The sequence below is a fragment of the Denticeps clupeoides genome, chromosome 17 (genome assembly GCF_900700375.1).
Source record: "Denticeps clupeoides chromosome 17, fDenClu1.1, whole genome shotgun sequence".
Classification (NCBI taxonomy): domain Eukaryota; kingdom Metazoa; phylum Chordata; class Actinopteri; order Clupeiformes; family Denticipitidae; genus Denticeps; species Denticeps clupeoides.
Window position 1 is genome coordinate 15,326,197 of NC_041723.1, and position 61,797 is coordinate 15,387,993.

The window sequence follows — 61,797 nt, forward strand, 5'->3', positions numbered from 1 at the left end:
TGAGTAAAGATCATGTTCTAGGTGACAGTAATTAATTACAGGGAGTTTCATGTCTCTAGTTACCATGCAAGTCCTTCTTGTTTTATTATTATTATTTTATTATTGGCACTTTTGACCGTACGCTGCGCTCAGCTGCACTGTGAAAATAATGCCCCACGTCTTGTCATGAAGATATGAGGTTGTGCTCTGGAACAAAATACACTGACATGTGTTTGGTGGGGGTGGGTAATTAAAACAAAATCCAATATCAAAAGTTTTCAGAGTGGCAGATTTGCTTTTATCTCGCTCTGGACATGAAATGCTTGCGAACGCACACAGAATACTGGTCTCTAAGGTAATGCTGCTGACATTTCAAGCTCATCTGAAATTAGTCATTGGTTAAGATCCAGGGTCCCCAGGTGCCCATTCATTTCAGTTCATCAGAGTTTTGTGGCATTCCGGCGTGTGCATACAGCTGGAAGTGCACTTGCACGGGAACGCACACACAGTTTAAATTCAAACCCGGAAGTCCTGCCTTTCGCAGATAATAAGACTGAAAGTGGAACATCTAGGTGGCTTAGTTGCAAGCCGTCGCGACTAAGAGCGGGGGAAGGATATAAAAGAAATCCACGCCATCTCCCCTCTTTCTTTGGCGCAGGATAAACCTTAACATAATCCCCTCTGTGCCTGCATACAAAACATAAAGCCCATGAGTGTTTTCTGAAAAATAATTTATTTGCAGAACAAAATAAAAGATATTTGCCATACAAAAAAGTATAAGAAAAAAGATACTGCCTACTTTCTTTGCTGCAGAGAAACGTTCATGTGTGTGAATGTGCTCTCAAGCCTTAAATGTAAATTCAAACCTATACATGTAGGATAACAGAGCGACTTCATGGTCCTATCTATCCTGGTTTCCCAAATATAAATAAGCACTCGCAGTACCTCATCTGTGACTTCGGTGACTGCATGCTCTGCAGCAGCAAGACGTCTTCTTCACAGAGCTACAGCCATAGCCATAATCTTGTGTCTAGTTGTCTTTTTTTTTTTTTCTCTGCAAAGGGGTCCAAATAATGCATATTGTATTCCAAATCCAACATTTGTCCAAACAACACAAAACGTTTATATACACCTTTCCTTTTTCAACTAGTAATAAATTATACATCAAAAAATGTCTAGCTTTTATAATATTCTTTCCCATTAATGTGCCACAATGGCAATATAATTTATATAGATACATTTCTTTTCAGGACTACCCTTCACGCCTCAATTAATCAATTAATCCATTAATGGTTTTAACATACTATGCAAGGATTTTAACAATAAATAGTAATTGCTGGCAATAAATCTTTACAAATAACAAGAGAATGAATTCCCCTTGAAAGCAACTGGACTTATATCTGTTTTACAACAATGCAGTTGGATATTAATTGTATAATGGAACACTAATATAATTTTATCAAAAAATAATTAACAGTCACTGCCTTGGCGACAAGAGTGTGTCATGTGAGCTGATATAACGGATTTCATCCACTAAACACTGGACAAAGGCTACCGCTCACGCCAGGAATTCGGACTGAGCAACATACGGAAAACACACCAGGCCTGTAAAGTTTTATAAAATCTAGTTTGACTAATTTCTGTTCTGTGGATGATGAGGACTGTGTCCCACATGAGCCCAACTGGTAGACAGCAAAATGGCTTCATATCCATCGTGAAATTAATTGCTTATGAGGAGAGAAGAGAGTCAGACAGCACAGCAGACACAGTCTATATGAAGAGAAAAGAAAAAACACAACAGAGTTCACTGGTACTGGACGACAACCTCTCAGAAGACACATCTATGAACAGAATGGACCATACTGAAAGATATAAGTGATCTTGAGCAAAGTGCAACAATAGATTACCTCTGATAGGACTAAAATGTCCCATTCTTGAAAAAAATCTTGAAAAAAAAGAGAAGGAACAACTTCAACATGGTCCGTATCTATAAAACAGACTCCATGTTCTCGCACCACTCGTGGTCCTCCAGATTGTATATGAATTTTGTCCTGTTGACAGAGTTCTGACCCGCGTCCTTCCCCAGGTTGTCCAGAGTCACGTTGGAGGTGAAGATCTCGGTGTGAGCCAGGCAGCCCTCGCTGTTCCTGATGTACTTCTTGTAGTTCTGTCGCAAACAGTACCAGGTGGTGGAGTACAGCAGGAAGGCGATGGCCTTCAGCACGATGGCCAGGCTCACATACAGGTGTCTGTAGGCCACGTTGTCGTACAACACGCAGGCACCTCTAGTGCCACACTCTGTGCTCCAAAAAAGGCAAGTGGAGTCTATCCCAGCACCGAAAATCAGAGGAGGTGGTATGAATCCTGCAAGGCGCACACACACACACACACACACACACACAGATGAGAACTTGAGCTAAATTATGCACATTTGAAAAGCCCACAACTTTTTCAGAGCATAATGCAACAGTACACAGGCGAAAAACGAAGCCCATCAGCTACAGTACACAGCAGTGTTAAAGTACACTTCTTGGGGGGAAGGGGAGTGACACATTCCAATCGGCCACCCATTTACAAATGAATGGGAGCCATTTGTCGGTGATTGAGTTGTTAGTTTCAAACCAAGGTAGGGCTGGTAGGGCTCTGGTAGGGCTGAGGGGGTCAGAAAAACCTGGGACTTCTAGTGTTAATGAGAGGCTCTGGCTGTTGACCTCACCAACATGGCATTTAACAGCAAATCTAACTTGATGTTCATATTTTTGCAAACAGAATGCTGAATGATATTTTAATCACTTTATGATAAAGGGCAAGATCTAATATGTTCACAAAGGAAAAAAATTATAGCATTTCTGGAACGATAAATTCCCCTCACCTAGTAATCGCAGTAAAAGGAATAACACTCCCAGGGCATATGACTTTAGATCAGGGCTCACAGTCCTGCGAACAGAGAATGTACTTCGTTAATATGCATGCATTATTATTAGTCAAAGAAATGCAGAGAAACACCCAGAAACTCAAATGCGGAATAAACGCTGTGGCCCTTTGCTGTGGTCCAGAAACAAATTACTGAGTGGGTGGGATAAGCGTGGTGGATATAAAAGAGGATTCTGGCACGTTGCAGGAAGAAGCTGGATAATTACACATCAGGGTTCCAGAGATTTTGGACATCTGACAGCTCACCTCGTGCTGAAAGCGTCTGACCTTGAGCCCATTGTTTCCTGCTGGCAGACAGACAGCAGCACCCCTGCTCCCCCACCCATCAGTGCCTCCTACCCATGTCCAGCTCTAAATGCCTTGGCTCAAGGAGGTTCAACCCCAGCCTGGAGACCTAACACACTGAGGGTACAAGAGGCAGGAGGCTACCTGATGAGGATGATGACGGAGGGCGTCTGGGCCATGGCTCCAATCATGCTGCAGGCGCAGATCACACACAGGAAGGTGAGGAAAGCCTCTTTGCAGCCGGGGCTGGGACATTTCCCCGAGACGGCGGTGGCCCACTCGCTCTCACTGGAGATGCAGGAACACCCCGTCAGGTTCTGGTGATCAGAACAGGGTGCACAGTTAAACATCAGCGTTGCACTCAACTGAAATGCAACAAAACGTGACTCTGTACCAGTGCAAGGAGGTGCAAGTGGAGCGAGCGTGTAGTGCACACAATGAAACGGGTCATCTGCATTTAACCCTTAGTGAGCAGTGGGCAGCCATGATACTTTGCTCAGTTGAACCTAGGAATTTGGGATTTGAACCTGCAACGTCTTGGTTACGAGTCCGCTTCCTTACCCACTAGGCCACCCAGATAATTTGCACAGGAGAGGACAACGCGTAGCTCAATCTCATTTAAAACTGGGCAAGGACGAAGTCTGTCTGGCTAAGGTTGTACTAGCGTTGGTTTGTCGTGATACTTGTCTGACCCAATGGCCGGTTCTGTCATTCCACACAAACAAACACTTCTTCCACGCAACTATTACAGCCATGTCAAGCAAGGTTAAAAAAAAAGGTTCAACCCCTGTGAAATCTGCACAATCTTGCAATTTTGTCCAATCGCTGCCATCTTTCCGCAAATGAGTAAATTGGCTAGAATGCATGTATGGACAATAAATATAATAATTATTATAATGTGATATAATAAATGTCACGCCATTCACAAATATATTTCTTGATTCAGCTACAAATGTAACAAGATTCACAAATACAATTCTACAAAAATTTATGTGATACACAAACGTCATTGCAGTTACATTTATTCACAAACGGATAAACCTGCGTTTACAAACCATCGTATATATTTGTACATTTATTTGTGGGTTTTTGAAACCTCCCTGATGGAGATTGATTCACGTTTATTACGTTTGAGCTGATATACTTGCATACATTCTGTGTGTCGTAATCATGTGTGTGCTCCTTACCACCAGGTGTCACTATCGAGGCCGCAAACCAAATAAATGAATGAAATGAACCTGTTTCCTAAAATAGTCATATCTCACAACACTGTCACACCAATAAAATTCCGCAGGTATTGCATCTCCATATACGTTCCATTCATTTTTGAGTATGTGCGCAAAAAACGATGCAAAGAAAGCAGGAAACGGGCCGTGACTGTACGTACATATGTACGTAGTTACCGGTACGTAGCTCCGGAGGTTCGTGCTGTCTGTTTTCTTCCCGACTGCCTAAATCGTGTGCACCTGTTAGTATATGTATAAAGGCAGTCCTATCATGTCTTGTCCTTGCTGGCTCATTTGTATGTTCTGTATTAGTAAATTCCCTGTCCGGTCAAAGTCATGCAAATACGTTCTTGTCAAGCCATTGACCGTGACAGCCACAAAATCCTGTAGGGACTAATTGGTAAAAAAAACTGACAAATGTTAGTAAATAGCACTGCATTATTAATTTATGCAAAAACAATGATTATCCTACAAATAAGGTCAGCCTCAAAATAACTGTGTCCGTGTCTTTCCACTGCTAGCATCTCAATCCCGACAGCAGAGGCGATGAGCCCATTATCCACAATTGGTTCACAACAACACACTTATGTGAATGGCGCGTGTATTCCTGTAAGCACACAGTGCAGAACAATGGATCGCCATGAATGTAAAAAAGAACCCCACCGTGAAGCGTTGCTCAGAATCACTTGCGCCGTGATATTTTGTGGGCACATTCATCAGCATTTCATCGTTTCAGCTGACAGCATAATGGGGACACAGATGTTTTTTCTGTATCACTGCTAAAGGGAGGAAGGGGAGACAACACAATGGGGTGGTGGTGGCCTAGCGGTTGAGCAAAGCACCGTCTTCACACACTGCTCCCCAGTGCCTGTCATGGCTGAACATGGCTCACCAAGGGTGATGGTTAAAAGCATAGGACACATTTCGTTGTGTCACCGTGTGCTGTGCTGCAGTGTCTCACAATGACAATCACTTGACGTTCACAATTATATACTTTTGTTAATAAAAAAAAGAAAAAAAGGGCCCGGGAATTCAGTGGTGAAAAGGACCACAACAGAAAGGTAATTCTCGTGATTCATTCAACCCGCCTAGATGCGATCCGCAAGCAATTTGAATGCAGAACGTCTCTTCGCAATGGCGAGCATCTGTTCGCTGGGGACAAGTGCCTGGCAGCCGGCCAGCAGGAAGGAGTCCACACAGATCCACGGTATCTAGACAGCGGCCACCTACTGCAGCTCGAGCTCAGCATTTGCCGATGTTTGTTAGGGCTCTCTAGTAGACATCTTCTGACGTTGATTAATTAGCGGCCGCAAAGTGCCAGGTGTTCTGTCTCTCTGGATCCATGTTGCGCCGTCCCATTAAATGCTCATTAGAAGGAACATTTTGTCCCTTTGCTGGAAGACTACGTCCAAGGCGCCGTCTCATTATAAGACCCAAGCACATGCGCTATAGAGCAGACTTTGATCTATCTGGCAGTGTATGGAGCGAGGGACGCAGGGCCGGGTAATGACCTGAGACAGGGGGGCCGGGAGCCCCGTGTTAACCGTTCTGGTGCAGCCGGCGAAGCAGGAGGACAGGTAGGTGATGCCGTTAGAGCCACACACTGGGCTGACTGATGAGGTGACACATTTACAGCTACTGATGCATGGTGCCTCTGGCTTCAGTCCCGGTCTGAGTGTCCTAGAGAGAGAAAAAAAAAGAGAGAGAGAGAAATAATGATGGGTGACAGGGAAAAGAAAGCGTTGTCCCCGCCGAATCACTGGAAACAGAATATACGGATCACACTGCTGGAAATGAACCAATGATGAGATACTAGGTCACAGAATCTGCCACGAATTAGGGCAGAAAGACTGTAAGAGTTCCATACTCGTTGCCATAGGCGACGGTCACCCCAGCGACAGGCCCAGTGTCACAGCCCAAGAAGAGGAAGGACACGTAGCAGGCAGTAGAGACCAGGTTGACCAGCATGGCCATACGGATGGCCCCCAGCGCAGACAGGTTCAGCTTTTTCACCAGCAGGCCACCCATAAATATCCCCAGACAGGCGCAGGGGATGGCCGTCATACCTGCGGGGAGCAGAAATAATCTATTTAACACATTTAATTAGATTCTTTAGAAATGCACATTTCTCATTCGATTCATTTCAAACATGCACTGGGGAAATCTGTTGTTAAAAGGCTTCGCGCATTCGGCAAATCAGAAGAAAACTGGCAGTCATCAGCCATCACTTTCACACAAAATGCATTCAATGACCACACCCTCCAAAATACATGAACACTTCATGTATATTCCAGCCCCATCAGCATGCAAGCACACTGTCATTTAGGCATTTCTGTATATTGAAATACATAGACCTATTTATATTAACATAATATTTACAATATAATGAAATCATTCTTCACACAAATTATTACAGTTTCAGATGAAAGCCAATAACCAAATGCAGAAGAGTGTCACGTCCTGGCACTGCTGGGCACCCAGCTGGCACCGATTATTGGGTCCTGATCACTTCAGCCAAATAAGCGTCAGCTGTGAGTGATCAGGACCCAATAATCAGGCTAACCGGACCCTTTATAAGTGTGTATGCACGCGGTAGGAGCTGTTCCTGCGTTAACATGGTCATGTTTATATGAAAGTGTCCTGACCGTTAGTCACTCGGTTTTTGAGTTTTTTTCTTTGTATTTTTGGCCATCGTGCTACTTTCTTTTCTGTTTAATAAATAGAATTTCCTTAAAATGTCGGTCGGTTCTCAACCCTTCACCCACATGGCATGACAAAGAGATCTATGACTAGAAAGACATGTTCTACAGTCTAAATCTATGTTGAGATGAATTTTACAGCCATTTCAACCGTCAAACTTCACACATTTTCACTGCCATAAAATGTCAATGCCATCAACTGTTCTGAAAAGAGTTCTGAAAAAGGCCTTCATTATTGACTGATTCAGGCTAACAATTATACATGTAAATGGGCACTAATATGGCGATGTATACAAATGTTTCTATGTATTAATGAAGCATATGGCAGCCAGTGGGGATGTAAAGCTTCAGTGGTTCCTACCCAGCAGCTGATTGGCTGAGGTTGTGGTCAGGTTAAACTGCTGCTCCAGATATTTCCCCAGGAAGGCAGCAAAGCCGGCGACCACAGCGATCTCCATGCAGGCAGCCAGGACAATGCATGTGAACACGGGGTTGGACAGGAGGTGCTTGGTCACCTTAGGAATCACTGCAAAGAGATCAAACAGCAAACATCATTAACCTAAAATGTGCAGTAAAAGTCAACATGAACAAATATAATTCTACTTTATAAAAAATTTAAATGGAAAGTCTTTTATTTATTCCCCATTTAGTTTCTTTGACATAAATAGATGCATGCTAAGCTGTGTCACCATGACCTTATCTGGCAGATTTCATGCTTTGGCGTGAGTAGAAAGCAATTTTATTTTATGGCTTAATTTCATAGCTGTTTACTGAGTTCAAAGATATATTTTTTTATTCATTAATCAGGGTATTAATTTCTGTTTATGCTTCAATGTTTTATATTAATATACTACTCCATCAAATTTATATGAGATTAATCTTCTACTACACTTCATATGTCTCATTTGATACCTTCGGGTCTTCATGTAAATTCATTTTTATTATAGAAATAATGTCATGAATAACCTTTGCTTTAAATGGAAGGACGAGAACTTGTGATGCATACTCGGCTCGTTGTTAACTAAGTGACTGGGGCCATGCTGTTAACTAATGTCCCAATTTATCAATATGGCCTATTCACAACAAAATGGACTTGTGTAGTCGTACACAACAGTAGTTTTACACGTTTTGTAGAGGTTCTCACTCCATAGCCTCAGTTAGTTAAATACAGTCTGATAGAAATAGGAATCTGTAACGTCAATATGTTGACAGTGAGTGTAGTATTATCGGTGTTCGTACCCGATTTACTTTTGAAAGTGAAATGGGCTTTTGTATCACATGTATGTGTGTTGCATGTGTGTTTCTTATTTATCGGTATCTTCTCTACAGATGTGGACTGTGTGTGTGTGTGTGTTTGTGTATTGTTTGTGTAACCCTATCTTCATAAAATTCAACAAATGAAAATAATGTAACTTATTTAAGATATAGTCAGCCATTTAAACAATATTGGTATTTCTCAGTAAGCGGTGCCTTACATGGTTATTGTAATCTTTAATTGTAAATTTGAATTGTCCTTTAAAATTTAATTGTCAAATAAAAAAAAAAGTGTGTGTGCATGTCTGCCTTTATTTATTGTGAGTGTGTGCTTGAAAGACCTCGGAGCTGCTGGCAGCAGGAAGTGCCGTTTCCAGGATCGTGGCTGTGCAGGGCCCCGTTGCTGGCCTTGGATTGGCTGTAGTCCTGCGGCAGCGTGGAGGGCAGCATGGCCTGTTCGCTCTCTCCACACGCCTCTGCCTCGTGCTCCGACAGCGACTGGGGGAAGCCGAACATGAAGATCGCCGAGAAGAAGAGTAAGGCACCACAGAGCAGGAAGCCCCCCCACCAGGCTCCGATCCAGCGGGGGTCATCAGGGGTAATGTCCAGCTTGGCTAGAGAGAGGGATATGGGCAAACACATGAGTGGCATGCAGGGACACAGTCAGACACACACCAACAGACACATAAAGACAAAAATGCACACAAATAAGTAGACAGATTTAAATGTTTGACATTAAATTGAATCTCCCATTTATTGAGCTTTGTCTTAAAATCCCAGAGGGCAGAAAATGTGTCTTTGTCTTTCGCACGCAAACTACTTCCACTGTGCCACATTTTATACAACCTAATTGTCAGAAACAAGCACTTGCTCCTTGGCATGTATTCAAGCTCATTTTCCACTTCTTGGTTTTAAAAAAAAAAAATAGCAACACACAATTAGTGGCCATTAACCTCTCAAGCCAACAATATAGACATTTTAAATATATGGGTGTGGGGTACTATTGCTTTTTAAAGCACTGTGTGCTTCATAGCATTTGCATAAAAAGTGCAATTTAAATAAAGATGGACTGATTGATATACATGCTGTCCACATCCACGGACCTCAGCAATCTCATGAATGAGGTGGTGGGTGTTTGACTGCATTGGGTGGGTTAACATGTACAAACACCCACCACCCCCATTCGTGAGCTGTTGACCAGGGAACTGCTTTGGAACCACCCAGCGGGAGTGTGTGAATGACAGAACTGAACTGTTGTTCCTAGCTCTACACCTAACTTCAGGGTGACATATATATATAGTCCGCATATTTCATAAAAAACAGGAAATTGATAAGCCATCGGTACTTATTGTACAGAGCAGCGCACATGACTCACTTGCGTCGATGAAGGCAGCGTCCACGTAGAACTTAGTGCAGAGGGAGCCCAGGATGAAGCCGCAGGCTGGTCCAAACACCAGCGTGGAGAATAAAATGCCTGCGAAGGAACACAAACATGAGGCGTGTCACCTGCATTTGGGAAACCTTTACATGACTTTAGACAATTACACTCTTAATTTATTATCAGTCTAGAACAAGAGTCTGTAGCACTTATGTTAGAAATGCATCACAGTGGTGGCACAAAGCACCATATTAGGCCTGGAGAAGATGATATGGTGATTTGAGCTGATTGTTGTTTATGAAACTGAGTGCACACTTTGCAAAGGAGGCACTTACAAAAAAGTCTGTTTCACTAAGACTAACTTTTACTGTCCATATGTGTTCAGAGCTTCAATACTGTTCTACAATTTCCTTAAGGCAACATAGATATTATAAGCTTTGATGACCTTGACCCAACACACACACACACACACACACACACAATTTCCTTTCACCAAAATTAAACACTGAGATTGATGGACTTGTGCTGCCACCTTCTGTTCTGGAAATGAATCTACTTCACTACTATTCAAAACTGCCACTGGTTTCTCATTCGCTCTCTCATTCATCGGACTGTTCATTGTCCAATCATTACTCTCATTAGAAAATATTTCACTGGTAAATGGCAAATGTACTTAGCACCGTAATGCTAATATCCCTGCAGTACACAAGTGCATCTTCCTTTCTATAAAGTCTCCGATACTGGACAGAAACATAATTCCTTCTTCTTGAAAAATGCAACACTTGAAAAACACACTGACAGAACAGGCCACAATCTTTTTAATAAAGCAGTAATAAATCACGTATGCACACAAAAAGGTTAATACCACCCAGGCCCAGTTTTGTTTCAGTTCTCCTTTTGGCCACAGGATGGAGTATTCTGCTTATACTAGACCAACAGCAAAATGTCTGACCATCTTCTTTGACCATCATCTTTTACCTATATATACAAAAATCGGTGTGATCTTATAAAAGTTATGCACTTTATAATATGTGCTAATGAATAAATACAAATAATCATTCTTTATTTGTATTGTGCATGATTTTCTACTTAGAAGGTTAAAATTGTATGACTTCCATTTTGGCATAAATGAAGATGACTCTTAGGCTCAGGGTGAAATGATCATTTATGTCATTTCACATGATCAGCACAGTGTGAAGATCACATGAGGATGTCACCCAGAAAAACAACATGGGAGCTTTAATGGCCATTGAGTACCTGGATGACGAAAAAACAAACCCACTGCCCCGTCACCAAATTTCACATTGTGGACATCTGGAGCATAAAATGTGGCTGTAAATCCTCATTAATGTGCTGTCAGAGAGTGTGACGGTGGCCCAGTAAGTCACATGTGGCCAGCATGTCGCAGAGAGAGGCCAGCATCATTCAGCCACTTCTATCATCCTCTCATTAATCCAAATCTCTCATTAGACCATATGCCATATTGCTTGATTTGGTGCGTATATTTTCATTCATGGAAAATGGAGCTCTGTTTCCATTTACTATTATATTTAGACAGTCATATATCCATATATGCTGTATTCTGTTTTGGCCATTAATCGTTAGGCAGACAGACAGACAGACAGACAAGATAGATAGAAGCACAGTAATGGTAATGGGCCAGATTCTGTATGTAGAAGCCACAGAGGACCTCCCCACAGCATTTTTTACATTAGCTGTACCTGTGGCAGGATGTCATTGTGAACTCAAAATTGGGTCAGTCGCGTTTTTCTCACAGCCCTTGTTTCCACAGAACTAAAACTGCGGGCAATGAGGGCAGTTCTTAATTGGTATGCATGTGTACACACTTAAAGAATGTTTATCCCACCTAATCATATTGCTAAATATTTCTGCCAGTATTGCTTAGAGCAGTGGTTGCCAACTGGTCCCTGGAGGGGCACTAGAGATCACAGGGGGTCCGAAATTGTTTTTGAATAATCCTGTATATTGACTCTATATAGCCAACAGGGTAAAACAAGGAGAATGAGAACATAAAGTATAACTGCTGTTTATTTTATGGCAAATAAAAGTGGAATTAATGACTTTATTCTATTGACATGTATGCGGGATGGAATTGGGGTTGGGGGCGGGGTCCTGGCTTGACTTGACAACAGAAAGGAGGGGCTTCAAGGAAAAGGATGTGGTGTGTGAACCCTGTCACCACCGTCTATAGTCACGACCCTGCTTGTTTTGTTTGCTTCACATTCATTGGCAGCTCTATACCCCATTAAAAGTAAGGGGTTGCAGGGAATGGGGACCTGCTGTGTGCTGCATCCGCCCCGCATTAGCCCCTTGCAGACTGGAGAGTGGAGAGAGGGCTCCAGCCAGCATGGCAGATGTTTTTCCTATGCCTGAAGCAGCTATTTAATGAGCATGCATGGGAAAAAATGAGTCGTTTTCACCATTTGCCGAATTACAATGCCTCTGATCAAAGCTACTATGTTGTGTGTGTGTGTGTGCAGTATATGGTTTATCCTCACGCTAGCATGGAGAAGATTAATGCATGTAGATGCAGACTGGAGCATGCTGCTGGTCACATGGCACTTCTCTAATGACACAATCAACACTTTTTATGGCAGCGTGGGGCTGGGTCGCATGCTCTGAGGTTGGCTCTGCGAGGGAACAGAACGACTTTCTATGGTTCTTCCTCCTCTTCCTGAGGCAATGATTCACTTTGCCTTGGCGAGGTGGACAGTCTAAGGTCAAGTGTGTGTGGCCTGTCGGTGCGGCATAAACACCACTTATCATTTCCAGTGCTGTCTACTGTATATCCACAATGTATTACCTGGTAAAATAAATATGGTTTACCTTAAATGGCACACTGCAAGTTTTTATTGCTGTTAAAATATTAACTAAAGCAATTGTTTTAAGGGACTTAGGCAACCTAGGCAAAATAAATGTTCACTCATTCCATTTCTCATTTTCTTGGTAGCTGGGCGGCGGCAGATGTTCCTCAGTTGTTTCTTCAGAGCATGTTGACTGCTCGTAGCAACAGCATCAATGCCACTGCCCCCACAGGAAACCTCAAAAGGAAACGAACTTCTCAAAAATACCTTACAGGGAATGACAGTTAATTTGGTAGGCGGCCACAGAAACAGTCTCCCCGGCAACGGCACATACACAGTGCAGTGCTGGTTTTGCATATGAGGATGATTTTCATTATATAGAGAAAGGAGAGCACGCCTCATACACAGCAGCACGGTGCTTTAACTACATCTAGCTAGAAAATAATAGAAAGCTGGCAATAAAACAGACAGGTAGTCGTATTCAAAAGTTCGTGGAATGGGAGCACTGGTACATAGCAGGTACATGTGAGGTTCCCCAGTTATCTTTTCATGTTTAAAAATGTTCTTTCACAATGCCCACTAATCAAAAAGTAGTGCAATAGTAGTACACACTGAAAAATGGCCAGCTGTAGTGAGTAAAAATAAAGCAGAGGGTAAAAAGAAGTTGAATGATGAAAGAATGTAAAACATTGGACAACTATATACGTCATGTACAATAAAACCGAGATGGTTGCACACAATGAGGGCCATGCAACCTGCACATCATTGTTCACATTCTATAGAATGATATAAAATACTACCAAAACCAAAGTATAGTAGAGTAAAATAGAATAAACCAGTCAGTTCAAAGTTAAAGGATATATGAATGTGTGAAGTGCATTTAATTTCAGGAAATCCAAGCATGACATTGTGTTTTGACCCTTTTACCGTAAGCTTACCACAAGCACCCCTCCTCCACTACTCGGCTCCCGACACATAAGGCAAATAAGCATTAGTCCTCTCTGTCTCTAAGCATGTGTAAGCTGGAAGAGGACGAGCTGAAGGCCGCCACAGGGAGGTATTTTTAGCCGCGTGAGAGCAGCAGGGCAGTGGTAGATGGTGAGAAGGAAACCCTTCACCGTCACCCACATGCCTGACTGTGGACACACATATACACCAGGCCCTGTCTTCCTGTTTAAATGTATACATCCTCGTCCTTCCTCTAACACTGCAGGGGCATGCTTTTCCTCTCAGGTCCAGCAGTGGAAAAGGACCAGACATCCCCCCGGCTCGTAGTTCCACCCTCGCTTTCTTTCCTGCAACGAAAACAAGACCCCATGCCCCTCCACCAGTCGGGGACGGCAGGTACGCTTTACCCCGTCACGTCCTCTCCACCCAACCTCAATGATAAATGAGGTCCTTGCAGGCTCAGAGGGGGGAACATTTTTGCATGCTTCATTTTGACAGTGTTGGTTAGAGACGTCACAGCGGTTCTACTGCCACCCACTCCGCGCTGCCAGACTGTGGCGGGTGCCGAGGACAATACTCAGAACCCTCATGTTTATACTGGCAAACCACATTTACGATAACATGTTTCATGCTAAAGGCATGTCTGAGTTCTTTGGAAAGAAGACGTGGATGGAGGACGACCCGAAATATGTTAAATGTCTGCTGAACCCCTTTACTAAACCCAGTAAATCTACAGCGATCTACAGAATGTGCTCACCAAGGGTGATGGGTTAAATGCAGAGGACAAATTTCACTGTGTGCGCCGTGTGCTGTGCATCACCAGTGACAATCACTTCACTTTCACTTCACTTTAACAGAACAATGGGTACCTACCAGACAGGAATAAGCACGGGCCATAAAAAAATGGCAACCAGACCCTCAGAAATGTATTGTGCAGCTCAGTCCAATTATCATGATTCGGGTAATTAAATAAAAAACGCATTATGCTGAGGCCACGCAACGACTAGCATCTCCCCCCCCCCCGCCCTCTTTTTTTATGACTTCAAATCTTCATTAAAGGGAGGAGAGCAGACCGAGCTGCTCAACGTCCATAACATTCTCCCTAATTGCCTGTGAAGTCCGCCTCTCTTCCAGTGAGCCCATTACAGTTCGAGTTCAAAACAAACTCATTTGTTCCTGCTGTATTTCGCTAAAGCATTTAAGCTCTCCACAGGCCTTCACAGACATAATTCTATAATAAAGCTCTGCTTTTCTTCCTCTTCTGCCTGTAATGCAGTTAGACTCAAACAGAAGAGGGCAAAACCATGGCCTGTAAGGCGGTTCCCTGAATGACATTAATAACCACACAGGACTGTGCTGCTTCGGGGAGAAAATAAGGTGGCAGGATGTTAGGTTCAATGCTACTTTAATAAGGTCAAGCCAGGGAACTAAAAGTTGCGTCTGAAGCACAATTCATCAACAAATGTCTGGAATCAAACTGAACCGTATAACGAGAGTTGATGGAAACGGTAAAACTGGAAATGCACTGGATTCTTTATATTATTTAATATGGAGGCTGTTTGAGATGCACAATGTAAGAAGTTGAGTAAAATATCAGCAGAAGCTCAGTGTGCACCCCACTGTCAAATGTAAAACCGAGCACACGAGATAGCAAGATATGCTTCGGCCCATCTTGTTTGAAGAAGATGATAGTGATGTGACAAACAAGTCTTATTTCAACAAAGTACAGCCAGCAACGCTGTGACAGCTGCTTTCTGTCTGCCATGACGCGTCACCTACACAGCGCAACATCATTCTCTGTATGGTCTTTCTGGTTGTGGGATTGGAAATGTAGGCCATTTTAGATTGAAAACCAGCCTGGGACTTCAGTGCAATACAGCTCATAAGAGTGACCTTGCACCATTGTACAGATCGCTGTGATGGCCGACAAAGCCTCAGACTAGCCTGATTAATGCAAATGAGAATACAAAATAAATAATGTTATGCATATGTATTGTTCTAGTAAAATAATGTATACAGTGCATATTACTGTATAAAAATATATTATTTTCAAATCTCACTCAGTATTTTATTATTATTTTGGTTTTAGCAAATTAATATTCATATATACACATGGATATATTTTCATACAATAAATGTTTTTTTCAGAGGTATGACAGAAAATATAGACTTTTTTCAAAGATATGACAGACAGTTAGAAAATATAGACTAAATTTCTACACACTGCCATTTATGGACATTTACAGAAGGTAATACAGCACTGTATCAGTGTCAGTGTCTTCGTCACCTGCCTCTGCAACAGGGATGCCTGGCTCCTCGTCACTAATCCCACACAAGCTTACTAAGCACCTCAAAACGTCTAATCCTGCTTGGGTTTAAGGGGCGAGAAGACACACTTAATTATCGCACGCCAGAAAATGGACCATGGCATTCCGAGTCTTGAGAGAAGCGTGTTGTCTGTGTGACGTAAAGAATATCACAGGCTAACCGCACTAAACTAAAAATAGCACAATATTCCTTTACCTTTATTCATTTTATCTGATGGTCATACCCGTTCACTAATTACAGGTTCTATTCCCACCAGGTAACATGGGGTTAAATTTCAGCATTAAAAATTTAGATTCTTGCCTATTTAAGCCATGATATATCAGTCTGCAGTATGAAATAGTACCTTGTTTATTTCTATTCTGAACATGTCCATGTTCTTGAGCACTTTTACCAACAATGGAAATTGAATAATATTCGGTACCGAGGCCTGTGTGATAAATTCAAACAATATAGTCACCTGACCTCAGCCAACAGATCCGCACAGCATCAGAACACTCACATGACGCGACCTAACCTTATAAAGCCTGAGGGAAGGCTTTCTGGGGCAGATCATAAAGAAAACCCTTTAAATGGAGACAATCGTCCTCCGCACAGACCCTTCCCAGTGTGCCGCGTGGCGCCAACTGACAGCAAATAACATCCAGGGTGACAGATCATGAATCGGATCGGACAGTTTGGTGGTGAACGGAAGCCACAGCCGTGCTGGGGCCGACGAGAGTCTGGGGACGGGGCAGAGCCACGTTAACACAGCGTTTCACGAGGCGACGCGGCCCCCATACTTTTTAAAGATGTCACAGGCGATGAAATCGCACGGCACAACAGAAGTCAGACTTGTAATGGTTTCAGTATTTTTTCATAAAAAAATGAAAAATGCTTTTTTTGTAGGGCTGTCAAAACTAACATCTTAATTGTTGCATCTTGCAGAGAGTGGATTTCAGGATCTACCAAATAAAAACATGACAAGCAGTTAAAATATTAATATTTGTATAACTATTAATTCATTACGTTATTTTAAATAGTTTGACAGTCCTTTTTTTATGCAGAGGTTATTATTCCTGACTTCAGCAGCAACTGAAGTCAGATGTCACACAAAATGTGTTTGTTGAAACTGATCCATGAGAAACTTTCTTTCATCCCCTGGTTTCCATGAGAAACCCAGCCATGTCTCCACACCCGGGTCATCGGACGGTGGGTGTGAGGATGGATGCTGAAAGCTGATAAGGTCGGTTGTTTCTGTAACCTTTGTGGGATCTCTTTGAACTCGCATCTTTCATACGATGAGAAAGTGTTTTCGCAGTTGCAGGAGACCCATTCTGTGGCAGTGTGAAGGGGTACGGCCCAGGCCAAGTGAAACACAGAGAGTCTGTTTTCACCACTCAGTACTGTTTAAAGAGCATTAAATCACACACGTTGGTGCCACACATTCAAAGACCTGAGTGAATAGACAACATCCAGATTAAAAACCTTTATCTACATTTACTGCATTTATCAGACGCCCTTATCCAGAACAACTAGAGCGACACTCAAGGTTAAATGTCTTAATCAGGGACACAGTGGGGTTTGATCCTGTGATTTTGTGGTCTTCTGGTTTGTAGGAGTGTGTGTTACATACCACCATTTAAATAGTTCTTGATAAGAAATGTCCAGAAGTGATTAGATTTGAACACTTTAGAACTGATTAGGAAAAAAAAAATCACTTTTTGTAAAGAAAGAGGTCAAGGAGACTGAAATGTATTCAAGGTAAATCTCCAAGGCTGAACAAACATTGGTGGGAATTCCTACCAAAGCAAACGGCGAGGCCGAGCCAATTTCACTTTCTGCCCAAGCCTGTTTGCCTTTCCCAGTCAGGCAAACCCACCCATTTCCTCAAATTATTTCCCGCATAATACTGCTCTTACGAGCCAACATCCTGAACTTTCCTCATATACGGCCCAGAGCGACAAACCCTCCCCAGAGCCGCGCTCGCCGTATACAATTTAAAACTGGCTGCTGGCCCCCATTTCCCATACGAGAACCCGTGTCTATTTTAGACAGATGTGGCTACCGAGTCTTGAGTAATTTATGACAGAGTTACATATTCATAAAAATGAGTCTCTTTCTCTTGAACACAAACTGAAACGCACTCACTTCACACTCAGCTAATTTTACTTTACATTACCCTATTAACCCTGACTGCCTTCACCCACTCCCGCGTGGATACTCATCCTCGTCTGGCTTCAGCACTTCCATGAAAGTGAGGACTGTCTACCAATTAGGAGAGTAGGCCTTCGGTTGATTAATATAAATTATTGCCTCAACATGGCGCTTTTATATAAGATTTTACTCTAACTGCATGAAGACATGAGTCCAGTATTAAATGTGATTTATTGTTGTCCCTGTCAGCATGTCCGTGAATTGAACTGTAACTTTATAAGAATAAAGTCTAAAGCTATTTTTGATTTTTTTGGTCAATAAAACTTGAGTGTTATGTACTGATTAATCACATTGCGATAGTGGTACGGTGGTAATGGTCATTTCATGAAGTAGCCATATGATCAGCACAATCAAGCCCTGCGCATATAGATTGGCAATACAGCACAGCACTGCAGGAGACGTCTGCGTGAGTGAAAATCCATTCTAGTGGTCTTCCCACAGTACGTGGTGAGGCGAGGGCGAAGCCACCGGAGCCTCAGCCCCAACCCCTCCTCCAATTTATCCAGTCTATTCCGAAGAGTAAACACATCCGACCGCAGAAATTGATTTCCAGTGCAGTGCTGCCCATGTGAACCTTTACCAAAAGCATCACGTACGTCTGTGGTAATTATAGCACATCCACTCTAGACACTTTATCAAGTATACAGACAACAGTGCCTTGGTATGCCTACTTGTAAAAATCACGAGATGAAATAAATAAAAAAACAACATAAAACCTTTTATACTAGCAGCGGCCTGGCCTGTCTTGTGATTCCACTGCCCACGGTCATGCATACAATCCCACAACACTTGCATTCTTTACGGACTAGGACACCCTTTGATGAGATATATTTTGGGGGTCTGTTGTGATCACCTGGAGAATTCGGGAGAAATCATGAACCTCCACTCAAGCCACACCAAATGTACTGAGACCCGTTTCATTTACGTGTTCTTTGCCTTCTACGCTGATGTTAAAACGTGCAACAGTCCTGAAGCTCATCTCAGACAGTCAGATGGCAGGACTTTAAGATCCCCAATCATCACCCTCCCCACCAAGAAAACTTTCCAGGCCAAGTAAACATGAGAAGCAAACAGACCCTGCTAAGTAGACTTAGCCAGGATTACAGTTCAGGCGAAAGGGTTCTTGTCTCTAATGGAAAAGGGCAGAATTACACATAAATATATTGACTTGAAGCTCTTTAATATGAATATGAAGCCTACAGCTAATGGCAAGTTGTCAGATAGGTTTCATTGTCATTTCATCCATATGCAAAATGTTTAAGCGTCACAGTTTTAAAATCCCGCTTGAGGTAGAATATAAAAGTCTTCACTGTTCAGCTTCTGAACCTGGACAACATCACCACTTTTTTTCAACTTGTGAATTGCTGTGCAGACAATAGCAATGAGTCGTTTAACAGAATGGCAATAAAAATGTAAACACAGATCTTACTAAAGATGCAGATATTAAAAAATGCTCAGCAATTTACAACTGGCTGTGAAGAATGAAATTCAGCACAAGCAATGACAAAAGGCTCCGTCTCGCGTCTGCTGGGAACGCTGAGCTGCATCTTATCTATGATTACTGTTATTATGTAATAGAAAAACAATATCGTTCTGCCGCTCGTTTCACAACTTCCAAGTCCGGCTACGAAGCTGTGTGGTTTTAACCGTCTTAAACACAAGAGGCTTAACCCAGAGGTGGAGATGAAGGAGCTGGAAGCAGCCTAACTGTAACCTTCGACAGAGACCATTTAAGGACAAATGATTGCAGGGGTAAAGCTGGCCCTCCCCTTTCTGAAGTCTGATAGGGATCTCTAAAGGCGAGTAGTTTCCCAGACTCCCGCTGGACATCCAGTGCGCAGTGCAAACAAAAGAGCGGCCACAGAAATGCTGAAGAGGCACAGACACTAAACAAATGTTTGCACAGGTCTGACAAGGACGATGATTGTGTTGTACTGTACTGTATGTACAGTAAGGTGTGCTTTACATAAACTGAAAGCTCATGAATGACCTATATTATCATCATATAAGCAATGAATCATAGACAGGTCGTATCTGCATATATCTCATTTGAAGATGAAGTCTAGAATAGGGAATGACAAATGCAATGACATTGACATGACATTGTCCTGGGATGACTGGACACACCGGAGATTGGTTCCCGGAGTGCTGATTGCAGACCACGCCCCCTTGGTTCCGGTATTGAGCCCTGAACCGCTCGTGCGAAGGAGGCACGTTTGTGCACATCTGCACTTATTTAGTTCTTGGTTTGATTTGATGAGATCTTGGTCAGAGGCGGTGTGCCGGAGGCTTGGTTGGAGGCGGGGTCTTGGATGTCTTGGATCTGAGTGGTGCCTTTCCTGTCCCCGTTACCAAGTCCCTGTCCCAAAGTAGAGCTTAAATTAAAGTGGTAAACCTCCGCGCCTGGGCCCTTAACGTTCAAATGTTGTTACACACAAAAAGTTTCTGTTATTCTGTATTCTGTACATGTCTATATTTAATATACAGAAAAATTATAATATATATAATAAATAATAAATACAATGATAATGATAGTGTTCCAATACAACCACTTAGCATAAACAGCCTCAACATGTGTGCAAACAGAGGAGGCAGGCAGAGATGTGGAATTTAAAACACCTACGGGTGGGATCCTGGTAGAAAGGGGAGTATTGCTACACTATTTCCTCCAAAGCAAGGCCACGACCACAGCTCCTGTGTGGGCATCCTTGCCATTCGATTCATTTACATTTACATTTTACATTTACAGCATTTATCAGACACCCTTATCCAGATCGCCTTACAATCAGTAGTTACGGGTACAGTCTCCCTGGAGCAACTTAGGGTTAAGTGTCTTGCTCAGGGACACAATGGTAGTAAGTGGGATTCGAACCCGGGTCTTCTGGTTCATAGGCATGTGTGTTACCCACTAGGCTACTACCACCACTTACCCATTTATATCTAAACATTTGCAATGGCACTGGAATCGGAGATAGGAGAAGGGAAGGACCCAAGGAGTTCTGGAGAACATCCAGCTGCACCACTGGGATGGAGGATGGGGTTCGAGAGAGCCAGTCCACTGGCTACAGCTGCTACAATCTTCTGCAGGTGGCTTGGCCTAAACACAAGGACAGGGATGCCAACAGCAAGATTCCAGATCCTTCCTGAATGTGTTCAACAAGGACCCGGCTGTCATATCACAAGTCTAGTTGGGGAACAGCGTGTCCGCTATACGCTACAATTTGCGGTTAATTGTGCCACGTCCTGAAGAATGAGGAAATTGATGGGTTCTGCTAAATGTAAGCTTTGTGACTGATGTGGAGTATCTGGCAGCTTGTGCCATCTGGTTGTCTTTGTGGAGTCTGTGAATGAATCACAGATTGTGCTTTTAATTTGGATTATTTCACTAATTGCTTCAAACTTGGGACCAGGGGAAACATCATCTTGCATTTATTGTTCCAGGCGTCTGGAAAATGCTCTCTTCTTCCGGGGCCCACGGCAGCGACCCCACTTTTCAACGTGGTGAAATTTGAGTACTTTGAGTATCACATTGATTGTATTGTAAGTGCTGCAGCTGCAGTCCATCAACATTCATGTACTTAGTTGAGGAAGCAGAGGATAGCAGTTTGTACCTGTTGTCAAAAAAGCTATTCTGACACATGATACTGAGCCCCACTGCATTCGCCAGAGACTCGGAGGAATTTAAGATTCTTGGTTACTCAATAAAAGTTTACTTGGCTGATTTGGAATAATCCATGCCCAGCCTATTGATCCATTTCCATTTAATTAAGATTTTTGTTTAGGTCCCACACCACACGTCCCACGTCATCAACGCAAAGTGCTGAACATGCTCCTGGGTAATCCTGGGAACCACACAGCCGCTACTTAAGACAACTCAATCAATGAGGCCAGGGATTTATACTAATGCCAAGCAGGGAAAGAAAACCAGCAGGATATTTTTTAAGGAGCGTTCTCAAGGACAATCAAAAAAGATAAAAAAAATGGTAGAAGCGTGCTGCTGGGATGAAAAGTCTGAAAATCAAATGCACACGAGATGCCATGCTGCCGGAATTTTACAGCTGCTCGCTGACCACTTCAAGCCCAGTGACAGCTGCAGACTACCCAGCAGGCAGTGGGCCAGAGACGGGATTGTGGTGTCACGAGAGGGAGAGAGATAGAAAGAGAGAGAGAATGAGCATCGTAATCCAATAGTACAACCCGCCGGACAGACGTGCTTTAACTGGCGTTGTCTTGTTTATGATGTTGCCCCCTCCCCCTACACTTATGACCAAAAAAAAAAAAAATCCCTTTTTAATCAGCAGGGTCTGACCCAGATTGGAGGGTAAGGCCACATTCTGGAGGGTTTACTGAGGCGAGAGGGATTGTGAGGCCGGTGCCTGGCTATATGGAGTCCCAGACCAAGTCTACTGGGGAGCACCAGCAGGCTGGTAAGAGGAAGGGTTCAGGGTCTGATGATCCCATCATTTGAAGAAGCAAAAGCGGGAGAGGGAGCACTATCAAAGTTTTGAGGGTCTCCTGGGCTCCACAGGCCCTAGTCTGCGATCCAGCGCTGACCCACTTCAAAACCAGAGACGTGACCCATTTAAGGACTTCCCAACCTCTTCATCCCTCTGGGCTCTGCCCAGCTGGTGGAGAGAGGTAGTCATCTGGCAGTCGGGTCCAGTGGTGTTCAGGGGGATCACACAGGGGCTTCTATGGGGGACACAGATGGGGGCTGACTGGTGCCCCAGCATCTGGCCCTGTGTAAAGTTGCTGTTGTCTCCATAGCAGGGGTAAGATGTGGTGTTTTACTATTAAAAATAGTAAAACCTTCCTATCCACCCCAGTGCACCTTTCCCTGTGGCTTTTCAGTCATATTAAGAATGCTTTGTCATGAGAAAGCATCTGCAACAAAAGCATAATTAAAGTAATAATTATTAATTACACTTTTTGTGTAATACAGAGATCCTCCTTCACTCAAGAGTGTCACTAGGAAGCACACAGGGATTCCCAGCAATTACACACAAATGCCACTTTCTGTTTCAGTATGACTGTTTCTTAAAAGAACAGGTCCGACCAGTGCACTTTACAACACCGACTGTAAACCACAGGGAGTAAAAACACAGTTGAAAGGGGTTAAGTGAACAGTGGTTCACAAAAATTACCCATCAGGCATGACAGCAGGCCGGTTCACCAGAAAAGGCAAAAAGGAGAGAAGGAACTTGCAAATGAGTTTACATCTGTTTACAACTGAGATGTTACGTCTGTACTGCTGATGTTCATGGTATTTCTAATGGAACGAACAACTTTGTTGAGGAAGGTTTTCTTATCGGACATTGCCGAAACAGGGAGAAGCGCGCAGGGAGTTCTGTTTATGTGCACTGGAGAACGGAATGCAGCGCCTCTATCTCGTGTTTGACACAGAGGCCGAAGTCTGAAACTCACATAACACAGGGCACACTCGTAAAACTTAATATCTTCTGTTTAAACATCATGGTTGTTAGTTCAGATTTGTTCAGATTTCGGGGACAACGGAAGATATGTTAAGTGAGAATGTCAGGTGACTCAATGCTAGCATGTTAACACTAGTATATTACTTGCTCTGCAGAAAGAAACCATGTAAAACCCAACCTATTCCAGCAATTGTCTTAGCAGGAAATATGGTGAAAACAGAACCTGCTCAAAGGGATCAAACTAGCAGGAGTTTCTTCCCTTCAGTTTCATGCTACTGGCTGTACTAGTGAGGTTGTTTAGCCCCGACCACCATACACAAACAGGTGATTTTTATCCCCTCTGCACTGCGTAAATACAGAATCTTATGTCCAGTGCAGGGTCACAGTCAAAGCTACTGTCCAGGACACCAAACGCAGCTGGGCTGTCAAAAACGTGCACAAATATGGACGAAATGCTGCTGAACAGGTGCTCATGACCGAAGAAGACGGACTGCTGCTTAGCTGCTTTGCATGTGTGTGTTTCTGCTGTCCAAACAAGCGACAAACCAGAGTTGTCAGGCTGTCTGTGGGCACAGAGCTTATCTCAGAGATGGAAAAGCCATTTAGGATCTAATCCTCTAAGATGACGTTACATGTTCAGGGTTTAAGTGGCTTATATAAACTTGCCCCACTGAAGCTACTGATGGGCGTTCTAAACTTTCACCTCCGACTTTGATGTGCCTTTTGCATTGCACATCAATTGCATTTCTCAAAACACAAAAATAAGACGTCCTAGATATGAATGAATTAAATATTCTTATTAAAAACTTTTCTTTACATAATTGAATGTGCAGACAACAAAATCACACAGTGTGTGTGGCTTCCATGTGCCTATATGACCTCCCTACAACACCTGAACATGCTCCTGATGAGGTGGCGGATGGTCTCCTGAGGGATCTCCTCCCAGACCTGAAGCATCCACCAACTCCAGGACAACTCTGTGGTGCAACATGGAGTTGATGGAGTGAGACATGATGTCCCAGATGTGCTCAGTTGGATTCAGGTCTGAGGAACGAGCGGGCTAGTCCATAGCATCAATGCTTTATTCTTGCAGGGACTACTGACACACTCCAGCCAGAAGTCTAGCATTATCTTGCATTAGGAGGAAGCCAGGGCCAACCACACCAGCATATGGTCTCACAAGGGGTCTGAGGATCTCATCTTGGTACCCTAATGGCATGGAGGGCTGTGTGGCCACACAAAGAAATGCCACCCAACACCATTAGTGACCCACTGCCAAACCGGTCATGCTGGAGGATGTTGCAGGCATCAGACCGTTCGCCACAGAGTCTCCAGAATGTCACATCTTTCCATGTGCTCAATGGCGAATTTGCCAATCTCGGTGTTCTCTGGCAAATGCCAAACATGTTGCATGGTGTTGGGCTGTAAGGACAACCCCATCTTGTGCACGTCGGGCACTCATACCACATTCATGGAGTCTGTTTCTGACCATTTGAGCAGACACATGCACATCTGTGGCCTGCTGGAGGTCATTTTGCATAGTTCTGGCAGTGCTCCTCCTGTTCCTCCTTGCACAAAAGTGGTCCTTCTGCTGGGTTGTTACCCTCCTATGGCCTTCTCTATGCATATTAATTGTACACACACACCGTTTCGATATTTGTGTAAAAATAATTGATTATTTGTTAGTTAAATGGTTTTGTCCAAGGCTGTAAAGACTGGCACAAGTTTTCAGTTGAGCGATTATAGTTTCAGAACGAGGTTTGACTTATGATTTATTATTTACAGTTAAATGTATTTATTTAAGTTTTTTATTATTTAAGTTTGTAAGTTTTATATTATTTAATTTACATTTATATTTACATTTAAGGCATTTGGCCATATTTACATTTTTACATTTAAGGCATTTGCCCTTATCCAGAGTGACTTACAACGATTTACCATCGATGAAGTGAACAGTTCTGGTTCACTAGGACCCCCAACTATGAATACAATCTTTTTATTCACTCTTGTTGTAGATTCTGTACACAAGTTCGACAATAAGAAGGTTAAGGTCTTTAGCTGCCGTTTGAAAGTGCTCAGTGACTGAACTGTTCTGACGGAACAGTTAGGATGGTGCTACTCCATGTCTGGCTTTGTAGGCCAGCATCAGTATTTTGAACCTGATGCGTGCAGCTACTGGGAGCCAGTGGAGGGAACGTAGCAGAGGGAGGTGTGGGAGAATTTGGGAAGGTTGAAGATCAGTCGTGCTGCTGCATTTTGTATGAGTTGTAGAGGTCGGATGGTACGTAGAGGTAGACCAGCTAGAAGGGAGTAACAGTGGTCCAGTCTTGAGATTACTAGGGACTGAACCAGTATCTGGGTGGCCTGTGTAGACAGATAAGGGCAGATCCGTCTGATATTGTAGAGAAGGAATCTACATGAGCAGGAAAGATTGCTGATGTGAGTTGAGAAGGAGAGTTGGTTGTCTATTGTTAGACAACCCAAGGTTGCTCCAAGGTTGCGAGCTGTTGTAGAAGGAGAGAGCTGTGACTTGTCCAGGTAAATAGCAAGATCCTGATGTGGTGAAGAATCTGCTGGAATGAATATAATTCAATTTTGGTGGGAATGAGTTTGAGGTGATGGGCTGCCATCCAAGATGAGATGTCAGTTAGACATGCAGAGATTTTGGAAGCAGCATGTAGATCAGAAGGAGGAAAAGAGAAGATGAGTTGTTTAATTTACTTCATAGCCTTATTTCCCTAAAATTCTCTCACATACCTGCCACAGTCATGAGACAGTCTTCATTTAAATCCTGCAAAGCGAGAGAGAATCCAGCTGGTCTGTGTACTGCAGCCATTTCTGCATGTCTCAGCAAACCCTCTACTTATGCATAAATACACTCTATTGTACAAAAATATTCATACACCCGTGAGAGGTGAGAACACTCAGGGTAATAGTGATGACGAGACGAGGGGGTGTTTGAGACCTGAAACGCTGCCAGCAACCCTCCCTTTCTGGGCAGTGCAGGCTGTACCTACTGCGGAGGCTCATGTCTATTGGAGTGAAGGGCCCACTCTTGAAGACCTCAGTCACCTTTTACGGTGTGGTCTGCTGGGGAGGTAGCATCTCTGCTGGGGACAGGAAGAGGCTGAAGAGGCTGATCCGGAGAGCCAGCTCTGTTCTAGGATGCCCTCTGGACCCAGTGGAGGTGGCGAGTGACAGCAGAATGGTGGCTAAGCTGTCATCCCTGTTGGACAACATCTCCCACCCCATGCAGGAGACCCTGACAGCACTGAGCAGCTCCTTCAGTAGCAGGCTGCAGCACCCATGATGCGGGACTGAGAGATTCAGAAGGTCTTTCCTGTTGTAGACTATACAACATCTGACCACACATGAATAGACTAACAAACACACACATCCAACACATTTTTTCTGTTTTTCTTATGTGCACTATGTGTATATATATCCACTCTGTACATAATAAAAATACACTTACTTATATTCTGTGTATACAGACATTTACAAATATATCTATTTTTTAATCAAATATATCAATTTTTATTATTTATATATTTGTATTATACAGTCGGCATATTGTCTATGCTGTTATTTTTTGTTGCTCTTTTCTTGCACTGTCCTCTTTCTGCCATGACAATGTAAAATTTCCCATTTGTGGGACTAATTAAGGATCATCCTTACTTATTTATGATATTTTTACAATTATATTAAAAAGGCTATATATTGATGTATCATATCACATTTGAATTAACTGTTGAATTAGAAATATCTGATTTAAGTAAGAGCTGTTTTGCCAAACATAAAATGGCACAGAGGATTTAAAACATTTTTATAGCATTTTTGGTCATAGTAAATTTCTTATCTGTAAATCAGGTCCTTAAAAATGCGGAATAGCCTTAGGCTACAGTTTCCAATATACTATAACCAATATATTGCTGCCGTGCTCTTACACTATTGCCAGAGCCTAGTCTTTCTTTGCTTTATATCCCAGCAATGCAGAATTATGGATTTATTTTGTGTGTGTGTAAGTGTGTGTGTGTGTGTGTGTGTACACATTTCTCGCATGTGCAACTCAGTGAAAACTGGATTCATTGTAATTGCCCACAAAAAATACATATGGAAATGATATGTTCTGTTTAACTAATTGAATATCTGCACAGCAGTGGCTACATCAAAACGCTCCACAAGGGTCTTGCAGCGTTTTGTGTGCACTGTATACTTCTGCAACAGCAGGCCTTGTGGGAAACTCCAGAATTAGAAAGACGCCATAAAAGGTCATCAAGCACCAGGAACGAAGCCCCTGCAGATTCACAGACATCAATTGTGTGTTTGCTTTGGCCCTGAACACATGCCTACATCTAAAAATGAAAAACAAGACATGATGATCAGCACTTTGTTTATCTGAAGAGAAGATTATACTTGTGACCAGAGCAACTGAAGATTATTTCAAAATGCTCCAGGAAGACACAGATCTCGATGCTCTACTGTACAATGACAAGGTTGAAAACAAGGAGGCATTAAAGTGTCCTTTAAAACTCACAATTTCCCTTCAGTACACAAAGACATAGAACACAGTCAAAGACTGAACCGATCTCATGACATTTGGTGCAGTAATTGCTCAGAGGGTTCCAGAGGGTGAGGAAAAGGCCGGAGTTGTTTTTCACCATGGTGTGCGGAATGCGCATGCAGCCGGGTCATTTAGACCTACCGCATGGCTGGCTGGCTGGCATTCCAGCTTCGCTCTGTAATTATGGCTCCACTCCTACTGAGCTCTTCCCACTAGTGCAGTTTCACAGAGCGAGGCTTCTAGCATCTTACTGTTCTCATCTGCCAGCTGAAGAAAGAAAGCGCATGCAGACCAGTAATGACCAGTAAGGCCAATGACCAAAGCACCACAGACGTGCTGATCTATGCTGCTTTCACAGCAGCTAGTCACCCATATCAATTACTATTAGCATGCTCTATTAATTACTGATGATGGCACTCTATTAATGATATATTTATGAAGCACTAATGTATTGAAATAAGCCAACCTTTAAATTGATAGGCCTTGTTTCCCAGCTACCTGCTCACTCACAGTGATGCATTCCGTAATGTTTGCCTGATCTGTCTTGCACCCAAGCACTCTTGTGCCCTCAAAAAAACATTCAAATCAAGATCAGCAAATGAGGAAGAATAAGAATGGGTTGTGCAGAACAGGGGATCAGGCAACCAGTACAGACTATGTACCCCTGTTCATCCAAACCTGTTCCTCTCAAAACTGACCTTTACATAATAGCTTATGTGTGCATTATACTTTTTTTGAACGTGATTATGCATGTAAGGTGTTTTAAAGGAAATTGTATTGTTATCATTATTATTACAGTAACTATGACTTACCATTATTTTCTGGAGTATGCTGATACTTATCTTTACTCGGGGGGGGTTTGAATGCTGATGCATGCACTTTGTGGCCCAGAGTGTGAGTGAACATATCATATGACAGAAGTTCATGTTTGAATAAAGACGCCTTACTGAGCATAAACAGGTTGCGTGATTATTCCAATCTTCGGCTGCCGTCTGTTCTCAGCCTGTGATATATGCGGCAAAAATCAAACACAGCACACAACTCCAGTCACGCTGTGCCACTTCCCTCTGTTACACTGCTCTTCTTCTGACCATCTTGTGGCATGAGAACTTAAAAGCTTTCTTTATAACCGTCCCCCTCATCTGCATTCTGATTCCATTATTTCCATCACTGAAATTTTAACCCATGTTAATCTTCGATGTGCCACTGGTTACAATCTCTTGGAGTGGATATTGTCTCCATCTGTTGCTATAGTTAACAGGTACTAAGCGTTTTGCATTGGCATGGTTAAGCTCACCACCGCATGAGAGCATTTCATATTCAAAACCTGTAACTGACCCAGGCATTTTATTATTCCTCATAAAAAGAGACATAATTATATGTCAAATGTAGTAATTCTTTTACACATTTCTGCACTGAAAAAAGCTGACATTATTTTCTTTGAATGTCCCAAGGCCTGAGATATAATAGGAATTTTTTATGGCATGAAAAAGTAAAAAAAGTTACAGCCACAGTGGCTACGATAAGAGTGAGTGGAGGCTGACACACAGGCCCTGGGACCTGAGATAATATCACACTGCAGAGTGTGAAGGGTCAGACTGAGTGTCAAGACATGAGACAAAAGGGGCCCGGTGGCTAATGACAGAGCAGATGACGCCTGTTTAAGCCCCCACCCACAGAGAGGCACTGAGTTTCGCCATTAACCCTGGTGACCCGAGGTCTCGGCATATTAAACTCGCTCATAGCAGCCATGTTTGCCACGCTTCAGGCCTGTCAGTAGGCATTCAAAAGATGTATCTTGGTTACAGCACGTAGAGTGGTTCATTCAAACATTCAGAACATTTTAATATACAGTCATCCCGTGATGCAGATTTTATCGGGAGAATTTGTGGAAAGAATGTAACTAAACGTCTTAGATAATGTGAAGTTTCCTAAGTTATGCCCACCCCCAGTATCTTCGTGCCATGCATCAGATTCTAAAGGTTCCTGTGCATATCTCTCTATCCCATTTCTATATCCTATTTTAACACAGATTGCATAGCTTCTAGTGCTGCTTCATATTAAGCCCCAGAAAACATTCTTTATAAAAGAAACAACGTTTCGTTAGCGGCTTCCACAGACCACAGCGTTTGAAATTATTTGGGTGGGGTTAATCCCCGTTACGAGCTGCTGTGACCATCAAATTCCACAACATGCTCTCCAGGAAGCAAAATGTTGTTCCTCCGCGTGAGCAAACTCCGGGCCGGGCAGCATGCGAAACCGAAGTCTCCGAGACGTTGGAACAATCTGCCTCATTCAGGCGGCCACCGGCACATGACGGGCCAGCGGCGGCTATGGGATAAGGACCATCAGCTGAGTCGCGGCCGCGACTCAATGCAACATTGTTCTCCGCCGCACGGCGCCCGTCCCCCTCCGGCCCGCCGCGCTTATCTGACGAGAACAGCCCTAAATCTCCTCCTAACCTCGCCAAACTTTAATCGGCGCGAGTCGATTCCCTACTGTACGCTGTCAATCAGCACGGCAGCCGAACCATTTCACCGCTCCGCCGTCTCTCGGCTTGTTTTGTGTCCTTCACAGCTAAAAAAAACGCTTAATACTAAAGCGGAGCGGAGATTTTAACACGGGCCTGAATCACAGCCCTCACAAAAGGCCTTTGTCCTTCGACAAAAACGGTGATTTGTGTAGCTGACAAGCCGCCGCTGTTTGTGAGCAAAGAAAGAAGAAGAAGAAAAAAAAAAAAACGAGTTGCTTCTTAGCACAGAGCAAGTGAAACGTTTTTTTTTAACATTCTTACGCAGATCTGTTTACCAGGGCTGGGATAAGATTTACATTTTACATTTACGGCATTTATCAGACGCCCTTATCCAGAGCGACTTACAATCAGTAGTTACAGGGACAGTCCCCCCCTGGAGACACTTAGGGTTAAGTGTCTTGCTCAGGGACACAATGGTAGTCAGCGGGATTTGAACCTGGGTCTTCTGGTTCATAGGTGAGTGTGTTACCCACTAGGCTACTACCACCCCTGCGTTTTCTCCTCTTTTCGCCGTAGAGATGTGAATCAGGAGAAGTTCCTGAACGTGCAAAATAAACTTTCCTCAACAAAAGGCCGAAACGCACAGGCTGCAAATCATGGTTGGCCTTCTACGAGGCTCGGAAATCTGTAAGCCGCGATAAGAGCCGGAGCGCCGCTGGTAGGATAGCGGCGTTTATTATCTGTGGAGATATAAACGGAAGCCTTTTGTGGGGAGATGTCCAATCATCAGGTACACAGTGCCATGACAAAAAAGAAGGAACCGACTGAAAACAGCGGCGTTGCACCTTCAACTTCCGTGAAACTAAAGCCAAAAGCATCAAACTGAGCCCTCGGGATAATAAAAATCCCAGTCATTGTAATCCTAGCATGCCATTTTTTTGAACCTCTATTCTCCTATCGCAACGAAGAATGAAATGATTAGAAATGCATAATAAACAAGTAAAAATAGACATCATTGTATCTGTGGCATGTTAGTGGGCATAAACGATGCATTCACAAGCAGCCACCGCTTACTTCAGGTTCGCTCAGTAAGTGCAACCGGTGCAGTACTGCGCTGTCTGGCGCCCAGTCAGCAGATGCTCAAGGTAAAGTGCGATGGAGGCGGAGGGTGAGGGGGAAGTCCTGAGACTGTCAACGAGTGAATGGATGAATGAAGGCCGTGAGCGCACACACACTGCGACGTATTCAGGCTGTGTTGACCCGCGAGCTGTGCACACAGGCTGTAAAAGAGCGTCTGTAAACGCACCGCAAGCCCTCCTCGTTTCGGCCATGCAGCCAGAACAGATGTTTTTCGATGACAATCTACAGGGCGGGCCATTTATATGGATACACCTTAATAAAATGGGAATGGTTGGTGACATTGAACACATTTTCTAAGTGGTCAGAACCTTGTAAATAACTCATGAAAGAAGTTATGTTAAAACGTTAAAAACGTTTTCTTGTGAAATGACCAATAAATTTGATGTGTCACATGACCCTCTTCCTATTGAAAAAACAAAAGTTGGATCCAAGATGACCGACTTCAAAATGGCCACTATGGTCACCACCCATCTTGAAAAGTTTGCCCCCTCACATATACTAATGTGCCACAAACAGGACCTTAATATCACCAACCATTCCCATTTTATTAAGGTGGATCCATATAAAGGGCCCACCCTGTAGTTTCACGGTGTACTGGGCCCCTGAGGTACAACGGAGGCCTGATTACTATTTCTCCTGTGTTTAGTGTGTGCACTGTAGTAGCAGCTCTGATTCTGCAGCAAGACACGTCCGCTTACCGATGTAAAGAGACGAGTCCTTCCTCCGTACGTGATCGTCAATGTAGGACACTCCCAAAGGCTGGACGGGGGTCGCTCCTATCCCCAGCAGCACCTGGGCTCCTATCAGCAGCAGGTACATCATGTTGGTGTTGGCCCTGTTCTCGCACAGGTCCTCCTGATCCCTCCGGTCGCTCCTGGAGACGTTGGCGCACACCTCCCTGCCCGTCTCCCCCCTCCACACCTCCCCGGGCTTGTACTCGTACTGCTTGGTGAGGAACTCGGGCAGGGCCGAAAGCAGCGCCCCCAGCGCCATGACGATGCCCCCGCAGCCGATGAGCCGCGGCCGGTGAGCTCTGGCCCCGAAGTAGCTCACGAACAGGATGAGGGCCAGGTTGCCGATCTCGAAGCTGCTGGCGATCACACCCACGTCGGCACTCTGCAGGTTAAAGCGCCGCTCCAGCGTGGTCAGAACACTCACCTGAGAAACGGGACAGAATTGTTAACAGCGAATAACAAGGACAATTTGCCACACACCGTAAAATGACGTCGTTTTATGCAGTGGCACAGCATAAATGAGGTAGACATGTCTGCTGTTCCATGACTGTGCCATATCTCTTCAAAAGTGTAAATATTCTATCTTAACATAGGGTGGTAGTAGCCTAGCGGGTAAAACACTCGCCTATGAACCAGAAGACCCAGGTTCAAATCCCACTTACTACCGTTGTGTCCCTGAGCAAGACACTTAACCCTGAGTTGCTCCAGGGGGACTGTTCCTGTAACTACTGATTGTAAGTCGCTCTGGATAAGGACGTCTGATAAATGCTGTAAATGTAAATGTAAACATGGCCACAAAATTCTAACAGTGAGTTTCTAGCAGTGTTTGTTCTACATTACTGCATTACGTCATTTACAATATATCCATAATAAGCATTCACACATTCCTGAACTGGGCATCAGTGGCAATCATAAATATGCCCAGGAATGAACACATATAAGGATGACTATATAAGCCCTTTTGATAGAGCGTGGCTCCTATCTGGGAACTTGCAGGGACAGCACACATTATTTCCTTTCTTAAACCTGTCAAGTGTGAGAGAAATGACGTTGGTCTTTTGAAGACACACTTCCATCTATAATCCATTTACTTGAACCCAACTCGGAGACCTTCTCTCTCAGACGCCATTCACTGTGGTTTGAGTTTAATCCCTCCGGTCTGCCAAGATGCATTCCTCTGCAGAGTTCCGATTAGCTGGCCGATGCTCCACACGGCTCTACAGAGAGAACTCACTGCACCGCATTCTGGAAAAAGATGCCTCAGCTTTTAATGCAGGAAATGTGTCTATAAAAGTAATGCTATGTCTGAGGTATTCAGGTATTCAGCAGAACACTTACTCAGTTCAGCAATATACACATTTTATATAACGAAACACGGAGTATATTTATAATAAGAATCTCTAATTCTATTTTGTCCCACACGTCCTTGAAACGTTATATTCATGAAGTGACCCCTGAACGTTTACCACCATAAACTAAAGCCCTTTTATATGCTACCAGGATGGAAGCTGAGCAGATATGCTAAGGTCAACATGAAATGTTGCCCAGACTTGTGGGGGACTGGGATAAATTTCACTGCACGTTGTGCTCGTATAACTGTGCAAAACAAAGAATATTGAATCTTGAAAGGGTGGTAGTAGCCTAGTGGGTAACACACTCGCCTATGAACCAGAAGACTCGTGTTCAAATTCGACCTACTACCATCGTGTCCCTGAGCAAGACACTTAACCCTAAGTTGCTCCAGGGGGGACTGTCCCTGTAACTACTGGTTGTAAGTCGCTCTGGATACGGGTGTCTGGTAAATGCTGTAAATGTAAATGTAAATGAAATGAAATGGCAGCAGAAATCTAAATGCCATGAAGAAACACAAAAAAACATACTGAGTAGTTTTTTTCAGACATGTATAGGCCATTAACTGGTAATTAAGTGTATTAATGAAGAAGGAATATGGACGCGTATGACTCCGGGTTTAAACGCCAATGAGGCTGGGGGGGGGGTCAGTGGCCGTTTCTGGTGTGCCACGGAGAACTTACTGACCACTACAGACCATTCGGTGTGCACGCTGCCAGGCCCCGTCATTCTGAACCTCTGACGTTCACCTTCCATACTAAACCGGAGGGACTGCCAGCTAGTTTTGCCACGGTAGAAGACACATTTACAATTCTTCAGAAAAACCTTCAGCTGTATCTCCCATTCACTAAATAAACCGTATGCCAATGTTGTTGCAAAAGCATCAGCCCCCTGTGTGAATACCGGAACGGTTTTATGAGGTAAGGCTATTTAGCCTAATCTGACTTAGCACGCTAGCCTTCCGCTCCAAAAGCACAGTAGCATTTCAGGTTTGTTTACCTGAGCCTCAGAATTACGTTCTTTCAAAAAGAAAAGAAGAGCAAGATCACAGACATCGTGTCGATCTGTGTTTGAAATGGAATCTGGTTAGCACAGTAACAGGTAGAAACTTGTAGTATGACTTTAGCATACTTACAGGGTGGTGGTAGTAGCCTAGTGGGTAACACACTCGCCTATGAACCAGAAGACCCATCGTGTCCCTGAGCAAGACGCTTAACCGTGAGTGTCTCCAGGGGGGGACTGTCCCTGTAAATACTGGTCGTAAGTCGCTCTGGATAAGGGCGTCTGATAAATGCTGTAAAAGTGCGAATGAAAATACTCTAAGAAAAATGACTGTAGCAAATTATCGGTGCCATCAGTGTACAGATAGCTCATCAAAAGAACTTTCTTTCCGTTTTGCAACTAAATTCAAACTGATATGTCCTTGTGTATGCTATATCCATTCTGCTCACTCAATTTCAATGAGCCCTCGACCCCTTTCTCCACCCTGGGTCACTGGGAGCCGAGCACCAGCCCACCGCAGGGCACACGTACCTATGGCCAGTTTAGAGTCTCCACCTGGTATGCATGCCTTTGGACGCTGGAGGGAAAAGGAAAGCCCAGCAGGAAACATACCAGCTTGAACATTAAATCTTTTTTCAGCTTGATAGCTCATAAAAATCAGAAATCTTAAAATATTAGGATATTATTTATGATCAATGAAATATATCTACATATATAGTTTTAGAGGATGTACGTGACAGTGTATATGTTGCTTCCAGCCCCCAAACCGGGGCAAATGGGGAGGGTTGCGTCAGGATGTCTTTGTGTGGACAACCGAAGCGCTTGGGCCATTGTGGCGACCCCTAATGGGAGAAACCAAAAACCAATACAGTAGTGTTTGAACTTTCAAAGTGGACTTTTTACTATACACACATGCATGGAAGGTGCAGTGATTAGTCGTTGAGGGTAGCAGCTGATCTGAGATCAGTGACTACTGGCTACTGAAACTTTGTGCCAGATCTGACCACAGTTTCATTGCAATTTATGATGACTTGCTGAACACAAAGTCAAATGCCCAGGACTAAAGATATTTAAAATCTTTAAAACTTATGATAAGGGTGTGGTAAATGTAATAAAATTATTCTATAATATTCTATAATATTCTATTCAACAAGGAGGTATCCTGTTTCTAATCCCACAGGCACATATACAACCTCACAAAACCTAATGGCTGATTGAGGCCAGTTGAGGATGAAGGTCACAGAATACATCTTAAGATGTGACAAGCACACTGCTTCATCCCTGCCGACGTTCATTTCTCTTATTCGGCAGGAGGTGACAATAAAAGGCCACGCAGGAGGGTGTCTGATGGGGTCGTTAGCATGTCATGAGGCTGTCCCTGCAGCCCTGCGGTGCCGCCTTTCAGGCAAATTGAGCAGGTGCGGTGTGAATGAGACGTGCTGGCACCAACGATGCCTTCATGGTTCTACATTTGCTTAGGGACGTCCTGTGAGCCGATCCAGATTACATATATTTGCATATTGTCAAACATCTGGTCTAATGCAATCAAATGTTTTGGCGTTTGCATTAAATGCTCAGACACAGACCACAAGGCATTGGTTCAATTGGACTATTTTTCAAGTCGAAAGTCATTATACTTTAACAGGTTTTGGGCATTTAATAGATTGGGTGAATTAAGCCATGACTAAAAACAGATCTGAGAGTAAACTGAGAGAAAGCAGAGCCCGGGCTTCCTTCTCCAATGGCATATCCTGCATATGAAGGCAAAATGGTCAGCACACCATTTAGCTCGTCCAGAACTCAGCCCTCCATTCCTTCCACAGTGGCATTAGGGCCTATACATAGGACAATGACACAATACAATGGAATGAGTGGAGTGCCATGCCAGGTCTGAGTCAGCGTCGCAGAGCGAGGGTGGAGACTCTGGCTGAATGCATACTTCGCCAGGTTCCTTTGGCTCTAAACAGTTTGGCTTCGCGCTAAAGGGGATTCACTAAACTCACAGAACCTTTTAGGTGATTCTTCCGCCTGCTGACAAAACACTTCTCATAAAGACCACAGATCAAGGTGGGCAAAGTTAATATGAACAGCGAGCTGTTATATAGAAATCGAACCATAGCGAGATATCATTTTCCCTGTGGTGTCCGGTACCAAGCCCTGAGGTGGCAGCTTATCCCACAGATGTTTGATTGGACGAAGATCTGTGGAATTTAGAGGCCACGCCAGCACCTTGAACCCTTCACGTTCACGTTCCCCAGAACGTTTATTTTGTTTTTCAGCGAGGCAGGGCAAATCGCTTCCACACTTTCGGGGGAAGGCGGCCCACGGCAAGCTGTGCTGCGCTGTGTTCTCTTGACCAGCAATTCAGCAATTTGTTGCTACAGTGGCTCTTCTGTGGAGCAATATCAGAGAGGATGGGCTTCCATCCCCACATGCATCAAAGTGCCTTGGGATACTCTGACCTTTTAAAAGTCATTACTTACCCTTGTAACATATCAAGAACGTGCTGCTCATTTGCTTCCTTATATACCACCATGACTGGTTTTAATGTTGCGGCCGATCCATAGTACAAAGGATGCCTTTTCTTAATCGTACATTACATCTTTTAATTCAAAACCACATCTGTTGCCTCCAGTCACTGTGGGTTGGAGCCTGAACTAAAACAAGATGTGGTTCTTTGGTTCTCGTACCCTGGGAAAAGACTGATCCCAAAGTGGCACACCCAGCAGTGACACGGTCTTTAGGAAAAAAAACAAAAAAAACATTTCCTAATATGGTCAAAGCATTTTCCATTTTCACCAGTTTCCTACTGGCTCATCAGGAACCATCCCTAAACACGTCCGGTCTAAATATGGTCACGCATCAAATCCAGATTTTCAATTTTTGGGAGGATGACTTTTAACCAAATTCAACCAGGAACATATTCTACACGTCCAATGTACAAAACGCCCAAATGCAAAAGAAAAAAAAAAAAGTACGGTTAATTAAAACAAAGAGTAAAAAATTCACAGAGAAACCTTGGCAATTGGTACGTCTGAAACGAACTAATATAGAAACGTAGACATGTAGGGGGTGGGGGGGGGTGGTAGTAGCCTAGTGGGTAACACACTCGCCTATGAACCAGAAGACCCGGGTTCAAATCCCACTTACTACCATTGTGTCCCTGAGCAAGACACTTAACCCTGAGTGTCTCCAGGGGGGGGGACTGTCCCTGTAACTACTGATTGTAAGTCGCTCTGGATAAGGGCGTCTGATAAATGCCGTAAATGTAAAAGTAAATATGCGCAGGCGCGGAATATGTGTCATTCTGTCCTGCGTACAGGTGGGACAGCAGTCCGGTGTCGGCGCGGACATGGAAGTGACAACATGACAGCCGGGATTATAACGACGTGCGTCGGGTCACCTGTGAATTATTTGTCCCGCGGTAATTTAATGAACGTCTTAATCTAAGAGGATTAGCGCCTTCCTTGGCCCTGGATCCGAAACCGGCCGCGTTACGCAGTTTATATATATTTGGTTATTATTATCCGGCGGTGTAATGTGGTCGGATGTAGTCGAAGCGCGACTTTTCTCACCAGGTACGCCCCCACCGTCCCCTGCGCCAACATCAGGGCGCATTCTGCCACCAGGAAGATCTTGATGTTGGAGAAGCACGAGTTCTTCTTCTGCGGGTCCTCCCGCTGCTTCTTCACCTGCATCCTTCCTCCCTGCCCCTGGTCTGCCCCGGAGAGCCCCGTGTTCAGCGCGCCGCGGCGCCGGGGAAGAATGACGAGTCCTCCTCCTCCTCCTCCTTCTCCTCCGCGACGAGCTGGCGACGCAAGCGTTTACTTTCGCATGACATTTTCCTCCGCGCCCCGGCGATGTCGTGGACGCTGCCGCGCAGCCGGAGCAGTGGACGCGGCTGGTCGCGGTGCGAGTTGCGCGTTGCGCGTCCGGCCAGCCTGATTCATGCGTGGCGCTGTTTGGCAAAAAACACACACGCACACGCACACGTACACACACACACCACACACACATGCAGCTTCACTCCAGCAGGTTGCATTACATCACTAAACACCAAAACACAATATTCATAAAGACAAAATGCATATTGCTGCATCATTTTTATATCTTCCTCTTAAAAAACACTACTATCGCATAGGCTCTCAAACAGTCTAATATTACTAAATTAAATCGAATATTATGTTGATGCATTTATTTATTATTAGGATTCTCATTACAGACATGCCGTTTGTGCTTATCTTTTTATTTGGTGACATAATTATCTGTCAGGCAATGTAGAATTTATACTTCAAAAAAATTACTAAATGCAGCATTTTATTGGAAATGAATGTACAAAAATTCACCACTTTCTGTGTGTGTATGTGATGTCATTTATAATTTCATAATATATGAATTCATAATAAAGAGCTAAAATGATGCTCAAGATCAGATTTCCTGACTCATCTCAGATCCCTATCCAGACAATCACACAAGAACCCAAAAAGCTGCCGTCTCCATGTGCCAAGTTAGTGCCGAGGGGTCATGGTATCCTTGTGATGGGGGGGGGGGGGTTCAGCAGGAATGAGGCAAGTATTAGAAAAATGTGATCTCTTGCCCCGAGAATGAATGTCATCATCTCTGTAATCAGCCAGCTTCACTGCAACTTAGATGCTGAAGCCTGGAAGGCACTCATTAATCTTCCGTTCCGTTACCACGTTTACACATTTGCTGGAGAAAAGAAGAGGGTTTGGGATGTCAAACTCATAAACTTTAATATTGAGGGTGTGATTTGTATTACCATTTTGTACGCGGAACATATTGCAGCAATTCATAAAAATAATGGTGATATTATAAATATCAGTGAACGGGAAGACTGGTAGAAATTACTGTGTTGGAAATGGCATCTTGAGGACTTTTTATTTAAACCCTCCTGTTATCCTGTATATATCAGCATACAAATGACACCTTTTCCAGGATAGTTTGTTATATTCTGTTAAGGAAATGACAGTAATTTAGCAACATGAGCTCTTGTCATGATAAATACATAAAAAAAAAAAACTCATATTTAAATCATGTAGTAATGTCTAATGTAGTAATAAAATCTATTTTGCTATTACATTTTTAAAAATTCAAAACTGGGACCAGACACAGGACTGGGATAGAAAAATGAATTAGGTTGTAATACTCTTCTCCATTCATGTCATAGTTTCACAACCAAGGCTCAAAACATCAAATTTTCTTTAATTCTGTCATTTGATACCTTGTCGTAATCAGCATTGATGCATTTTCATCACATACTTCAAAAGACTTTAAAATAACACATAAGCACATAATCCAGCACTCCACCAAGGGTGATGGTTAAAAGCGGAAGACACATTTCGTTGTGTCGCCGCGTGCCGTGCAATGACAATCACTTCACTTTCGCCTTTCATCTTGCCATATTCCTGGTTACTCTGAGAGCAAAAATCATGTCTCACTGTGGTCCTGACAAGCTAATGTGTGTCAGAGTTGAATGTGTCGCCTTTTTTGTTGAAGTGCCGTTTGATTGTTCCACTTTCTTGCGGTGAAATTAATGGCCTCGTACACAAACAGCGCTCTATGGATAAAAGCACACCCACTGGGTGCCAGTATGGACAGTTCCATCAGAAGCACAGAGCGAGAAATCACTCCACCATTGGTCTCAGGCCTTGCTGCAGAAAAGCGTTATGATAAGGACAACTCTAGCATGCGACCGGTGGTGCTGAATCCAAGGCCCACTTGACACACTGATTTTCGGTGGCAGAGTATGAAATTCTCAGATGAATCACGCTGTGAGCTTTAGCAGGCCGCCCTTTGGCACAGTGGATTTCTGGGCAGCGCTGGACGCTCTGTGCTGAGAGAATGTGGCGCACAGTGCAGTTGACATAGTAACTGCTCGGCATGACAAATGAGATATTAACTTTTTAAAGCGGTGTTACAGAGGCATGCAGGATTATTGTTCTCTGGAGAGTTTCGTGCTCTTTGCGCAAAGGTTGCTGTAGCAGGTCTGACAGGAACCATTTTTACGAAGAATAACAAAACACAAATGTCTCAAATGCCTCAGACAAATACTAGTGAAACAAAGGACTAGTCAGTGTAATAGACCAACACCTGTCAATTACGAGTGTGTTTATCTTGCTTTACACGTATCTTTTGTTTTTTTTTTATACAGGAGTCAGGCTCAAGTCGCAGAAGCGTGTGGGCGGACCAACCCCAGCGCCAGGAATGTATGAATGGGAGAGGCAAATGAGTATTTGTGCTGCTCTCTGGAATAGCTGTTATTTATAGGATTTGGAAAAAGGCGGGCTTCCAAAGAGCCGCCAAACCCTTCTGTCTGGAGACTTCAGGAAATGGAAGGGAAGGCAGAGACAATAGGAAAAATAAATACACAGGGAGAGTACAGTATACAGTACAGCACAGTGATGAAAACCCCAAATTTACTGGTACTCTTCTTTGGACTGACCTATCAACAGGTCAATTAATAGGCACAGATAAGGTATTAAGGCAATGCTTGTATGAAGTTATTAAACTTCATATATTAATGTAAATACATATATATGGCATGATGTGCAGTAATAGATTTGTGTACCGGTGAAATGCATTCAGAATACAATAATTCTTTATAAATAAGTATCTATATTGAGTCCAGATTACAAAAAGGCAGTTTACAGTTATTTAGGAGAATTCTTTTTCTGCAGTTCAAAAACCTCAAATCTGTAGTTGTGGATGACAGTCAATGAAAGAGTCAATAAATGTTGATATCTTATTAATGTTGATGCTGATATGCAGTGCATATCAAAGACTTTTGTTAAAAACCGGGCTATATGTACAACTTAAAATGAAGACATGCTTTGCACCAGGACATTTAACTTTGAGTCATGCCAACTAATGGACTGTTGAGCTTGTGCTAATAGGCACTTGTGGAAGCTTCAATGCAGACTGGGCAGCTGGTGATGAGACGTTGCATTTGCCAGGCCAGACTACATGATTCATTATAATTAAAGAAGAGAAAATGAATTTAAAAAGCAGTTGGTTGAAGAGTAATCGTTCCTTACCATTACATTTATAGTTATTCTGTTCTCATAGTGAAGAACTATACAGATATTAATATAGCAGTTAATAATTGTTTAATTCTTATGTAACAATTGACCGAAAATGTATAAATTGTTCATTGATATCTGTGTGAACTCCATTATAGGTCTAACTCCTCGAAATAATCTTGACATGCCTTCCGTGCTTAATAAGAGTTCAGAAAATAATTAACTCCTTCAGCACATGGTGTTTAAATCGAATGATTTTGTCCGGCCACATGTCCGGGTCATGCGTTGTGTTGAATGTGGTTCTGCCTGTTCCCATGTTCAATTACCACCATTATTTGCCTCTTTCATGAGAGCATGGTGTCCCCATCTCTCACAAAGCCGTTTAGCTGGGAGAGGGCAAAATTATTCAGCCTCTTTTCTTTAATCCTACCAGGGCAGCATGACCCCGAAAAATGCTGATAATGGATAAGGGCACAATGGCTTAACAGCACAATGGGTGTCCTGCTCAAGGACTTCTTCAGTAATGACATACATTTACTGAGCAGGCTGTGTGAGGCTGAATATAAGGTCCAACCCGGCTGCAGCGAATTCTAACATTTACATATTAGCCCATTAGAAATACCTGCTGATTTATGATTAGAGTTGCACCGTTTCTAATGGCTTCTGATTCAACACAGAACAATCGGCAGGTTATCAGGAAACACCAGCTGTGGAAAGACATTTCGGCAACGGCAGCCTTCCTGTGGAAATGTTCCATATGGCTTATGCATTTTTTATGCAGGTAGGAAAACGATTTGACAAGCATTTGTCAGAGATGACAAATTACTTTCATTTACAAAGGCTCTATGTGTGCTCAAATTTTTATGCCATGCCAATATTATACAACACTTTATGAAATGTAGTTCTGCCTTACATAGGCTCAGTGCAGTGTGTACAGTACAATAAAGCGGATGGTTACAGCAACATTAAAAGGTGCTGTTTTTTAACCCCGTTGTGTCCGTACAACCAAAACACAGAGTATCTACTGTATACCTGACCACTGTCCATCCTCTGACGTCTCCATAGCAACTGCAGTGGCATGATGGGCATGACGGCATTACGTCACTTAAATGCACAACGAATGACTTAACATGCATGCTGTACTTAACTTGAGCTACATCTGAGGTGAGAACATCATTTAGCTAGGTTAGATGCTTTCTGGGGTGCATGTGGAGGGGCTTGTTTTTCAGCCCATTCACAGTCCGTGGTCAATATGACATTTCCCAAACAGTGAAGATGTAATATAATAGAATTTAATGAAAACAAACTGGTAGCATATTTCATATTTGCTTTGTTATCACAAATTGGGAAACTGAGCATCTGTCATAAGGCTATAAGATAAAAGAAAGACATTGAAAACAGAAAAGCAACTAATCATGGAAATTCTCATTCAATATTGAATTCGGTAGGAGTGAATATTCTTTCATGATATTTATGTCATGGAAAATGAAGCGCCATTCCTAATTACCCTGTGTAGCATTTATGTAATGGGACACACTGAAGCCAGCCAGGTACATGTCATAAGACTTGCGTGTGTTTTTGTTTTGATGCCATGGTGGCACCCTGAGGCCGACAGGGCTGGCAGCTGTGCGGATGGAACAGACCATGGAAAAATTTGTCTGTCTCTCGAGACTCTCGCCTGGAAAAATCTATCCATTCTACATTATGGATAACCGGGGGTCTCTGTATTTCTTTTTCTTCTCATCAGTTAGTTGTGCACAAAACAATAATGACTGACCCTTAGCCAAGGGACCTTTGAATGTCCCTGACAGTAAAAATCCAGGAAGATCTGACATCCGACAAGGTGCATTAAAGCAGACATGGGGAGTCAGCAAGTGCTGCTCACACTAATGGCTTCTTACAGCCCAGCACAGTATTGCAAATTACACTAATGTGCTCTGCGGTGCACAGACCCAGTGATATTATGATAACATTACCGGCCATAAATTACATTGCGAGCACAAATGGAGCAGCATCAGGATAAACTGACCAAAATCGATATACATTTAATCAGCCAATCACTCTCCTGTCACCGTAAATATGACACTTTATTTCATTATAAAGTGCTGTAAAGGAGCAGATAGATATCTATTTAAATTTCAGCATGTGTAAAGCGATTTCTTTTTTTAGGCTGGAAATTATTTGGTACACTCTAAACCATTAAAAAAGAAAGCAGGAACCATTAATAGTGGGAGCAGGAGCTCAAATGTGATGGTTAATTCAGTAGAAAAGGCTAAATACAGTGTAAATAAAATCTTCTCCAATTAAAAAACATAAAGGTGGAATAAAAAAAATGGCAGGGTGGCAGGCTAAACAGTGAAAAAAAATCAGCTAAAACTGAATCTGAAAAGGAATTATGATAAGTGGTTACTAAAGCGAACTAGGACAAGCAATGAAATTCTATTTTGTTAATTGACATAAATGAATTGCTATCAATAAAGCATTTTTTGTCACCCTGTATGTGTTCCTGCTCTGTTTCCATGTCTTGTATATTAAAACCCCGTTTTGTTCCTGAGTTGTGGGTGTGCATCCTACCTGTCCTGCACTGGACGTGACAAATGGCTTTGTTAATCAAACATCAACGCTTTTCTCAATTTCATTTTATATGGCAAACTAAATACCAAAAGCAAATAAAAATGAAATGAATGAATACTAAATTCATGAGAATCTATAGACAATCTTTATTACTTTCAACTCTAAAAGCATCATGGTGTAAAGAGCATTAGCGTGTGTGAATATAGCGTCCAGGCCATGGAAAGTGCCCGAGACCTACAGGCTGTCTCCTGCTGACAGGTGGGAAGCCAACCTGGCCTCAGGTGCTACATAATCACACGCTGCACGGCGAGCTGGGAGTTCAGCTGCGGAAGTAAAGCGTGCGAGAGGTATGTGGGTGGGGGGGTGGGGCGGGACAGGGATCATGCTGAATCCCTCCCAGGACAAAGCACCTAGAGCAGAGGCTCCTTCACGCCGCACTCGTTCACCTGAACTGGCCTCACCCCCAAGCACGCCAAGCACTCACGGCATGTGAAGACGCCGTGTTAAGCCCCGGCTCAGAATGCCAGTTAACAATGGCTCGTTTTGTTCTTTTATTGCGGGTTTTACGTGTTTTTTCGGAATATTGACAGACTGGTGTGCAGGCAGGGCACAATGCCTAGGAATGGACAGATATGACAGTGCAACAAACTACAGCAGTACAGCATGCCAGATTTGCCAGTCCTGTTGTTATTGTTACTGTAGACATTCAGATCCTACGTAAGTTTTAAACGGACTCCAGAAAATGAAGAACTGATATGGCATTTACCAGATGCCCTTATAGAGGGAGAAGAATACACGAGGAAGGAGAAATAGCAACATTTTGGACAAATGTGTTATTAATTTCTTTATGTATGTCAATGCAAAATAAGTCAATATGCATACAGTACAACAGTGTGCCTTCTTCAATTTTGCACTTATTACAAAACTTATTGTCATGGTGTCGTGTGAGTGGAGAAAGATAGTAATCGCTTGTGTGATGAATGCCCAAGGGTAACAAGGCGGTGAAAAAGCAAAACAAAACGAAACCTTCATCTTATACACGCCCAGTGCCTTTAGAACACAAAAGACATCAGGAAAGGGCAAGGCACCACTGTTCAAGAGGTGGGGATTTCCAGCAGGGACGTGATAAATGACCAGAAAACATAAGCAACAAAAACACATGCGGCTCAGTGGGAATGTCAGAAACCTCGTTCACCCCCCCCCTCATATTATGCGACTCGTCTATAATAAAATCCCCAAATTGAGCCAAGCACACTCTCAGCCTTTGCTGCCTATTTTTAACCTGTTCAGCGGAGACGCTGGTGTGCAGTTCGGCGCTGCAGAGGGTGGTCAGGGAGAGCGGTTTAAACATAGCCCACTGCACACACACATTCACGTAGACTGATACACTCCCTGAGGAAAATAAAGCCTGCACAACTTCGCCCAGATGGGGCCCATGTGCAGGGCCTATCGACGGGGCTTCGGGTTTACCACCTTTCTAGTGATTACCCGGCAACGTCTGCGGCCTGCCATCATTCTTGCTAGGGCAGTAAATAATACGACTCCTTATTTGCTCTGGAACTCAGCCCGGAGCTCTGGGGCCACACCTCCCGTGGTCCAGTGACGGGAAAAAAAAACCCCACAGATTCCCAGTGTCCAAATCCACAGAACAGGACAAACAAGTCGGGCCGTACGGACATGCAGAGAGTGTGTGCAGAAGTGTGTTTCACGTCTGAGACTGAATGTGTGTCTGTGTGTGTGTGTGTGTGATGTGTGGTCGTGTTGGTGAACATTTGCTAACAGAAAATATGGCGTCATGTAGGTGCAGGCAAACATAACTCAAAGTGACGTGATAAAGACTCAGAGAGGCTTTTATTGCAGGTGGCAGCCGGCGTAGCTCCTGCTGTTCCAGTACTAAAGCGTATTTTGCCCAAACGGTAATTCTTTCCCTGTCTTTCTCACAATCCCATTAAAAGTTCGCTGTTGAAGCTATTTCGTAACAAAAAACATCTACTCACATCAGCTCCATAGCCAGCAATGGTTCAATTACAGTGTTACCAAATAGGGTTTCACTGAGAATATTTAAAATTAAATATTAGAATTGAACCCCTCAAGAAGTTGAGGTGGGGTTTGTTTAAAAGTGCATGTTTAGCACATCCTGGCTCAAGAATGAAGTTGGTTTGCTACAGGCTGCGCAATATGACGTTAAGGTTGTGCATGCTTGGTATGAAGGCGCTCACATGTGAAATGAGGAAAGCATAAAAAAATATATTTGTCTCAAATGTCCCTTGCTGAAACCCTCAGAAACACGGAAACAGGAAATGATTTTATGGTTCAGAATATTTCACCAAACCCCAATATGCCTTTTTATCACCCTCCCAGCAAAATCTGTATCTTAGTCATTTTCTCCAGCATGTTTGTTTAATTACGGGTGGGACACCATGTGCAGTGGCCTGAGATTAGCTTTTATTAGACGTACACTCCAGGCACATTGTATTTAGGCCACAAATGTAATCAGGCAGCACTAATCCCGTCTCTGATCAAAAGGAGGTTCTAATGTGGCATAGTCTGCTTCCAGATTGATTGTCAGGAAAGTCTGTGAAGCCATGAGACGTCAGGCTCGAGAAGCAGATGATAAAAAAGATCAGACAGAACGACACCGCTACAACACGACTCTTGGACAGGTCCTCAATTTTGAAATTTCAGATAATAATCCAGTTAATTAAACAGTCAGCCGGCGAATGCAAAGCAGCGGATTTGTAAATTAAAAGACTTCTCAGCCTTCACACTGGGGTCGGAAGATAAGCCAAAAGTACTTTTAGGATTTCAGAATTATCCCCAGCATCCCTGTCTCCAGTATGGTGCATCATGGCGAATTAAAGTACATTTCAAATTTCACACCGTTTTTTTATTTTCTGGTGCCTGAACTCCGCTTCAAAAGCAAACGTTGGACCCCAGACCTAATTATCACAGTGGACACGTTACCCCGGAGGCAGAACACCGCTAGAGACAAGTTGGGGCACTGCTAAATGTTTCATGTCGTTTAAGAGCTATAATTTACTTGCCTTCTAATTTTGCTCAGCAGCAGCCTGTCAAAATAAAAGGAAATTTATGTGCAGCTATTCCTAGATGCTGCTGTGTCACAAATGAGCCTCAGTCGAGTGGCGGTCCTTGAAGTCCCTGCAGTATTTTCAGCCCAGTATAACTTGACAAGGTGCGGGCTCGTGATGAAGTGGTACAAATTTCCCCTTCCAGTGGAGCTATGTTAATAGATGAAAACATTATAGGCTTCATTTTGAAGGCAAACAAGCACGCTCAGCAACAAAACATTACAAACTGACACTGCTCCGTGTCGTCAGGGTCTCCTGCGCGGGGTGGGAGATGTTCTCCAGCTTAGCCAAAAATTCTCCTGTCACCCTAGAACAGAGCAGGTTCTCCCGATCACCCTGCACAGCCTCCTTCTGTCCCCAGCAGACCACACCATAAAAGATAGCTGACAACACCACAGAGTCAGTAGATTCGACTCAGTTTGCCTCAGTGATGGTCTGTCCAGGAGCGTGTCCATGCTTTCAACATAGCATTCACAGACAGAGAGATATGATTTCAAGAAGATTTCACAAGATTTCAAAGAATGTGCTTCACGTGATTTATTGTGGTCAAAGTCTTCACATTATGGGAGTGATTGAGCTATAGGGTTCCACCCAGTTATCTAGCAACCTCCACGCTCACAGTGTGCAGTGTTGTTACTGTCACAAAAATGCAACCGGCCCCCTGCCTTCAGCCATGTTGAGAATGCCTTAATGAAAGACAAAAAAAAAAAACACAGAATAAGATCAACCATAATGGAAAAGGAAAAACAACATAGAAATTAGGATCTTACTTTAAAAAAATGCTGTATATTGCTGTTACTGCAGGCTTTCAAAACCTGCTGAATGCGTTCACTCAGGAGGGAAATCACCCCCCATCCATTCCAGATCCATCTGAATGAAATTATGCGAATAAATGAGGGTGAGAGGCGTTCTGTTATTTACTGCATGATGGGAATCCTGGCTCACCTCCACCTCTCAGTCACGGTGACAGAGTTATAATAGGAGACCCGGTGATGGGCGGCTATGAAGGGCACAAGCAAAACTTGATTAGAATATTTCTCATCCCACTTATTTATGACTCTTGAACTCCCGCCACTATAGTGAAAATGGAATGGCGCTGGAGACATTTGCAGGAATTTGATTTCTTCCTTTGAGCTGACGAGGGACGAGGGGTCACCCCTTCACCAATAAAGTTCCTTACCACATTCTACCTACCGATTCAGTCCTTCACGCGAAACTTCCTTCAGATCCCACCCTCTGTCAAAGGTAATTTAGGGGATTTACTGCTGTACGAGAAATTTTTGTGAAGCCTTTGCAGAGGATTCTTGGTGGAGTAATGGTGGCTGGTGAAAGGAATGCCACTGGCAAGTTATGGAGGAGTCTTGGTCTTTCTCCTGAACTTCCATCTTCAAATAATGAAACATGTAAAGCAAGGACTTCAAAACAAACAAACAATGAAAGTTTTATTTCATGAAAAATAGCCAAATTGTTGTTAAGCAGAAGTAATGCCTCTTTAGACAATACAGCTGAGACTTTGGCTGCGTTGTTCCTCACTTGCCAAGCAAATCCTAGCAACCCCTTTTCCTGCTATGCTAGCATCTGCTTTCACAGCAGCAAGAGGGGATTGGCCGCTTCACACTGGCTGCACCCAGTCAGAGAGCCTAGAAAGTGAATCCCGTTTACTGTGAAAAAGCGTGAGGAGAAGCTCTGGGGCCATATGGGTAATTTAAGGGGATATTCAGGGACAATTACACCACTCTCATCATATTTGTGACAAAAATATATTAATTCATGAAGTGTTTTAGAGGAAATAGTACTATTATCTGGATTTGGTCTTGAGAACCACCTCCATGCATTGCTACTTGAAGCATAGGGGCAGTGGTGGCCTAGCGGTTAAGGAAGCGGCCCCGTAAACAGAAGGTTGCCGGTTCGAATCCTGATCCACCAAGGTGCCACTGAGGTGCCACTGAGCAAAGCACCGTCCCCACACACTGCTCCCCGGGCGCCTGTCATGGCTGCCCACTGCTCACTCAGGGTGATGGGATAAATGCAGAGGACAAATTTCACTGTGTGCACCGTGTGCTGTGCTGCTGTGTATCACATGTGACAATCACTTCACAAACATAGGGAGATCCCACAGCAGTATATTTCTCATCTTACTTTCTAGTATTGGCTTTTTCTAGTCTAGACTTGGTTTAGTCATGACTTGGACTCCTATTCTAAGATGGCTTTAGTGGGACATCACATCCAATGGCGTGACAGTATATTAACACTTACCACTCCATCAGTGTTTTGGGCTCAACCATTTTCCCAGGCAAAAACCTATGGAGATAGATTAGTTTCAAAATGTATTAATTTAAATGAAACCTTGAAAATCACCATCTAACCAAGCGTTCTCTGCTGCTACATCACTGTCTGGGACGAGAACTGCACTGTCGCTGAGCAGAAGGCCCTGCAGCGGATAGTGAAGACAGCAGAGCGCATCATCTGGATTCCACTTCCACCCATCTCCAAGCTCTACGAGAACAACCTCATCCGTCGAGCTCGGAACATAATGAAGGGCTCTCACCACCCCTCACACGCCCTGTTCTCCCTCCTACCGACTGGCAGACGGTTCCGCTGCATCAGAACTGTAACTGCCAGACGCTGCAAGAGCTTCTTCCCACAAGCAGTCAGAGCTCTCAATGCTCTCAATGTACTGCCATCAGCAAAAAAACTGATAAACTCACCAACAATATACCTTTAGCCTTATGCCCCTGATAACATACTCACCATTTTGCACATCTCAAATCATTTTGTACATTTCTGCTCATTTTGCACACGTTTGTCTTGTCTTGTGTGTCCTGTTTGAATTCTCCAACATATCCACTTACCAGCATCATACAAGTATAGTTTATATGCATAAACTATACTGTCTATATACATATATATGTATATACATATTTGTTTTTTTCTTTTATGATTGCACTAGGGGGGGTCTGTGTGAAACATTATTTCAATACACGGTAAACTGTGTATATGTTGTACTGACAATAAACCAATCTTGAGTCTTGAATTTTGATCTCAAATGGTGTTTGTCAGTCACATGTCAACACAAACACAGAAAGACATAGCCTGAATACAAGAATACAATCTGAAATTCTCTGAACAGGTTAACAACCCAATGAAAAGGTTTTTAAGTGCAGCTGTCTGCTATGAGCGTCCATCACCAGACGATTTTACATTGCGTGTATTTGCATCTGTATGTGCAGGATGACCCGACACATGTTAACACGGGTGTGTCCCAAAAAACCATAACCAGCAGGTAAACGTGAGGCAGGATCACATCACACCGATTTGCTTGATTCCTTTTCTGCAAGTCTATGGCACAGTGTGATAAGTCGCAGCCTCCCGAGCGCTGTTGAACTTTCAATCGTGTCTCGAATCCTGAGTGGAATCTTGTTGTGAGTGTTTTATGTGATAGCAATCAGAAAACGGCCAACATTTTGAGATAAAACATTGTGAAACAGAAGCCCTTCTGCACAGCTTCCTATTTCATATAAAAGTATGGGGATATCCGCAGCCGCATCCGACAAACCGGGATGCTGGGCCCTATCGCCTTTTAGTCTATAATCCTAATGCTGCTTCAAGAGCTTCCTTCCTGTAGAGGCAATAGAGGGAAAGAATAACCCCCACCCCTCCTTTTTATGGCACTTGCCTGCAGCTGCTTTAAAGGCTGCATCAGAGCATCAGCCGCTGGCGATGAAGGATGGCTGCTGCAAATATCATTCGGCCTTAGATAAGACAAGCTATTGTTGACGTTGCACGCATCAGTGCCAAGCAATCACTGTGAAACGTTTACCCAAATGTGAGCCAATGCAAGGGTTGCGTAATATGGGGAAAGAAATTGCATTGTGAACGTTTAACAGCATTTATCATCAAACAGTAATATAAATAAAGTGCGCACAGCAAATTATTTTTGTAATGTTAAACTTTGCATACTCATGGCTAAAATATTTGGGAAGGAGAGGTTAATATACACTGCTCAAAAAAACGGAACACTTAGACACCACAATGTAATTCCAAGTCAATCACACTTCTGTGAAATCAAACTGTCCACTTAGGAAGCAACGCTGATTGACAAATCAATTTCACATGCTGTGGTGCAAATGGATTAGGTGGTGACCACAGACCACTTCTCAGTTCCTATGCTTTCTGGCTGATGTTTTTTGTCACTTTTGAATGCTGGCGGTGCTTTCACTCTAGTGGTAGCATGACACGGAGTCTACAACCCACACAAGTGGCTCAGGTAGTGCAGCTCATCCAGGATGGCACATCAACGCGAGCTGTGGCATGAAGGTGTCTGACAGCACAGTGTCCAGAGCATGGAGTCGCTACCAGAAGCCAGGCCAGTACATCAGGAGATTTGGAGGACGCCGTAGGATGGCAACAACCCAGCATCAGGACCGCTACCTCCACCTTTGTGCAAAGAGGAACAGGAGCACTGCCAGAGCCCTGCAAAATGACCTTCAGCAGGCCCCAAATATGCATGTGTCTGTTCAAACGGTCAGAAACAGACTCCATGAGCATGGTATGGGGGCCCAACGTCCACAGGTGGGGGCTGTACTTACAGTCCTACACCGTGCAGCCAGAGAACACCAAGATTGGCACATTCGCCACTGGCACCCTGTGCTCTTCACAGATAAAGACAGGTTCACACTAAGCACATGTGAATCCATTTGAGCACATCTTGGACATCATGTCTCGCTCCATCCACCAACACCACATTGCACCACAGACTGTCCAGGAATGGGCAGATGCTTTAGTCCAGGTGTGGGAAGAGATACCTCAGGAGACCATCCGCCAGCTCATCAGGAACATGCCCAGGCATTGTAGGGAGGTCATACAGGCATGTGGAGGCCACACGCACACTACTGAGCCTCATTTTGACTTGTTTTAAGGACATTACATCAAAGTTGGATCAGCCAGTTTTTTTTTATGGTTTCCATCAGTCAATCTGCAATGATAATACATTGTCCAACCATATTTAGTATGTTAGTGTTAGATAATATTGTTTGTTTTTCTTTTCTATCCATGCTATAATAATTAAGGCCACTTATTTAACCTATTTTGCTGTGATTGGCTTTTCCAGGCTTTCTGAATCTATTTGGAACAGCTGTGCAGTTGTATATAATGTATATAAAGTTATTCCCACGTGACCACTTTAAAAACATTTGCGGCAAAACGTTTGCCTGAAAAAATGTCAAACTGTGTCTGATGTGTATTCACCCATGACCTCCTTACTGTCACTGGGGTTTGATTACCTCCGGCCTCTGCAGTCAACTCTCTGACAGCTGAGAACATTAGGCCACTGAATATAGAACAGAATCACTGGGACACAAGTGGCAAATGCATCAGGTCTCATGCTTTCAGGCCTCCTTAAATCAGCCCTGAAGACCGACTGGATTTACATGCCTTCTACAGGGTCAGCAGATCATTCCAGCCTCAGCATGGTGACATGGAGTTTTAATTTATATACTATAAATTTGATCAGGGCCAGTGTATTGCCACATGAATAGATTTTTAAGGGTGTTATTTTTGTACCTGGCATACTAAGGTAAAGCCCCCTCTGAATTCACATAAGTAACAGGGAAAAAAAATTATGATCTTTACTGATGATTGCATACGCCAGAGCCTCAACTTTGGGCCTCAACTATTTTAAACTCTCTTTATGAAAAAGAATTACAAATAGTTTTTAGGGTGACTATAATTTAGACCAGCAAACAAGCCCCAAGCTTATTGCCTTTTTGAAAATACTGGCTCACCAGTTAGTTGAACTTAAGAATGAAGGTTTAGACACATACATGCACTAAATTACTGTCACTATGGTTTGAGTAGGTGGTTTTCAGTAAAGTGACAAATGAGACATAAATGCAATTTCTGCAAATGTGTCTGACATTTGAGGAAAAAAAAAAAACATTTAATAGCAAAATTAAATGCTGAATGCTTAAATGCTGAAGCAGCAGAGGCCATGATGCCACTCCCTGGTGGGTGCCAGCCCACTGCAGAAAGGTGCTATTATTTGGAATATTGTTATTTTCCTAGATTTAATTTTTCCTATCCTACAGTATTTAAGTGTTTTGAATTTTGCTTCATTAAGGTAAATTTTATTTATTTACTTCTACTGTATTCTTTTTTCATCCATTTACTTTATTTGACTTCACAAACTATCTGTGGCTCTTCTGCAATTGGATGTTGGAATGAAAAAAACTAAACAAAACTGAATGGCCATTAATTCATCCACGCCTGTAACATCAACCTAAAGTCATGATATGGTTCCTCATTGCTGTCCCTTGTGTAATATTTGCCATAGAAGGATGTGGGGTGTGGTCATAGCCATGAGAGAAGAAACACTTTGAACCAGAACCAAAATACTTACTAAATGCATTTTGAATGGCCAAATGGTTTACAATGTTTAGAAGTTACAAGAATTCTCCAGTCTTATAATATGTCTTCTATGTTATACCACATAGGGCAATGTTTGGGTGTTCCTGATTATTCTGTACCACAGTGAAAGAAGAAGCAAATAAATGGTCAGGAATTAAACTGATAAAGTAAATTAGCATGGGAAAGCCCCCCCCCCCCCCCCCTTTGATCTTTCAAATGTTTAGATCAAATGTTTAAAATTTATTTATTTTTATTTTTTCCAAAAAGAACTCCATGTTCTTTTTCTCAACATTTAATGGCTTTAGAAAATGGTTTCCAGTTTGTCTGCATTTAACGTGAGACCAAAATATACTTTAAAGGGTCCATATCTGGACAAAGCATGAGCTTGCTGGACTTGTTCCCAAGTTAATTCTTGGTGGTCCCTGCAGTTTAAGAGTGAACATTGTTGTGAACATTCCAGCTTTTTTTTAACATTTATTAGCTATGGCAGATATCCATAATTTAATTCCTGTTAAGTCAGAAATACTTGCTGTGAGCTACATATGCGTATCGTTACACAGTTGCATTGTTAACGTTTGTGCTGATATTCTTGCGTCCACACTTTGCATCATAATCTGTAGTGTGTGGTCCTTACCACCAGGAGTCAGTGTTGTAACCGCAAACCAGATAAATGAATGAATACCTCTATCTTAAAACAGTCATCTGTAAAATTAAGCAGGAATTGCATCCATATCCATATACGTTCCATTCATTTTTGAGCACGTGCACAATTACCGACAAATGCAGACCAACTCAGCCAGTTGTTGTGAGTGCAGGCGGCAGCGGGGAGAGCTGGAGGATCGCCCATGGGGTACGACCCCCACGTACAGGTTGAGCGTTTTTTTCCCGGTGATTCGGGGGTCGAGCCATGGTGAGGTGCGCCGCGGTATGATGCTGATCCCCGGCTCATCCGCAAACTCGGAAGTGCCACTTCCGGAAGTGCAATGACAACAAGGGACGACACTGACTACGGCCAGAGCGAGGATGACGTGAGTTGGTGGGTGGTTGGGGCCAGGATGGCTCCGGCCATCGCGCCCGTCTACGATCGTCGCGAGGTTCGTGATGACCCACATGACTTCTGGTTGAAGAGGACAATGGGAAGTCGCCAGCCAGCAACCACACTGCCAAGAGTGCGTCACGGTGAATCCGCCTCTCCAGCTCTGATCACAGGCACGCCTTCCCTCTGCCCGGACGATCCCCAGCACCCCCGGCTGCAGAGGACGTCCATCACCTGAGGGCGGAGTTTGATCGTCCAGAGCCCAAGCCAGGGATCGAACCCTGCCCCACCACCACATACAGCACCAGCCAGGATCCTGTGCAGGAAGACTCAGCAACGGCGCTGGGTCCCCGGAGCTGGTAAGCAGGGCGGGCCAGGCATGCTTCTGGTTCCGCCTCCAGAGGGCGTAGCACCACAGAGCCCCCATGGAGGCAGGGAGGGGAGCTGGCCGCACTGCCAGCAGGCTTGTGTAGCAAGAGGGGCTGTACCTGCCCAGAAAACAACACCCTGGGGTTACGTAAACGGTCACCAGAGGGCCCGGGACCGCCTCCCTACGCAGTGCAGAGAGGGGGGCTGGTAGCACTGCCAGCAGGAGGCACCATCCAGGGGTGCAGTGAACGATTGCCAGAGGTGGTGGGGGAATCTGTCAGAATTAGGTGCACCTGGAGACTCCCCTGGAACCAATCTGGAGGGCGCTTTTATAAGGCACTGTGGAGCCGCCCATCGTGGCTGCAGCATTTTTGTGGACCATACAACTTAGATGTAGTGTTGTTTCAGTTCTGGCAATCGCCACATGCCTGTGGGTTTGATTTTGTTCTCTCCTTTTGTTACCCCTGTTTTCGGCCCTTGTGCTGGTTTGGGTTGTGTTGTTTAATAAATCATTATTCCCAGAATGTCCCGCCTCTGTGCTTCCTTTCTCCGTCAGCTCGCGGACGTGACAGAAGGTCCAGAACCAAAGCAGTGTAAAACAAAATCCGTCTATGCTTACAGTTCCCCAATTTCTAACCCAAAAACATGTTGTTGGTATGCGCCCAGCGGTCTCTGGCCGGAACACTTTGTAGTATTAAAAAAAAAAAGAGAGTAATGATATATTCATTTTAGTTTAATATATTATTTTGAGTAAACATAGACCGCTACATCACAATTTATGAGTTTCTCAAGTCAGGTGCAAATTTTCTTGCAAACCAAATGATAAAATATTGTCATCTCTGCAAGTAACTCGCTAACCAGCGATTCAGCAAGAGACAAGTCTGCTGTTGCTGCTTCTAATCAGCGTTATTATCTGGTAAGGTTTTTAACTTTTAACTGTTAGTAACTTAACTGTCTGTGGGCTGCCATTGTGACTATAATGCTAATGTTAATCAGTTTTGCTAGCTTGGATATAATGAGATATAACCTTAAAGTTGTGTTTTACACACAATTTATTACATAATAAATTAGCATGTCTAATCAACAAATAAGTTGTTGCAGAAAAATTCCTTATGCTTTTTGCCATATTTCTTAATGATATTGGGCTGAAACTAGCAAATCTGACAACGCTGCTTCCTGGCTTGCAGCTCAGTGCAGTGGATACACTTTTGTCTGTGTGGCCAGTGATTTTTTTTCTAATAACTTTCTGGAACTTTCCAAAGGAGTTCCTGACAATCTATCTGAGAAACATGGTGTGCAGGTAATTTTGCATGTTTGATATGCACTATAAAGAGCATCTTATACAGTAGTCATAGCTTTAGTTTTACAGCATAATTAATGATAACTACGCATCGTTGAGGTAGTATGTTTGTGGTAAATAAATAATTGGTCTATATTTACTTGATTTGACTTCCATGATTCTACACCACGTGCCTTGATGAACACAGGCACAGTTCTCAAACTTATTCATCTTGCAGGCTCAAGTAGAAGATGTGTGATGTGGAATTTCCTCAATCTTCTAAAAAGGTGTGCATTTTGAGATATTAGAACTGATTCGAGGTGATTCAATGGAGTGGAAGTGCAAGTGTTGCGTTCTGCATCCTTAGACACCTGTGCAAAGCTATTTAGACACTATCAAATGCAGCATAACCATTATTCTAGAAAAAGCCCTCTGCCCTGACTTTTACGACAATTGCAATTAGAGCTTATCCGGGTCGCGGGGGCAACATCCCAAGTAAGGAATCCCAGACAACTCTCCCCAGCCACCTCCACTAGCTCCTCCAGCTATGCGGACCAAGCTCACGCTCCTCTGGTACAGGGACTGAATGGCACTTAATAAAAGGCCATCTTCCCCATACTCCTGGAGCACCCCCCATAGGGTGGCCCTGGGGACACGGTCATAAGCCTTGTCCAAATCCACAAAACACATGTGGATTGGTTGGGCAAACTCCCATGCCCCCTACAATCACCCCAGCAAGGGTAAAATGCTGGTCCACAGTTCCACAGCTAGGACAAAAACCACATTGCTCCTCCTCAATCTGAGATTCAACTATCAACTGGACCCTCCTCTCCAGTACCTTGGAGTAGACCTTTCCAGGGAGGCTGAGGAGTGTGATCCCCCTATAGTTGGAACACACCCTCCGGTACCCCTTCTTAAAAACGGGGATAACTAGCCCGGTCTGCCACTCCACCGGAACTTTCCCCGATGTCCTCGCAATGTTGCAGACGTGTCAACCATGACAGCCCTATATTATCCATAGCCATGAGATACCCAGGACAGATCTCATCCACCCCCGGGGCTCTGCCGCTGGCAACTTCTGCCCCCGAGATTGGACAGTCCATACCCAGGCATCCCAGCTCTGGTTCCTTCTTGGAATGTGCGTTGGTGGGATTGAACCGGGCCTCTTGGAAAACCGGTCTACGAGTACCATAATGGTGGTCATCCCTCTTGATCGTGGCAGTCCCGTGATGAAATCCATGGAGACATGGGACCATGGGCGATGGGGGCGAGGCAGGGGAAGGAGAAGGCCTTGGGGTCTTTGTGTGTCGGTCTTATGTGAGGCGCAGGTGTTACAGGCGGCAACGTATGCCTGTACGTCTGAGGCCAGGCCTGTCCACCAGAACGTCTGCTAAATGTTGGCCAGTGTGCGCTGACGTCCAGGATGTCCGGCCAATGGAGTGTTATGCCCCCATTGTAGGACGCGTGGTCAGAGAGGGGGTGACACGTACGTGAGGTTGGGAGGCGTGGTCCTAGGTGGGGGGTGGTGTGTGTGATCCGCAATCACCTCTTGCATGAGGGTCCAGCGTACGGGGGCCAGTAGGAACGGCTGGGAGAGGATAGGGGAGGACGGATTGTCCTCAGCCTCTGGGGTGTACCGGCGTGACAGGGCATCAGCCTTCGCATTCTTGGTGCCGGGGATGTAGGATACGGTGAATTCGAACCGTGTGAAGAACAAGGCCCACCGTGCTTGCCGTGGGTTAAGGCTTTGGGCGTTTTGGAGGTACTCCAGATTCTTGTGGTCTGTCAGTACCAGGAATGGGTGGACTGCCCCCTCCAGCCAATGGCGCCACTCCTCCAGGGCCAATTTGATGGCCAGGAGTTCCCTGTTCCCGACATCATAGTTCCGCTCTGCCGGGTTTAGTCTGCGGGAGAAGAAGGCACATGGGTGCAATTTGTGGTCCAGGGGGTTGCGTTGCGATAGTACCGCCCCCACGCCTAGACTAGATGCGTCGACTTCGACGACGAATGGGAGTTGGGGGTCTGGGTGGAATAAGATGGGGGCCGTGGTGAATAGCTGTTTGAGTTTGCTGAATGCCTGTTGAGCTTGGGGGTTCCAGCGGAGTCGGGTTGGTTGGTCTTTAAGGAGGGAGGTCATGGGTTGTGCCACCTTGCTGAAGTTGCGGATGAAGCGACGGTAAAAGTTGGCGAATCCGAGAAACTGCTGTAGCTGACGAATGGTGGTGGGCCAGTCCGTGACTGCGGTTGTCTTGAGGGGATTTATGGCAATTCCTTGAGGGTTGATCTGGAACCCCAGGAAGGAGATTTCAGCGGTGTGAAAAGTACTCTTTTCCAATTTAACAAAGAGACGATTTTGTAGAAGGCGCTGGAGGACCCTTCTGACGTGGTGGATGTGGGTCGAGAGGTTGGGTGAGTAGATTAGAATGTCATCTAGGTAGACAAACACAAATTATTTCAACATGTCTCTGAGGACGTCATTGACGAGCGCCTGGAAGGCGGCTGGGCTGTTCGAGAGACCAAAGGGCATTACCAAATACTTATAGTGTCCGGATGGCGTGATAAAACCAGTCTTCCACTCGTCCCCTTCCCGGATCCGAACGAGGTGATATGCGTTTCGGAGGTCCAGCTTGGTAAAGACTGTGGCCCCTGCCAGGAGTTCAAAGGCGGTGTTCAGAAGTGGGAGGGGGTACCGTTTTTTTTTTGGTTATCGCGTTCAGTTTCCGATAATCAATGCACGGCCGCAGTCCCCCATCCTTCTCACCCACAAAAAAGAACGGGGCAGCGGCTGGAGAGGTGGAAGACGGATTATGCCGCTAGCTAGGGATGCCGTGATGTACTCATCCATCGGCTTTCGCTCCGGAAGCGAGAGAGAGTACAGCCGGCCTCGTGGTGGTAAGGCGCCGGGGAGCAGATCAATCGCCAGATCATAAGGCCTTTGGGGGGGCAGCTCTGCTGCCTTGTCCTTGTCAAAGACTGCGGCAAGGTCATGGTACCAGTCAGGGACCCCCAGTAAGGATGAGGTGGTGTCATGTGGAGATTGAGGTGTGGTCTCGGGCAGCTTCTGGGTCACATCATCTCTAAGGGGCGGGGTTTCAGTGAATGGGCATGGTTTGCAGTCTTGGACCGGGGTTTTGGTCCTAGGCAGGGAGCATGGCATGGGTTGAGGGGCGTGGCCGAGTTTCACCGTTGCTACGTGTGTGGGTCCAGAGCGTTTCGGGGGCGTGGCCTGTCGGGGTTGGTGGTGGATGCATGGGCGTCCCCACTGTTTGATGGTACCTGTGGTCCAGTCAATGTGGGGCTCGTGGGTGGTCAGCCATGGGTACCCTAACACAATTGGGTGATGGGGGTGATTGGGTTGATTGGGTTCGAGGCAGATTAGTAGGGGTTTGGTTTGGTTTGGAAAAGGACTCTCCCTGAGCCCAACGGGCTGCCATCCAGTCCTATCACCGCACGTGGAGGATCACACCGGGAGACGGGGAGCTGGAGTCGGGTGGCCAGATCAACGTCGATCAAGTTCATGGCCACCCCGGAGTCCACCAGCGCTCGCCCCTGATGGTGGCCGGGTCTGGGTTTATTCCAGCAGACGATGATGGGAAGTGAGCAGCGGGTGGTGGCTCTGGGAATGGCCTTGGTCCTCGCCAGGGGGCTCCGGACCTCAGGGAAGCGTGGGTTTTTTCCAGATGGGTGTGGTTTGACTCGGCGGTTGGGACAGACGGTGCTGAGGTGGTTAGGTTCTCCACAGTAATAGCAGCATTTCTGCTCTTCTCGCCGCTTTCGTTCCTGGGGAGTGAGTGGGGGTCGGGCTCGGCTCATTTGCATGGGTTCGTTGGATCCACGGGGGGGCGGAGCCCTAGTGGCGTCATGCAGGCGCGCGGCGGGGGCACAGTGGAAAGGAGTGTGGCTACGTCGTTCTTGGTCGCGCTCAGCGTGACGTCTGTCTATGGACGTGGCCAGCGTGATTATACTGTCCAGCGTGGTTCCCCAATCGCGATTTACCATGTCGTCTTTCACCGCCTCCCGGAGGCCGTGGTAGAACGCGGCGGGGAGCGCGGCGTCAGTCCACCCACTGTCGCTCGCCAGGGTTCGGAATTCAATCGCTCACGCTCCGATTTCCCTGACGTAGCGACAGGAGCCGCAAAGACAACGCGCGCCGCCCGGTCTCTCCCTGAAACATGGTCTGGAGGCGGTCCAGGAAGGCGGGGACAGACAGACAGATCCACCCCAGCGCGTGTCCGGTCAGCCGGGTAATAATATACGCGACCGCCATTTCTTCATCAGGGAGGTGGGTGGCTTGGAGGCGGAGAAGCAGCCGGCACTGCGTGATAAATCCGTGACAACTCTTGGGATCACCGTCATAAAGAGGCGGGGGGGGCAATCCCGCCAGGGTGGACATACATGACTCGGGAGTGGAGACTGCAGGACTGGGACAGCTGGGCTGGGACTGCAGCGCGTGGACATGTACTAAAAGGTCAGCGAGAGCGGAGCTGACCTGGAAAAGTGCGCGTTGTTGCTGGAGCTGCGTGTCTTGGTGATCCTGGATTGCGATGTGCTGCAGCTGTAGGAACGCGGTCAGCTGACCGAGCGTCTCTTGCATGGTGGACATGCCTGCTGCGTCAGGAGATGGCCCGCTCTTACTGTCACTGGCCGAGTTCGGGGACGCATTCGCAGGCATGCTTGGAGCGGGTGGAGTAGTCGTCGTACTGGGAGAGGAGGACCGGAGGCGCTTGGCCGGTGATAAGGCGGCCGGAGGTGAGCTGGGACGGGAGTGTGGCCGTGGAAGCGCCGCAGCGTGGCGGGGAGGGAACTCTGGCTCCGTGGGGGGTAACGGGGAAGATCGTATTAGCAAAAGGGGGCAGGCAAACTCAAGGTCAATGGCGGGCGAAGGTCGTGGTCACACTGGAGAATCCGATTAGAGATCGTCGTCACAAGAGGGGCAGGCAAAGTTCTAGGTCGGGGACAGGCAAAGGTCGTGGTCATGGATATCAATCAGTCGGGCGTGGGAAAATAAGGCTGGCGTCTATGGAAGTAAATTCAACTCAAAGAGCGCTCTCGTTTCTGCTTCCTGGTCGCCGTCTCTCGGTCTGGCCTGGTGCTCTGGTGGGCTGGAGGTGTATTGGCTGTGACAGTTACGTATTTTTATTTTTTTTTTATGACTCTGGAGAGGATTAGACCTTCACTTTGTGGGACTATCACTTTGTTTTGGAGCTGTTTCTAGGGCATATTGAGTCTCCAGCTGGATGTTGAACAACCGATCATCTATG

General features: G+C 44.5%; 1 protein-coding gene across 2 annotated transcripts; it reads right to left on the reverse strand.

Moving 5' to 3' along the window:
* Positions 1–693: 693 nt before the first annotated feature.
* On the reverse strand, positions 694–38,715 carry slco3a1a (solute carrier organic anion transporter family member 3A1a). Of its 2 annotated transcripts, XR_003742883.1 has the most exons (11): positions 38,320–38,715; positions 32,357–32,816; positions 9,753–9,851; positions 8,719–8,991; positions 7,485–7,649; positions 6,292–6,490; positions 5,936–6,104; positions 3,343–3,515; positions 2,852–2,916; positions 1,887–2,343; positions 694–1,749 (listed from the first exon to the last, which is right to left on the reverse strand). XR_003742883.1 is itself a non-coding variant. In XM_028958479.1 (10 exons), the coding sequence occupies exons 1-10, from the start codon at positions 38,440–38,442 to the stop codon at positions 1,967–1,969; spliced, it is 2,103 nt and encodes a 700-aa protein (XP_028814312.1). In that variant the 5' UTR covers positions 38,443–38,715; the 3' UTR covers positions 694–1,966. The 2 variants fall into 2 exon arrangements, 1 of the variants encoding a protein (XP_028814312.1); XM_028958479.1 differs by having other exon boundaries at positions 694–2,343.
* Between the last annotated feature and the right edge of the window lie 23,082 nt (positions 38,716–61,797).

What these genes read in the sequence shown, in the direction of transcription:
- slco3a1a (XM_028958479.1), bottom strand. Translation starts at nt 38,442, where the DNA reads ATGCAGGTGAAGAAGCAGCGGGAGGACCCGCAGAAGAAGAACTCGTGC. An exon ending in CTCAGCCAATCAGCTGCTGG is followed by an intron (nt 6,491 to 7,484) that starts GTAGGAACCACT and finishes TGCTCCCCGCAG; the next exon opens with GTATGACGGCCATCCCCTGC. An exon ending in TCCGTCATCATCCTCATCAG is followed by an intron (nt 2,917 to 3,342) that starts GTAGCCTCCTGC and finishes CTCTGTTCGCAG; the next exon opens with GACTGTGAGCCCTGATCTAA.